The following is a 70,369-nucleotide window of genomic DNA, read 5'->3' as shown; positions in this document are numbered from 1 at the left end:
GCCAGCAGAGCTCCACAAAGCTGCCTGGCAATGAATAATGGGATTACAGGGGCCACACCACGGGGAGCTGTGGGGTTTTTGGTTTGCAAAGTTCACCCACGAGGTAACTCCACACTCCAGTTTATCCATGTGAGGCAGCAGCAGATCCCACACACGGATGCAACATCCTGGAGAAACCCGTGGGGAGCATCCAGCAGAAGCCAGGCTTTGGATTTCCTTTGATCCTCTCATGGCCAGGGCAGGAAGAGCCTTAGGTGTGTCTTGCTCACGAAAACCAACATTTTAACACTTTCTGCCTCTCTCTGCACACCCAGCCCCAGCTGTTTCTCACCAGCATGGCTGGGGAATGTGGTTGGAATGGACAGGATGCCAGGTTGAACTTCCCAGGGTGGAAGGGGGAGCCAAACTCAGGTCCTTCCTGGCAGAGAAGTAACTGCTGGATTTAAATGCAAAGCTGGACCACCAGATCTTATGAACTTAGGGAGGATTTTCTGCTTGGATTGAGCCTCAGAATCTCCCAGGGATCTTTAACAGAGGTGAGGGAGAGAAAGCTCTGGGTGTATTCGTTCCTCATTTCCAGTCTAGGTGGCTCATCCTAAATAGCTAAAAGCAATCCCCTTCAATTTTGCCTTTCACCAGACAGGCAGACCAATAATTTTCCCATTTCCAGCAGTCCATCTTTTCTCTGCATTGCTTTTGGGGGATTTTCAGCAGGCAGCACCTTGAGGCATGGAGATGAGGAGCTCTTTGAGATTTCCCTCTCTCCCCAAAAGAGAAGAATCCCATGGATGAAGTCCCAGCCTGGTCCACAAAGCTCAGGGGGATGGTCTGTGGAGAGGCAGCTGCCCCCACAGGGCCAGCCTTTTTTATTTCCAAAAGATCAAAAGAAAATGAAATGTGAATTGGCACTTGGCACTTTCCTGAGTGCAAGCACAAAGAAGCACAGGCCACTTGTCAGATCCTTGCCAAACCCTTCAGACAAGTCCACATTGTCTGTGTTTTAATTTGGGGCTTCTTCAGAGGTGCCCAGATGCCACCCTGGCTAATTTTAGGTGCTCACACTCTTGTGGTGCAGCCCACAGCCCCAGATGAGTTATCCCAGCTCCTTCTGGAATGCCTGGGAGTTCTCTATCACACCCAGGAGAGCTGTCTTTGCCAGCTGGACCATGTTGTGGGTGCAAATCTCACTCTTCCTCAGCGTTGTTTAGGCTGTGTTGGCTCCCTCTCTCCCCAAAGCAGTGGCTGCACCCAAACTGACCCTTTGGGATGGTTCTGTTCCATAATAAATCTTAAACTCTTCCCTAGTTTCAGCAATTTAACAGTAGAGGTCACAGAGTCACAGAATGATTTGGGTTGGAAAGGCCCTTAAAACTCATCCTGTTCCACCCCCTGCCATGGGCAGGGACATCTCCCACTATTCCAGGTTGCTCCAAGCCCTGTCTAACCTGGCCTTGGACACTTCCAGGGCTGGGGACTCCAGAGCTTCTCTGGGCAACCTGTGCCAGGGCCTCCCCACCTCATAATGAGGAAATTTGGTGCTGCATTGTTGTTTAAACTTACTCAAGCACTTGTTCAGCCAACATGAGTATCCCAAATGGAAATAAAATGCTTAATATTCAATTTTTTAAAATCTGAACAACAGGACAGAGGTGTTTTATGATTTCCCAGACATTTGTGTTCCTTTTCAGGTCTTTCCTGCATTCTGGCTCACACCCCTCAGATTTCAATGCCAAACTGGTGAATTGGAGATAGAGAACTCATTTTTCCTAGAAGGACAAAGTTAGAACTGTTCTAAGATGCCCCTGTTCATAGGGTTGTACTTTAGCCATACTTAGGAGAGAGAAGACTTTGAATACTTAATTTCATAACTCGTAAAACCTGGCAAATTTCAAAAGCAAAGAGCAAAGTGTGACCCCTCCAGCCCTCGAGTCTGTCACCCTCCCTGGGCTGGTGATGGTTTTGCTCTCAGCACAGATGAGGAGCTGCCACACTTGACAGTGCAAAGGCAAACACAAGGGCAGAGAAGAGGCAGGAGGAGCTGGGGAGGGAAATGCTCCAGCCCCAGGGCAGCTCAGCACATGCTGAGAGCTGCAATTTGCTCCTACACCTCCACAGAGCCTCTCAGCACAAAAAACAAGAGCAGTTTGCATGTCTGAATAAATCAGCTTCCCGGGGCCAGGTTCCCAGCAGGGCCCAGCTGATGTGGCTGGCTGAGGCTCCCTGGGTTTGTGTCAGTCCTACAAACCTGGGCTTGGCACAGGGCACGGGAGGTGACAGGCCCAGAAAAGCAGATTTTGGGGTTTGTTGTTGCTGGAATGGCTCTTGAGGTATTAAAAGATCTTTTGTCTCAGCTTTGCGCTCGAAGAAGTCAGGATTTTTCAGCTCTGGTTTTTAAGGTTGTTTATTTTCTCTGATCTGTCACATTTTCTTTTGGACTTGGGGAGGTCTGTCTGGCAGGTCAGGTTGAGGCACACTGACTGCCCTTGGGGCAGTGTTATCTTTTTATGCTAAAAAACTACATATACTTTATTTACAATAATTTTTTAATACCAATTACTTAAGTTAGACTGTTTGTCTTAATCTTAAACTAATTTAAAAGTGTTACTATTACAGCAGAAGATGGAGGACAAGAAGAAGAAGAAAGACAGGACACGCTTAGATTCTTTTAGTTTGCTTTTTGAAGTTCCATTCTAAAAACTTTAAAATTTTACTTTTTCCCTTTGTGATAAATTCACTATCATTTCATTCAAATTTTTGTGGCTTGTAACTTTTCCCATTAAGTTGGTAATTGTTTCTATGGGTTAAAATCGGTGTTTTTGACTCCGTGCCAAGGTTTCTGAGCCCCCTGCCAGGGTTTTGAGTCTTTTAGGGCAGTCAGAGGAATGTCTTGAGCTCTGACAGCAGATGGACAATAAAACCTTGGGTTTTGTCTTTTGCTTCACCTCTCAACATGAGCAGCCTGGACCTGGCTGAGGTCAAAGCAGAGCAGACTCTGAAGACACAGAGGAAAATTCCTTGCAGTGTCAGATGATGGCGTTTGTGTGGATTGGGACTGAAAAGAGATAGGGTGAGAGGAAATGGCCTCAAGTTGCGCCAAGAGAGGTTTAAGATGGATATAAAAAAAAAATTCTTCAGCAAAAGGATTGTCCAGCCCTGGCACAGCTGCCCAGGGTGCTGGAAGAATCCCCATCCCTGGAGGGATTTGAAAGCTGTGTGGATGTGGCTTGGGGACACGGTTTAGTGCTGGCCTTGGCAGTGCTGGGGGTTGGTTGGACTCGATGTTCTTAAAGGGCTTTCCCAACCTAAACCCTTCTATGAAAGTACCAAATTTACTCTCCTGCCTCTGCTGCTTTTGGCTGGGATAGAGTTAAATCCAAACTGGGTGGTCCTGTACCAGTTGCCTGATGGGAGCAGTCCCCAGCATGTGCAAACTCCTGAAGCTCCAAGTGCTTGGCAGGAGCTCCCTGGGACAAGCCAGAACCATTCCAGGGTGATGCTGTTGACACAACCCAGCCTGAACACGCTGGGAGCTGTGCTGAGGCTTGGGGCTGGTGGAGCTGCACGCTCTGCATTTCACTCCCTAAGGACAGGCCTGCTGCACTTCTTTCCTGCATGGAAAGAATCTCTACATTCACCAGGTTTTGCCTCTTTGTTGGATAGGTGAATCCTCCAGACCCTAAATAACCACATTGTGGGATCACAGAATCATGGGAGGGTTTGGGTGGGAAGGGACATTAAAGCTCATCTTGTTCCACCCTGCCCCTGGCAGGGACACCTTCCACTATCCCAGCTTGCTCCAAACCCCACCCAGCCTGGCCTTGGACACTTCCAGGGATCCAGGGGCAGCCACAACTTCTCTGGGTGCCCTCCCCACCCTCACAGGGAAGAATTCCTTCCCAATATCCCATCTAACCCTGACCTCTGGCAGCAGGAAGCCATTGCCCTTTGTCATTGCCCCTTCAGGTCCTTATCCAAAGTCCCTCTCCATCTTTCTTGTAGCTCCTTTAGGGACTGGAAAGCCACAATCAGCTCATCCCAAAGCCTTCTCCAGGCTGAACAACCCCAGCTCTCTCAGCCTTTCCTCACAGCACAGCTGCTCCATCCCTCTGCTTATCCTGGTGCCTCCTCTGGACTCTCTCCAGCAGCTCCAGATCCTTCCTGTGCTGGGTCCCAGGGCTGGGGCAACTCTGCAGGTGGGGTCTCACCTGAGAGGGGCAGAGAGGCAGAATTCCCCCTCCCCTGCTGCCCACACTGTGGGATCAGCCCAGGATCTGGTTGGTTTCTGGGCTTCATCTGGCTGTGGAGCCTTCCTGATGGCTCTGCTACCACCACATGAGGAAAAATCTTGTCTGTGTTGGGATGTTGGGAAACTTGTTCCTTTCTTTGACAAGATACTGCATTTCACCCTTGAAATGTAATGTGAAATGCACCTTTTGGTTCCAGCACCATGTGATGGGATGGCCTGGCTGTGCTCCCTCTGCCTGCTGGCAGCTCTTATCCACACTCGTGCCTCCAGCTCAGCTATTTCACCCTGTGGTCAGTCAAAAAATTGCTCTCTCTTTTGGGGAAATTGTTCTAAATTACCAGTCACGTCCAGACCCAGCAAAGACTGGTATAATTAAGTGGCTGGGAAATGGAAAGTGAGGAACAATTAGGGTTTGCTTGGCCTTTTCTCATCTTTAATTTGAACTTTCAGTTTTTGACAGATGGTGGTTTAGATACCACACCCCAGTCTAAGGGGTAGAATCAGACTCTGAGACAATTTGTACTTCCATCATGGGCAGAGATTGAAAGAAACCCCCAAATCTTTTAAAATCCAGGGTTCTGAGAAGGAAAATCTGCTTCTCACTCTCTTTGATCATGTTGAGATTCAGGATTTCCATCAAGTGTGAATTTAAGATTACACCCAGATTCAGGTCACAGATCTGGAGCCGAGGCTGTCCAGAGCACTGAGGGGTTGTAGGGGATCATCCCAAAGCTGTTCCTAATAGTCCTGAATTCCTGAAATCATGGTCCTGAGAAACCAAGTCACCAAAGTGCAAAATCCAGAACCACCTCTGTAAATAAATCCTCAGGGGACCAGAGGAGTTGGGTGAATGCAGCAACAGAAAGTTGACAAATCAACATTATCTGAAGCAAAAGTCACAAAAAAGCCTTTAAAACTGTTATTCATCCTTGTCAGAAGCTTTCCTCAAAGATTTCAGTGCTTCTCAAAAACAAAGTGTCTGCACAGGAACATTTTCACAAGTGTTGGCCACAAGTGATGTCCCAGCCCCTGCTGCAAATATTCCTGCTGGGACTCACAGGCAAAATTCCAACTGGGCAACAGAAACAAAGCCACGTGTCATGAGTCACTTCCAGTGATTTGGGCCAGATAATAAAGAATTTTCATGCCAGTGAGGAGAAGGGAAGTGTGGCTTTGGAGTCTGATTGGTTCTACTCCTGTGAAGAGCACCTGAGCTCAATCTCCAGCTCTGACTTCAGCTGCCCTGACAGGGACATACCCATCCTATCAACCTCCAGAGAATCACAGAATACCCTAAAAGGGAAGGGACCCACAAGGATCATCAAGTCCAACTCCTGGCCCTGCACAGGACAACCCCAAAATCACTGGATATGCCTGAGAGTGTTTTCCAAACATTTCTCGAGCTCTGTCAGGATGGGTGCACCCCCCTGGGAATTATCCCCAGGCTGTGCTGACTCCCGAGCTCAGCTGGGAGCTGGGTCAGGCCCAGGTTAAATTTGTGCCAAAACCCATGATAGCAAAGTGACAGAGGAAAGGTGAATTCCAGCCCTGGCTCTCTGGATTTTCCTAGCACAGGTTCTTAAAAAAGACAAAGGATTTTTGTCCCCTCCTTCTCTGTGAAATATCCAGCACATCAAAACCAGAAATAAACAGATGTGGGAGACAGGGCCCAGGGCTGGGATGGGGGGATGACAGAAATGTGGACTGGGTTTGAATCAAGAAAAAAGCAACAGAGAATGGGCCTGGAAGAGCCAGGTGTGGGAAACAAAATGAGTGATGGAAAAATGCAACCAATGATGGAAAACACAATGACTGATTGTTGCTGTTCCACCTGGGGCTGAAGGCAGGCAGCAACAAGGAGTTTCCCCACTCTTTCATTTTTATCCCTCTTGAAAATTGGTGCTAGCAGGGACAGGGACAGGCAATCACTTACCAGCTCCTTCCTGAGCCACGTCAAAGCTTCGTCGATGCTCTCAAAGCCACCTATCCTCCCTGAGGTGACAGTCCCCTTGTCCTGGGCAGGGCTCCCATTGAGGTGCAGCTGCACCTTCCTCATGGGGACAGTCTCCCCTGGGGTCTTTTTGGCCTTGGTGGCCTCGTCCTCCCTGTCTCCCTCGGGCTGGGGGCTCTTCCAAGCCTGCTCCTCCAGCTTTGCCTTCCATTCCAAGTAGGAAGGGCGCCTGGTCTCCAGTCTCAGCTTCTCTGTCAATGCCTTGAGGGTCCTCAGGTGATCATCTGGAGGAGGAACCCCCCCAGAGCCGGCATCCATGCTGTCCAGAGCCTCTTCTATTTGGATTTGGGGCACAGACATCCTCTCTGAGAGTCCAAAGGCATAGAGGTGGGCTGGAAAGGACCAGGGATGGAGGTGAGAACCCTCAAGGTTTGACCAGGGTATCACGAGGTGCTCAGCACAGCTCCCTGAGGACAGCTGAGGTGTGGGCCCCTCCTCAAGCACCAAACCAGCCTTGAATGAACACCTAGAAGAATAAGAAGAAAAAAAAAAAGAATTGGTTTTGAGAAGGAAAAGGGAGTGAGGAAAGAGAGACAGCAGGGGAGTGAGGGTTTTGGGAGAGGCTGAGTGCCAAGGTGCTGCAGGGGAGGGTGACCTCACCTCAGTTATCTGAGTGCTCTGGGGCAGGAACAGACAGGCTCTGGCTTTTAGCAAAGCTCTGGTTACCTACACCTCCAATCTTAACTCAAGGGGCCACAGAAGGGTGGCCAAGGAGGCCAGGACACATTCCCAGACCCCAAAGTCCTCTGGAGACAGCAGTGGCTGCTGCTGGATGTTGAGCTGTCTGGTTTTGCTGATTTTCTGCCTGACAACCCCACATTTCCCCATCCCCGCAAATCAGGTCCAGATGAAATAGGACAACCTGAAAGAGGGGAAGTTTGGATTAAATATTAGGGAGAAATTCCTCCCTGTGAGGGTGGGGAGGCCCTGGCTGAGGGTGCCCAGAGAAGCTGTGGCTGCCCCTGAATCCCTGAAAGTGTCCAAGGTCAGGCTGGACAGGGCTTGGAGCAACCTGGGATGGTGGAAGGTATCCCTGCCCATGGCAGGGGGTGGAATCTTTAAGGTTCTTCCAACACAAACCATTCTGGAAACCCAAACTTCTTCCAAGAGTTTGAGTCAAAAGGAGAACTGGAAAAAGAGATTTATTCTTCCCCACACCACACTCCCCTCCAGTTTAAGATCTGGGTTTAGTTCCAGGTTTGCCAAAGCTGCAGCCTGAGGATTGAGTTCCCTCCTGGCCCACTGGCTCCAGTCAGGAATGTGGTCCCAGCCAGGTGAGGAACTACCTGGGGTGCTGGCATGGCTGGGGCTCAGACACCCAGGGAGGCTTGGACTGGTGGTTTCCATCACTGGCCACATCCAGTTTGTCCAGTGGGAATGGTCCCTTGTAAACACCCTTAGGAGCAGCAGCACAGAGAAGCCAGGATCTCCCTCCCCACTTCTGCTGTCAGCACTCATGGAAGCTGTGCCCACAGCCCTGGGACCTGGAGGGGCAGAGAACTCCTCAAGAGTTAAGCTCAGGCAGCTTTTGTATTTATTTGCCAGCAGGATCAGGTAAGAGACATTCTCAAGGTCGTGTGCTCATCTGTAGCTGAGCTAGGAATAGATCCAGAGCTCTCTTCTGAACGTCAGGCACAAAACAAAATACTTCTCTGCCTGCCTGGTGAGGTGCCTGGAAAACCAGGCAGGATGTGTGCAGCTTCCTAGAGCCACTCAGCCATTCTTCTCCCTGCCATTCCCACAAAGGCATGTGCAGCTCTGAAATCCAGACCATAATTACGCCTCTCCAGCCTTTTCAGTAGGAAGATTCAATTCAAAATAAACACAGAGTGAGAGCAAGACTTCTCCCAACAATTGTGTGGGGGCACACGAGCTGAAGGAGGAGTTGAGAGCGTACACACAGACAGTGTGGGGGTGGAGGATTAGTCATGTTGTGGTCTCCTTCCTGCTCCTATTTATGTTAACGAGAGTTTTACGGGGAGAGGGAGCACGCACAGACACTCTGGCAGGTTGAAGCCGACTCTCGTGCCTGGAACAGCAACAATTTTCCTTCTTCTGTCGAAAAAGAGAGGGGAGAGCAGCAGGCTGCCCTGGTGGAAGGGTGCTCTGCAGGGCTCTGGGCATGTCGATGAATTTACCTTTCCTTCTGCTCCAGCCTCCCCAAATCAATAAAGGAAAACAAGTAATGACTCTAAAGACCTCGTTTCTGAGCCTTTTTTCTCTGTCCTATGAGAGCTCTGTGGAGACTGCTGAGGGTGGCCCAAACCCAGCAGCCCCAGAGCCTGCTGCAGTTCCACACTGGGCTGCTGGATCTGCTAATCCCCAGCAAAGATCATATTTTTATCATTTTCTGAATGCCACAGCTACAAAACAGAGCCCCCCACAAACTCTTTTGTCCTGTTTTTCAGCGTGTATGAAATCCTCAGGGTGGCAATGGGCCCTGGTATTTGAGCCCTGGGCACAGCTCAGTTAGCATTTAGAGCACTGGACCATGAAAACAGAACAGCAGCTTGGACCATCCCCTTTGTCCCAACCCTGCTGACATCTCCCCCTCCCTGTCACCACAACTGCCAGCAGCTTTGGAGGAGATTTGGTTTTTCTACCCCAAAAGCAGCATCAATTCAGGCCATCCATCACTTTCTCTCTGGTGTAACATGAAACATCTCATTGCCTCTGCAGGGACACCCCCTAAACTGGCAGCATTCCCCAGCCTGTCCAAACTCCAAAGTGACAGAAGAGAGCCACCTCTAATTTCCTATCAATATCTTGGACTTAGATCAAAGACCTGCTGTAGAGAAAGAGATCTGAAAGTTGTTAAGTGTGAGAAAATGTAACACAAACCCTTTGGTGCCTGAGAGCTACCAAATTCCCAGGAACAAACCTGCCTCTGGCTCAAATCCACATCCTCCCAGTCTCCTGCCCTAGGCTTGACTCCCCATGTGCTGGCCACTGTGAGGGGATTTAAGTGATTAATCCTTGATTTGTCTCATTATCACACCTGCCACAGGGAGTTTGTGCCACTGCTAATTAGGGGTAACGGGTTCAGCCCCAAAACAGGGAGAGGGATGGCTCACACCTCACTCAGGACCTCTGGTCAGGGGTTCCCCCCTTCCCTTAGGTGAATCCTGAAAGCACAGAACACAACGGGTCACTGAGACAACCACAAAAAAACCTTTTAATTTCTTTCTGGTGTTAGGTTTCCACTGGAGAAGTCAACTGACCTACCCCAAGGGATCAGCAGAAGCACCTGCCTGGGATGGAGAAATAATAGGAATGTTTGAACTGGGAGTTCAACAATTAGCCAAGGAGGAGGTGGGGGGAGCAAATTATTCTTCTTCCTTCTCTGTTCCTGGTGGATTGTGGGTTCTTGTAACACCATTTCTTATTGCAGAGGAGCAGCAGGGGCTGCAGGAGTGTGGGGCAGAGGAATTCTGTTCCTCTGGGGGCTGGAAAGGCAAAAAAAGCCTTGATAGGAGACAAAACCTCAGCTGACAGAAGCCCTTTTGCCACACACACACCACAGATGACACTTGTGGCATGGAGCAAACAGGGCAGAGGCAATGCTTCAGGCAGTGAATGACCTTCAAAAAGGACCTCAGCCCCTCTGTGCCTCAGTTTCCCTCTCGCTGAGAAGTCAGTCCATGCAACTGGCCTCCAGGGAAAAAGCTCTGGGGATTGTCAGAGATGTACAGAATTCAGAATTCACCTCTAGTGTCCCCAGATCTCACCTGGGTGCTCGTGCTCCTACTCCAGTGGGTGCAGGCACACCCCCCTATCCATGGAGTTTGGGATGTGGTTCCCCTGATCATTTGCTCTGGAGGTTTGCACAGGGGTCACCCAGATACCCCCTGGTCCTACAGAGGAAACCCCTGGAGTAAATCCAACCTGCCAGCATCACCATCCAGCTCTGCAGCTCCCAGCAGCAGAGGAGGACCCTGAGCCTGGAATGTGGGGTGAAGGAACACCGAGGTGGAGTGGGAGGTGGGGGACAGTGCCTGGTGTGCAGGAAGAGCTGTGTTTGCCTCCCTCCATGCACGGCAATGACACAGGGCTGGGGTGGGGGTGACTGACCCCCCTGGAGGTCTCTGACCCCCCCGGGTGTCTGCTGCAGGTTGGGAGAGGGGCAGAGAGCAGGAGATGCCTGTGAGAAGGGGTTGCCATAGCAATGGAGTAAGGGAGGACTCTGGCTGAGGTTGGATGGATGTTCCAGAGCACCCTCAGGGCAGCAGAGACTCAGAGGCCTCAGGAATGGGGTGAGGGAAGGAGAGACCCATCAGGATCAGCACTGCAGCTCCCTGGAGCTGGTGGCTCCCTTTCAGGGGGGTTGCACATCACTCATTCCTTTCCCCGTGCCAAACTGAGCTCTGTCAGGAGAGGAGCTGCTGTGCTGTGTGGATTTGGTGAGCTGGGGGTCCCTCACTCTGCCAGAGCTCCCCCATCCTGCTGGCTCTGCCCAAGGATCCTGCAGAGGTGGAGAACAAATCCCTGGGCACCCCACTGACCCTGAGGAGAGCTGGTTTGCCTGGATTTTATTATTCAGTGTTTACCCACCCAATCCTTTTCTGTAGCAGCTGAAATCCTCCCATGCAGAAAACCAGCCTGGTCCCAAAGTGACCTTCACCTTCCCTCCCTTCAAAAGGACAAAATCCCAGCATCAGGAAGAGCTCTCTGATCCCGAGGAGCCAGGACATGCTCCAGGGCTGGAATTGGTGCTGTCAGGATCAGATGCTCTCTGCCTGCTCAGGATGGTTGGGACAGGATGGAAAGGGCTCTGCCCATGCTGGAGGAGTCATGGCAGAGCCCTCAGTGACCCTGAACACGGTGCCCAAGGAGACCTTCTGGCCATGCTCCTGTATGTGAGCTTGTTCTTTTCTCCATAGAAAAATGACAGCACTGATGAGACCAAAATGGGCATTACAAGCATAGATGTGGACATGGCATTCACAGAAAAATGGGGAGAAGGGAAAGAGGGGCTTTCCATTCACATATGACCTGGAGCAAGATGAGGGTTTGCTCCAGCACATCCTTCTGCCCAAATGTTCTCCAGAAAGAGCCCTGAACACTGCAAGGGAGGAGGGGAGGGCAGTGGGGGCTGCAGAAAATCCATCAGGGGAGTGGAGGGAGGCAGAGATGGCTGCTCCAGCCCTGGCAGGGTCCAAGGCCAGGTTGGACCGGGCTTGGAGCAACCTGGGATAGAGGAAGGTGTCGCTGTCCATGGCAGGGAGTGGATGAGCTTTATGGAAGGGACCTCCCTTCTAGCCCAAACCATGTTGTGATTCTGTGAGATTAGAGGGGACCAGTTTGCACTCCCTGCCCCAAGGCACTTCTCCCTGGCTGATTTCCAGCGTCACAGGCAGAGTCAGAACCTGTTCCAATAAACACATCTGCACCTTCCTGCCCGACTACACCTCATCCCTCCTGCATCCCCCACACAGCTTCTAGCAGGCTCCTGGTGAGGCAGCAGGGCTGAGGCTGCTGCCTGCTTCAGATGGACCCTTTCAGCTCCATTTTCAGACCAGTAAGGCTCCTCTGGATCAGCAGATTTCCAGGCTTTGTGTGGAAATCCTGCATGAAGAAGTATTTGGCATTCCAGCAAACCAGTCTTCCAGTCAGCTGGAAGTAGCTGCAAAATGGGGAGCTGAACAGGGTCAATGCTTACAACCCACCCAGCCCAAACCAGGTAGGATTCCTCTCAGTAGGAAAAGGATTAAGGAGCAGAAGCAAAGGCAAGCTTTCAGGCTCTTGGTGAAGTCACCATGTCCACCTTGGTGTGTTCTGGGCTCTGTGGAGCTATGGGTTATGGGCAAGGGTTTCATCTCCACTCACTGCCCCAGGCTGCCTGCAGGTTTTGGAGCTAATCTCAGAGGTGGCACAGCCAGCCTGTCCCCAGAGATGCCCCCAAAGGACCTGTGGCTTGGCACAGCTGGTTTTTCCCCCTTTTTCCCCACTGCCACCCCAGGCATGGCCACGTCTCAGCAAGGAGAGGAGAGGACCTCTGTGCCCTTGTGCCCAGGCTAATGAAAAGGGCTGGGATTCCTTGGGAATGAGCCAGGGCAGGCTGAGAAATGCTCTCTTCCCAGGAGACTAGCAGGGGGAGCTGTTTTTTCCCCAGATGCAGCATGCAAGGGTGTGTTTTCAGAAAGAAGAAAAAACCAATCTAACCTTTTTGTTTTGTTTTGTTGAGCTCCAATCTGCCCAGCACCGAGCTCAGCCCCTGCAGGGACAACACCAGGGCCAGCTCCCACTGGAGACCCCCAGGCTCCAAGTTAACACGATCAGGGGAGTGGGGTCAGCCCCTTGGTGACCCCTTAATCCCCTTTACATGCCCCCTGTCCCATCCAATTATCCAAACCATGATCCTCCAACCCCTGTCCTCAGACCTGTCTTCTCCCAGTGCTGAGCTGCACTGTGGCATTTAATACCATTTAAGATCAGCTGGTTGCAAACAGACCCTCCTCTCCCTCCCCCCAGAAGGGCTACACTGCTCTGAGGCTGGTTATTTTTATTTTTTTTTTCTCTTTTTCCCTGCAGTGTCTCTGCTACATTTTGCAAACACCTAATGGCTGCGGGGCTGTTGCAAGCCCAGAGCCCGGCAGAAGCCGGATTCCTCCCGTTCTGGTGGATTTTTGTGGTGTACAGACTCCCCCATGAAGGATGGGGGGAATTTAATGGACATTTCAAAGCAGGGAAGAGCTGGGATGCAAAAACACAGCAGCAGCTCCCGTGTGCTGAAATGATGGCTGGCACGGAGCAAACCCACGGCAGCCAAAACAGGCTCGTTCCCGCTGGAAAGAGGGGAGTTCCTCGGATACAGGGGACGAGCAGACAAAGCCAGAGGAATCAGCTCCTCGCTGGAAGCCAGGAACTTGCTTTCCATCCATTCCCACCTCCCACCCCACCTCCGCTGAGGTCTCCGATGTAGGAAAGCTCCGGAGGGTGCAGGATTGTGGAATAACGGGGGGAGCATCGCAGGGAGACAGGGAGGGCTGCCCTTAGAGAGGTGCCTGTGGTGGGAGAGGTGCCAGCCCTGTGGCTGTGGGATGGGGATGCTGCCCCTGTGTGCAGCACCCCGGGGCTTTCGGGCACAAACACTCGCGCTGGGAGGGATGCGGGCTGGCGCTATTATTTGAACAATTAGCCCCAAGCTGTTATAAAGGGCTCTGAAGAAGTTCTGGCTGGTTTTTTTGTTTTGTTTTGTTTTTTTTTTTTTTCCCCTCCTCGGTGTAAACCTGAGCTGCGAGGGCCAGACCCGAGCAGGTGGAAACCTGCTCTGCTCAGCGCACGGTGCCTGATTCAAAACCCCGAGGAAGCTACGCCCTGCGAGGCCACCACGCTCATCCCACCATGTCTGCACTGCACAGCCCCACCAAGCTTTCCAGGTTTGGGAAGGTTTCCAGGGCTCCCGCACATCTCAGGCTGGGGGCAGAGGGAGCAACAGGTGATTGTCCCGAAACCCGGGCAGCGTCTCCCCTGTCACACCTCGCCCAGTGCGGAAATATCCTCCTGGAGCGGGTGAGGAGCCCCACGCTGCTCCCAGCTGAGAGCAAAATCCACAAACATCATGGGAAAGGAGGATTCAGACATTCCCAATCAATGGGGAGCCATCTCCAGGCAATGTCGGCGGGGCAGGGGATTGCGGCAGGGGGGACACTTCGCAAACCCCACAGCAGAACCGGCTCGCCAGACCCCGGAGCTGAGCTGCTGCTCCGTGGGGTCCCCATCACCCCTCTCTGCGGCTCCTGGGGTCCCCTCCAGCCCCGGGCAGCTCTCCGACAGCTCCCGTGCTGGGTGTCCCCAGGCTGGCTCTGTCCCCCCAAGCCACCACCAGCACCAAACTTACCGGGGCTGGAGTCAGATCGGGGATTATTGCACGGACATCTTGGCTCCCTCCTTGCACCTCGGGTCCCCAACTTGGTGTTTGCAGAGCGGTGTCACCAGTGCCTCCCGGAGTCTGTCTCATTCTCCTCCTCTGTGTCTCGCTTCAGCAATCCGTGCCTGTGGTGGCTGGTTTGTTGTTTTTTTTTTTTTTTTTTTTTTTTCATTTAGGGGACTCTTTTTTTTTTTTTTTTTTTTTCCCAGCGGTTGCGTCAGGGCTGTTGCCTGGAGACAGGCGAGCTATTCCAGTTTGAGCTTTTCAGTGCCGATTTCCTCTCTCTCTTTCATTCATACCACCAAGCCCTGAACCTACCTCCCACCAAGCAATAACCCTGGAGAGACCTGGAAGGGAGGAGCTGCACAGCCCGGGTCCTAAACATCCTCCGGCACCCAGCAGAGGGAGGAACATCAGCGATGCTTTCGGCGTGGCGAGCAGGGATGGAGCGCTCCAGAGGAGGGCAGGTACCCTCGAGTTTTGCAGGGGATGCCCGGGGAGCTGCTGTGCTCCCGGAGGAATCTGTGGCTCTTCCCGACACCAACCTGCTGGTGTCCTGATGCTGATGGTGTTTCTTACCATGGATATCCGTCCTCCCCCCACCCAAGGAGTTTGGGGTTCTCTGGCATTCGGGAGAGCTTTGGGATGACGTTTTCCAGGTGCCACTGCGTGTGCCGAGGGGAATTTTGCAAGGATGCATCAGCATCTCTGGGAAGGCCCAGGGTGGTGCGTCCCTGGCTGGTACCATCCCTCTCCGGGCAGAAACCAGCTTAGGAACCAGCCTGTGCCTGAATTTTGTATTGGGGAAGCTCCTGTTGCTTCCACAGCTGCCCCAGACGGGTGGAAACCATTTTAGCTGCTTCCGAGGAGGGACTGAGAGGGGCAGTGCCTGCCGGCTGAGTGGGGTCCAGAATCAAAGGCAGGGGACAGAGGGGGTTTCTTTCCTTCATTCCTTCCTTCACCAGAAGTTGGAGGTTAACCCCTCAAAGCCTGGGGGCCGCTCTCCAAAGCATTCCACACATCACACATCTGGGGGCTCCGAGCCACCGCCCGCGTTTGCAGAGCTGGTGCTGCGAAGGGTAAAACCTTGGCCAGCGACCCCCAACCATCCAGGCCCCTTCCCGCATTCCCACTTTTTTTTTTTTTTTTTTTTTTTTTTTTTTTTTTTTTTTTTTTTTTTTGTGAGAGAAACCCCTTCACAGCCTTTTGATTCCTTTTTTTCACCTTTCCCTTCTCCTGCCTGAGCCATCCCGCCTGCCCCCCGAGGGCTACAGGGAGATTTACAGCCCCTTCCTGAGCTCCAGCATGGGAGGGCTGGGATTTCCCTCCTCCCCTCGAACGCCAGGGGTACCCCAGACCCCCACAGTAATTTAGAGACTGTGCCTGCACAGGGTTTGGAAATCTGGAGTGCAAAGAAGGGGGGTGTCCTGGATGCAGCAATGCAGATTCAGAATGAGCAGCAGCATTTCCACATTTCTAATGAAAATGCAAATTTTTTTCTAATTTTTTTTCCTTTGCTTTGCCAGCATCCATTTTTTGTCGGATTTCAGATCTGCATATGCAAACTCAGCCTGGTGATCATCTCTCACTGTGCTGCAGGGAGGCACCTGAAGGCTGATGGTGATGGAGAGGCACCAAGGGAGATGGAAGAGCTCTTGGCTGCATGTTAAAACTGTCTGACAAAGACCTACAGGAGGTTTTAGCAGCAAAAGGAATCCCAGAATCCCAAGAGGGGACAGGTTGGAAGGGATCACAGTAGGTCAGCTAGTCCAGCCTCCCCATCCCAGAGCACAGGACTGTGTCCAGATAATTCTGGAATATCCCCATTGAGGGAGACTCCACTCCCTCTCTGGACAATCTGTTCAGTGCTCAGTCACTGCACAGAAAATTCTTCCTCATGTCCAGGTGGAACTTCCTGGGCATCAGTTCCTGCCTATTCCTGTTATCCTGTTGCTGGGTCCCTCAGAGTAGAGCCTGGTCCATCAAGCATGTGGAGGCTCAACATTTTCCGCAACATCTCCTCCAAATCAAAACTGAGTCTGTGCCCATGAACCAAGCAGCACCAGGGAACAGACAGGCACAGGCTGAAACAGCCCCTGGCCTGGTTTTGGTGTGGGATGAGCAATTCCATGACATGGCTTGGGAATGACCACCACTGGGGCCCCTTCCTGACAAACAAGTTGGATTCAGCCACCCAGATTTGATAGCCAGGAGCTTTGAATCACAGGCACGTGGCCAGACAAGGTCAGGTGGCCTCCGGGCCAACAGGTCTAGCAGGAGGAGTTTACAGCAGAGGTGTTGCTCCCAAGGCTGGATGTTTGTCTGTCTGTCTCCTCACAGGAACAGACCACACACTGTCACCCGCTCCCTCTTCTGTAAATGTTTATTTTTAATTCGGTTGCGTAATGGATTTCAAATGAGCTGCCATAAGATAGCAGTGAAAGGCTGCAGCCGCATCCCTCTGAAGCCTGTCCACGGGTTTGAATGTTTTTTGGCCTGGGTTTATCTTGGAAAAGTTGTGCTCATCCAAAAAAAACCGGTGGGGAGCTGCTGAAGAGGAGCAGTGCTCCCACTGGTGATGCTCTAACACCAACCACCCGCAATGGACACCTGAAATTAGGTGTGATCAGTCAAAATGACCCTGTGCTACACCAGCACAGTCCACACCTATGGCTCAGTATTTTTTTGTTTTCCTCAGACACAAGGAATCCTTTCTGTTGCCCTCAGAGCTCCAGAGACTGCCAGTTCCCACTGCATCTCTGGGCATGGAACCTTTTCCAAAACACTGCTGAATCCTTGGGAACACATGGATCCAAGCCTGAGTTTTTGCTGGGATGAGGTTTTGCAAAGCCCAAGCTGGAAATTCCTTGCTGTAGTGGTAGTTTGTAGAAGCATGGAAGGGTTTGGGTTGGAAGGGACCTTAAAGATCCTCTCATTCCACCCCCTGCCATGGGCAGGGACACCTTCCACTGTCCCAGGTTGCTCCAAGTCCTGTCCAACCTGGCCTGGGACACTTCCAGGGATGGGGCAGCCAGACTTTCTTAGGATCCCCTGTGCTGATCTGAACACCACAAACTCTGTAAGGTGCCTTGGAGCCCTCTAAATCTTACCTGGACCTTCTGAGCTGCCTCTTCCACCCAAAATGGGCAGAAATGACCATTCCTTTATCACAACAGCAGCAGCTCAACTCAGTTTGGTTTTGAACCTCCAGCTTCTTGCCCTTTCTGCTGGATTTGGGTTGTTTCTCCCTGCAGGTATCCTGCTAGCAAAGCATGGAGGAGCTGGATCTCCTGGCAGGGTTGTGTGGCCATTCTGTGGGACCAGTGTTGGAATCTTGCAGAAGCATCAATGGTTTCTCCTCAGCTGGTCCTCAAATAAATGCTTTTCCCCTAAAGAAAAGTCACTGTAAAAAAAAGGTTTTGAAGTACCTTTAGAGAACATACAGGGAAGCTGGGACAAGAACATGGAGTGACAGGACAAAGGGGAAGAAAGGGCTTAGATAAGATATTGGGAAGATATTGAGATATTGAGGGTGAGGAGACCCTGGCAGAGGTTACCCAGAGAAGCTGTGGCTGCCCCTGGATCCCTGGAAGTGTCCAAGGCCAGGTTGAACAGGGTTGGAACAACCTGGGAAGGCAGAAGGTGTCCCTGCCCATGGCAGGGGGTGGAACAAGATGGTGTTTAGGGTCCCTTCCAACCCAAACCAATCTGTGATCCTACAGCTCCCTGGGGCTCTGATTTCCAAGGATGGGAAGTGGAGGCTGTGGTGCTCCCGACATCATCATCCCATCTTGGGCAGGAGCAGCCTCCACATTCTCCACAGGCACTGGCACCAGGAAAGTCCTCCGGCATGGCTGGAGGATCACCTGGGAGCAAATCAACCTGGAAACACGGCAGAGGCACCTCCAGAGGGCAGCAGGTCCCCAGGTGATGCTGTCCCCTGGTGTCCCCAGGGGCTGCAGAGGTCAGGTGTGGTCACCTGGCTGCTCATCTCCATGGATCACTGAGGGACCTGGCACTGGCCTGGGTCAGTCTTCACGGAATCATTGAATGGTTTGGGTTGGAAGGGACCTTAAAGATCATCTAGTTCCAGTCCCTTGCCATGGGCAGGGACACCTTCCACTAGATCAGGGTCCTTCCCTGGGTATCTACTTTATTTTCTCTATGGGCTTCTCCCAGGTGAGTGAAATATCAAAGACCTAACAAAGGACAATTGTGCCTGAAATCCTGTCAGAATCATGGTGGGAATTTTCAGCCCATTTGGTTTTTTTCAAAGGTAAAAGTAAATCCATTTCATGATTCCATAACTAACCTTGTGTGTGTACTACTGAATTATTTCTCCCTCAAGTCAAAAAAATTTTCCCAATACCTGAAGAACTAGAAATAATTTTGAAATAAAAGCAAGATCCTTTCCAAAGATTTTGACTGATTTGTAATGGCTTTCCATTGATAAACCTACTAACCCAACTCATTGCAGCAATCCATAAAAGTAAAAAGCATTTAAAAACCTCACAACTGATATATGTTTTTTTCAACCTCTCTTCTTTGCTGGAAAAAAAGTATTTCAGTTCTATTATAGTATTTCAGTTCTATTGTTCTAAATATTACAAAATATTTATTGTAAATTAATTCCAGAAGTGCTAATGAATATAAATTCCTCTTTCAGTCTTACCTGTCCACCCAGTAAGGCTTCATCACCAGAACCCACCGGATTGGAGGGGTCTTTAAAAATGCTGTGATTGCCCTGGACTTGTCCCTTAAGCTTTGGGAGGAAGGGAAAGTTAAGAAAAGTCCATCTCAGACTCTTGCTTTAAGTTGGGATGAATGAAGGGTGGAGTCCAAGCTGAAGCTTCTTTCCCTTGTCACCCCAGGATCACTTCCTGCTCACTCCTGCAGTAAGAGCTGGGTGGAATTCCATGGATTTGGAACTGATGGTCAAGGAACACAGTTCTACTTCATCAATTGGTGGCTTGACAAACAGAAGCTGGACAATCTCCTCAACCCAGAACAATAAAATGAAAGACCAATAATTGGATTTTTATCTTTTTTTTTTCCTCTCACCCCAGCTGTTGAACTTTTTTTCTATTTCTAAATCAAACTGAATATTTTGGGGACCTTAAAATGTGAACAGAACTTGAAATGTGTTTGCTTGTTAGATTCCTCTTCTTTGCTGTTTGTTCAGACTGGTGAATGAGCCATAAAATCAAATGTTTGCAACACTCCTGATGTCCACTCTTCCAGAGAGATGCATACTTTGGAATTTGCCTCCAGACAACTTCCCCTGAAGTGGGAAGGGTGGTGATCAGCCAGTGGTGATCCTTGAAACTGCAGGACCAAGAGTGAAGATCCAACCTTCTTGTAAATAATATTTTCATCCCTCATCTCAAATAAAGCTGATAAACCTCCCATTGCTCAGCCAGTCTCAGACAGGGTCCCTCTTGTCCTGTTTCGTGGGGCTCTGTCTGGTTTTCCCTTCTCCTTGTCTCAACGTGCAGGGGCTTTATCCAGAACCCAGCAGGATCAGGAGGTGATGCTCAACATCTTCCTGGCCTTCAGATGAGTTGGTGGGTCTGGATCCCTGGGGATGAGGGTGGAAATGGGGATGATGGAGCTTCACAGCATTGCATGGTAAAAACAGGAATGGGCTGGAGCTGCTGGAGTGATTCCAGAGGAGGCCATGGAGCTGCTCCAAGGGCTGGAGCCCCTCTGCTCTGGAGCCAGGCTGGGAGAGCTGGGGGTGCTCACCTGGAGAAGAGAAGGCTCCAAGGAGAGCTCAGAGCCCCTGTCAGAGCCTAAAGGGGCTCCAGGAGAGCTGGAGAGGGACTGGGGACAAGGGATGGAGGGACAGGACACAGGGAATGGCTTCCCACTGCCAGAGGACAGGGATAGATGAAAGGAATTCTTGGCTGTGAGGATGGGGAGGCCTTGGCACAGGGTGCCCAGAGAAGCTGTGGCTGCCCCTGCATCCCTGGAAGTGTCCAAGGCCAGGTTGGACAGGGCTTGGAGCACCCTGGGACAGTGGAAGCTTTCCCTGGCCATGACATGGTAAAACATGATGATCTTTATTTTCTATTCCCACCCAAAGCATTCTGTGATTCTCTGGCACTCTCCTTGGGAATGGAAGGCACTGAAATGCCCAAGAACAGTGAGATTTGAGCTGGGCCTCACCCACAGCAGCTCCAGATGTGCTCTGGGTGCTCAGCACAGGCAGAGCCTTGTGCAATACCACAAACAGTTAATGGCACAAAACAGAGGGAAGGCAGATCTCACAAAATCTCTCAGTCCAGCAATAGAGAGATACCAGGATGTGCAGTCAGCTGTCTCCTTGCTCTTCCCCCTGCGCCCCAAATGGCATCAGCTGTCTTGTACTTGTTGAAAAAAGGAGGAAGAACATGACCTGTCTCTTTAGGTGAGATCTGAAGCAGAAACAGAACCTCAAATGGAAAGTGAATGAGGTTACAGCCCCGTAACCCAGCTGATTACAAAAAAAGAAACTTCTCAGACACGAACCTGACTGGTGATAAGCTCTCTGAAAGTCAAGTGCAATAAATAACCCCACCCCTTCTATTGGCTCAGACTGCTCTGAGCTGTGAATGGGCCAATTTACACAACCTCAGACCCATATTTCTCCTCCCATTTTCAGGCCAGCTTTATACCCTGAGGCTCCAGGGGTTGACTTTCACATCACCCCAGCCTGAATGAGGGCAGTTCATGGCCCTGTTTGCAGCAGGACTGGTCTTCTTACAGCCTGAGCAGTCTTTGTGGGTTCTTCTAAAGTAGATCCCCTTCTAATATTATCAGGCTGTGAGAAGTGTGGTCGCACTGCCAGCCCTCCACTGCTCTAAGTGTAACAAACCAGCTCCATTTGTCATTCAGCTGTTGGCAACAGGAAACCACCAACAGCAACTCAACACACGGCAACAAGGAGAATTGGGGTTTTCTCTTTCTGCATGCTCCAAGGATTGAAACTCATCAGAAGGAACTGATGGTCCCAAGCTGATGATCTGGAAGGGGTTTTTCAACTCTGGTGGACAGCTAAGATCAAGTGGGATATGATTTAATCTGAACACAGGACTCTCAAGGTAAGTGCAAATGATTTTTCCAGCAGTTTTCCTTCCTTCCTGCTGCCTGTTTGTTGTTTGTTGCTCCACTGGGCATATTCCCTTCAGGTATATAAAGGTTTGGCTCATCCATGGACCAGTGATTATTAAAGCCTTTAGGGTGGGATGTCCAGTGAGCCAAGCTTCTGCTGCGGACCAGGATAGAGGGTGTGTCAGTCTTTCCTTCTGGCAGCTTCCCAGTGCTGGAATTGGGAATGCTCTGAGGTGGAACTGATACTCCAAGTCAGACACTCACCCAGTGGGTTCTCTCTCAGGCACAGGACAACCTTCATCCTCTTAAAAATAGTGAAAGTAGATGGCAGCCAGGAGTGAATGAGTTTCATCCAACTGAATTTCTTGGAAATGAAAGTGGCAGGAGAAGGTGAAATCAGGGACCCCGTTCTGAAGTTGAGGGGAGGTGGCAATTTGGGTACTCAGCTTCCAACACAGCAACCTTTGGGTGCTGCAGACAGTGTGGGGAAGGGTCAAATCTTAAATTCCCCATTTGAGGAGATGCACATTTGGGATTTTTGAGAGTTTTTCCTTTCTTCCACCCCACAGATGGTTTAAATGGTCTCACTGGATGCAATATTTTGTTTTCACCAGCTCCTCCACTAAAGATGGTAAACCCACTGCAAAGTTTATGGTGGTTGTAGACAAATCTTCTGGCAAAGCTGGAAATCTCCAGCGGACCTGTAGGAAGAGTGGACTTGCTGCTTCTACCCTGGTCACTTCCCAGGATCTGCACTGAGCCTATGACTTCCATTCCTGATTTAAATTTAGGTCAGGCTCAAAATTGTGGAGCTCTAATTTGAAACATGGATATTTCAGGATATCTGTGCTTGCTGGGGCAATTTTGGGAGGGAATAGCTCTTGCTGTGTTGTGAGGTATTTGCATCTCAGTCCTCCTCAGGTGTTTCCTCAGGGCTTTGTGGCCAATGATGTCCCACTGAATGCTCTTCAAAGTGTTTTAGTTACCCCATCCATGATTTGGGGCTATTTCTTGCCTCTCATGATGGGCTGCTCCGATATTTAATTGATTATGAATCTTTAACAGTGCAAAACCAGGGCACTGCCAGCAGTGAGTCTTCCTGCTGCATGCAGAGCACATGCACATGGTCCCTGCTCGGGGATGCGCTGGAGATGGAGAAGGCAGATGGAAATGAGGAATAAGAAAAGGACAGCTGCAGGGCAGCCCCGGCACCCTCATTAATATGCTCAGTCAGTCATTCTGTCAAGGTTTAAGTCATTTTTATCAGAAGATTTGGGGGCTGCAGAGCTTGTGGTTTCTCTTTCATATTCTGCTTTCTTCTCCCAGACCTTCTGCAGCCTTTTCATTGTATTGGTACCCAAAAGTCAGTGAAAAAACCCTTCTGGCCCATTCTTGTTTTGTTCTGCCAATACAGGGCTATTGCTGCCCCTTGAGGATTGCAAAGTCCAACCCTGAATTTTTCTGGTGGAGGAGAAAACACCCAAGGCATATTTAAGTGAGAATTTTGCAAAAGTGTTGCTGATTATTCATCATCTTCTTTTCCAATGAATTCCCATGTTTGGTTTAATCAGCGTGGGGTGTTCTGGGATGCTGTTATACCCCAGGCTTTCAGCTTAGATGGTATGCTCCCACCTCCTCATAACTGAACCCACAATATCCCAGGATGGGCATCCTTTTCCCTCATAATTTGGGCTGAGTGTCCCTTTCAAACACAGATATCAGCTCCTTTATTTCTGCTTAGTGGCTTTCTTCCTGACCCGTATTTCAACCTTTAATTCTCTGTGGCACATTGATGGGCATATCAGCATCCAAAAATGACCTTGAGGATACTTTCAGAAACAGCCCAGGTTTTTTGTCATCTAAAGCAGGTGTGGAAAGGAGGGAGTCACATAGATGGATTTCACAGGGACCACAGGGATGTGCTGAGCAGAGTAGGATCTCCTGGGCATGCTGTTTCTTCATCATTATTTGCCGTCCTTCTTCCCCTCATTCTTTCCATTCCATCTGTGTTAAAAAAAGGAGTTTCCTCACTGCTCCTCCACGGTTCACGAGCCTCTGGAGGCACCCAAGCATTGCCTCCATGCGGGTGAGTTCCCCTGTAGCCAATCATCTCCTGCAGGGGTTCTATCACACACAGAAAAATCTTTCAGGGCACCTGGGGCTAAATCCTGCTGGAATCCTCACCAGCCCCAAAGTTTCCATCCATGTCTTAATTCCATGTGGTGCAAGTCAGCTTTTTTCATTAGGCTGACTCCACATTGTAAGATTAGAAGTAGCTGGGGGGGTAAAAAAGGATGAAATTCCCCCTTGCAGAGGTCTTGGAAACAAATTACAGCCCCAGGGTCCTGACGCTGCTTATGGAAGGAGCAGTTGCACCACTGGACATCACAAAACAGGCTGTGCAGGGTCACGGTTCTTGCTTAAACATAAATAGGAATGTAAACCAGAATTCCAATATTTCATGCTGGACAAGACATTTCCTTCTCACAGGTCAGTCTGTTTTCCGTACCAGGTTTAAATCCATCACAATATCCAGCCAAAAATATCTCCTCCACCACCAAAAAACAAGCTCAAACCACAGCTGCTCTTTGTGTTGAAGTAAAAAAAGGGTTTCAATTATAATTTTTTCCAATAAGAAGTTGCAGCTGAGCAGGAGAACAATGTTCCTGTGGTTTTACAGAGCAATTTTGTCTTTGTCAATGCTGGTCAGTTTTAATTTCAAAAATGTTGAGACCTTGCCTATTCAAACTTCCAAACCCAGTGATAAATGCCTGAAGGAGAGGGACACAGTTGAGCAAAGGTGTGGGAAGTGTGAACTGTCTGGAATTACTGCAAGAAATGATGCTGCTTCATTTGCTGGAGACACAGCAAAGAGGGAGGGAATAAACTTGCAGTCCACCATGGAATCATGGAGTGGTTTGTGTTGGAAAGGGACCTTAAGAGTCAGCTCATTTCAACTCCCTGTCATGGGCAGGAACACCTTCTACCATCCCAGGCTTTTCCAAGCCATGTCCTACCTGGTCTTGGACACTTCCAGGGGTGGGACATCCACCATGGGCAGGACAGGCAGTCGTGAGTATTTCAGTGAAGGAAATTAGTGGTGGTCCTTAAGAAGTCATTTTAGGGCTATGAGAATTGGAGGGCTGGGATAGACTGATAGGATGCAGTGGGAATTTCCATCACTGAAAGTTCTGAAGTGCAAATTAGGAGTTTTCTGAGATTATTGACCTTCGTGGTGCCAGTCCTACATTTCTGCCGCCCTGTGGAATACACGTGGCTTCTGAACTGAAATGTGCTTTTCAAAATCATCCCTGTGCATTTCCCCCTCTTTATTTATTTACTTACATACTTGTAAAATGGTTTTCCAAATTTGACCCAACCTCACTGACCATTTCTGCTCCTCTGGAAGCCGTGGAATGTGTTGCTGATCAAAAAGCAGTGAGCAGCACCCCTGGGGTCCTGGTGTGTCAGGCACGTAGGAGACCAGCAGAAATAATAAACACATGGCTCACAAATTAATTCTTTGCTACTTAACGAGTGGAGAAAAATGAAAAACTACTCAGTGTCCAGGATGTCTGCTCTGCCTTGGTGATGGCAGAATCAGGAATGATTTTGGTGGATGAAGGCTGGGTGAAAAACTCTTTGTCACTTGATAAAGGAACCTTACAGCCAAGAGGGAAAAGAGGTGCTTGGCCCCATGCCCAGGTCCCCATGGTCCCAATTTACTACAGGATGGTATTTTCTATTTTCTCATTTATGGAAGGTCTCTCTTCTCCATGAAACCTGGGGTGGGAAAGAAAAACTGTAGCAAAATGCCTGGTGCAGAGGAACTGCCAGACTTTTTTCAGCCCAGACAGCTCCTTGCCCAACACCTGAGCCTTGGTGACATCCAGGGTTACGTGAACAACTCGGGACCATAAAATTTGGGGCAGAACCTCTCAAAATGTGTCTGTGGGAGGATGATGATTGAAGAGTAGGCTTTGAATAGACGTTAAATTCGACCTGTGGAAAAATCAAGGCGTCACCTGTAATGCACGATGGAAAGAGGGAGAAGTGATGCCAATCTAAGCAGGCAGAGAAATTGATAGAAAAGCTTTAAACTGACTTTTATCTCAACTTTTTTTCCTGGCTGTCTCTTGCATATTTGGCCTTGACCATTTTAGAAGCAGAGGAAGAAGAGCACAGCTGCTTGAGACATTAATGCGGCAGACTTGCACAATTATTATTCTTTTTTTCCAGTGAAAGGTGCCAATATTCGTGGTGTTTGTGTGACAGAACCTATTGAGAGGTGGTGATTTCCCATGGAATGCTTTTTTTTCCCTGAAAGTTGTGGCGAAAAAGTTGGAAAAAGCATTCTAAAAGTCACTGAGTGGTCTGCCAAGGAATAATTTCTGTGAGTGGAAAGGAATTGTGAATGTGGGACTCTGTACAAGACTGGTCCTAACCAGGTGAGAAGAAATCCTGGTTGTTTTAGTGCAGTACTGCTGTTGCCAGGCTGAGGATGGGCACTGGCAAAGCAAGAAACTTTAGGAAATAAGATTTCTTCCAGCTCTGAGGAAATAAATTCAGGCCAGATCAAATGTGAGGTAACCTGAGAGTGGATCAGCCCCATCAATTTAGTGCCATAAATAATGACTTTCTGTAACAAATCTGGTTGTGAGGTTTGGCTTTGTTCTGTCACATTTCTGTCTCCTTCGAGCATCATTAAGAATTTTTGATATTATTTTAATTCTGAAAATCGAGTTAATCTTCTAATTTTGGGTAAGGGATTAAAAAGTAATGGGTTCCTTCTTTCTTTATGAGCATCAGAAAGGAAATAATATTGAGACAAGGTCTTGGCTGCTGCAAGTATAGTCAAGAATAGTCATGCTGTGAGTGTAGCACAAGCTTGGCAGGGAGGACTGGTCTAGGCAGGAGTCACTTTCTCTGTCCAAAAAGACTTTTCCTCACGGGATCCAGACAAAATCTCTTCATGGCAGTTACTAGCAGAACATCTCCCAGTTACCATCAAGCAAAAACAGAATTCTCATCCCAGACCCTGGAGATATCCCTGCAAAACCAATGGGATTTAATAATAAATAGTGGTAGTGAAACAAGAGGGAGACCATCTTCACCCTGCACTCGGGATGGTGAGGGGTACCTGGTGCCTGTGTCTGAGTGTTATCCCAAACACAGGGATGGGATCAGGGAAAATCCTCTGTTTTCCTTCAAAACAGGGAAAAAGGGATAGCCTTGCAAAGTACAGATCCAACAGGAGGGCTAGCGAAATCAGGATAGACTTTAAATAAACATAATAAACATACATGGATAAATCTAATCCAGGAGCCAGCACAGCTCCTGTAGAATGAGGATCACCAGGGGTTTGGATGCAGCCACCAAATTTTTAAGAGGGGGAGGAACCCCAATATTGCCTGTTTTAGTAGCTGAGATGCTGCCTCAGCCTTCAAAAAGTCCTCGGAGAGCTCCGAAAATGAACTCTCAAAATGGAGTCTGGTGGGTTGGTTGTAACACATCAGCGTCTTCCAAGAGCAGCAGGACACTGTAAAGAAGCTGTTCATCTGCTGGATGAGTGGGAACAGGGAGGTTCTGATGGTAAAGGAGACTACTCATTCCCAAAAGGGAAGAGAAAATCTTGGCCAGGCCATGAAAACAAAGTCTAAAGGAAATGAGCTACCCAGCTTTTGCAGCAGCAGAATGGGGAAGAAGTCCTGGGGGCCAACTGGGAAAGCAGAGGAACCTCCATCCTCTCAGTGGGCTCAGTTCAAAGCTGGAGATGCTTCTGTAGCAGAAATCCCAACAAGAATGCCTTTGGTTCAGTGTGAAATGGAAAAAATGCCGGGGGATGGGCACTGCTGGACAAGGAGGCCATGCAGGGGCCACCATTGCAAAGTCTGGCTGTGGGGTCATCCTGGTGGGCTTTGGGGTCATCTGCAGGAAGGCTTTCCCAGGAATGGCTTCAAACTGACAGAGAGTAGGTTTAGATTGGATATTAGGGAGAAATTCTTCCCTGTGAGGGTGGTGAGGCCCTGGCACAGGGTGCCCAGAGAAGCTGTGGCTGCCCCTGGATCCCTGGAAGTGTCCAAGGCCAGGTTGGACAGGGCTGGGAGCAACCTGGGATGGTGGAAGTTGTCCCTGCCCATGGCAGGGGGTGGCACTGGATGATCTTTAAGGTCCCTTCCAACCCAAACTGTTTTGTGATTCTATAATTCCATGATTTCATACTCGTGTCAGGGCCTGCAGAGACACTGGAGAACATCTGGGGGCTGACATATGAAAACAGGGTGGAAGCCACCACCAGAAAGACCCGGCTTGGCTGGGTGAGATCACAGCCTGTGCTTTCAGGTCGGGGCAACAGGGACAGATGGAGCCCATCCGGAGTGACTGGGAGCTGCAAATGAGAAACTTTTTCCCTTTTTAATGCCCTTTTTCACAAGCTTTCTCAGGGCTCCCCCTCCAGCTGCTTTCAGAGGACATCCCTGGGCTGAGGAAACAAATTGTCTGTGCTTCTGGATTCCAGAAGCTCCATCTCGTGGCTATGAGATCCCAGGCTGGAAATAACAGAGGAGGCCCAAGGCTGAAGGGATGTGCTCCAGGTGACACACAGGATACCTTAGATACCAGAAAGAACTCCCTGGGATGCAGTAGGGCAAACCACAGCACATCCAATCCTTTTTATTTTTCATTCCTGCTTTTGAGCTGCTTGACCTGCGGCCATCACTGGGAGAGCCCGTGCAGCAGGCGGCTGCAGCTGCTGGGTTTCCCCGCTGTCAGCAGTGGGAATGTGTGTCAGAGCAGAAGCAGGTTTCTGTCTGGAGCTGCCACGCTGTCACCCTGCTCCCTGGATGACTTGGCAGACACTACACTGGTGCTCAGCCTTTGCTGCACCTCGTGGTAGCTCCTCCTTCCCACCTCGGCGGTGGACGACAGCAGCTCTCTAAAAGAGCAACTTCCCTTTTCATAGGGATAGGAAGTGAAGCTCATTTAGCAAAGAGAGGTCACCCATCAAAGGCTGAGGGCCCGTCCTAAAGCTCAGAGCACTCCCCCTAACCTGACACTGCTTTTTTCTTTCCCAGCCCCAAACCTGGGGAGTTCTACCTCCATCCCCTGCCCTTAGCTGGAAGAGAACTGGGAAGGGAAAATGGGAATTGGCAAGGGGGAAGTTTGGCAAATCTGCAAGGGCTTCCTCATTTCTGTGTCTCTCAGAGCAGGCACACCTGGCTGAGGCCTGCTGGGCTGGGTGTCTGTCCTGGTTGTCTTCAGTGTCACCCAGGCTTGGAGCCTGTCAGAGGATGCTGCAGGCTCTTTCCAGGGGTGCCTAGCCGGAGGATGAGCAGAAATGGACATAAAATAAACCACAAGAAGTTCCACCTCAACCATGATGACACAATTCTTGATGTGGAGGGTGTCAGAGCACTGAAACAGCTGCCCAGGGAGGGAGAGGAATTTCTTCTTTGGACACATTCCAAACCCACCTGGTCGTGTTCCTGTGTCATCTGTTATAGGTGATCCTGCCTTAGCAAGAGGGATGGACTGGGTGATCTCCAGAGGCCCCTTCCAATCCCAAACTATTCTGGGATTCTGGGATTTAGGGATTCTGAGATTCTATGCTGACCCTCCGGGGTGATGGACCCAGTGTGACCCCCAAGGACCTGCAGACCCCTGTGTATGGCCCAGACATCCTTGCAGCCCTCCATGGGGTTGTCTTCCTTTGTCAGGAGCACAGCTGCACAGCCAAGGCTGATTCCCATCCCATGTTTCCAGAGGGGGCACCAGCCACCTGCACCCTGGAGCAGCTCCCCCACCTCACACATCATGGTGTCCTCAGCCACCCTCTTGTTGTCCTTGTGTCCTGGGGCTGGTAAAGGTCTTCTGCCATGACCTCAGCTCAGATCTGCCCCGTGAAGCTTTTGCTCCTGTAAACAGCATCAGCAGCGTGGGGTGACCTTTAGCTTGTGCATCACTCCCGGCAGATGTTGGCTCGTGTTTGTCCTGCTCAGTGGGGGCAGCTGAAGTGTAAACGATGCGAGGTCATCACAGCCTCCAGCTGGCTCAGACCAAGTGTCATTTTCCTCCCTGCTGCCTCTTACAACGCAAAGATGACGCCATGTAATTACCCACAGAGGTGTACATGGTGGTTTTTGGGGGCCTTGTGTTTGCAACAGCTTAAAAAAATACACTGACAACACCACAGACGAGCCAACATTACGCATCCACCATGGGAAGCCTCTGTAGAAACAAATCCTGCTTCTTATACAACATTTATCTCCCAGGACAGAGCTTCAGTCTCTCAATTGAACATGCTGAGGCAAAGTGAGAAAGTCACTTCCTCAGAGCCACCCACAAGTCTCTGACCAGGTCTTAATTCGTTAGACCACGCTGCTATGGTCGAGTAGGTTCATAGAGGGATGGAGCTGGCTGGAACAAGATGCGTTTCATCAGTAAAAGGTCTTTTTTTAGTGACAGAAAGGAAAGATCATTGCAAAGCCAGTTTGTTGGGTTGTTTCCTAAAATTTGGTGGTTTGCATAGTGGAAGTACAATCCATTGACATTCATTTTCACTGCTTTTAATGACAGCTGTTAATAGCCTGTGGCATTTGCTGGGGTTTGTGTCTGGATTCTCTTTGTGTTTCTTGTCTCCCTCATTTTTATTTTCATTGGCCAGGTTGTCTGGGAAGCGCAACTCCCACCCCCTCCCAGGTGATCATTTTTATAAGCAAAATAGAGCAAAGAATCCTTAGGGGGGGAGAAAAGAGTCAGTTCTGACACAAAGACCTGATTAAAAAAAGAAATCCCATTAAAAGCATTTGCAAAACCAGGCTGCTCCTGCGGTCCAGGGGTGTAAAGCTGTTGGTCTCATGGATGGTGTGGATGTGGTGGAAGCCAGAGGCCTCGGAAAGAAAAATTTGGGAAGGGCCTTCAGCCCCATGGAGCATCTGTCATGGGTCCGACCAGCAGCTCGCGCGTCCTCGGATCGTGTCCCCAGGAGCAGCAGCGTGGGAAGCAGGCAAGTCAGGAACATCCCACCCCCATCCACGTTCCCCTGAGGGTGGGGAGAGGCAACGCAGGTTTTTCTCTGTCTTCATCCACCCTCCCATCCCTCCTTGCCTTATTTTCGCTCCCCACAATCTGTGGGTTCAAGAGATGATGGAGGCACTTCCCAGCTCCTGCTGGATCTGGCACCGAGGGATGGTTTGCAGGGATGTTGTTCCCTCTGTCTGCTGCAAAAGAGGGGAGGACAAAGAAGTGCCAGGTGTGCACATCCTGGCTCTCCCATCCCCCACCGTTCTCCCAGGGCCTGGAGGGGAAGAGAGGATTTATGTGTGGGGAAGGCTGACAGGAGCTGGACAGAGCTGTGATGAGTAGGGAAGTGCTTTGGCATCCCTTTGCTATTCCTGACAAGCAGCTGGAGGTGTTCAGATGGGGAATTGGAGATGTTCATCTCATGGAGATGAACAGCCTTCCCTATAGCCCTTTGCCTCAGCGGAGTGTGGTGGGAGGGAGCATCATTCCCTCTGAGACTCAATCCAAGGAGCGGAATTCCTGAGCACCAGCCTGCCACCAGGTTCATTTCTCCTCCTGGTCCTATAAAATGTTTTTCTCTTCCTAGGAAAAGTCATCCTCTGGGATGTAGGGCCTCCAGGAAGGGCCTTTCCCAGGGCAGAAGTTTGGGTGGCCGCACACAAAGGTGTGGAACCCATCCATCTCCTCATATTCTCAGGGCTGGGAGACCAGGAACTACATCCCTACAGATTCCTGTGATGTGTCCTATACATGCTATGGAATGGAACATCAGGGATTCTGGCCAAGGGACCATGGACTGTGCCCACTTCCATAGGGTTTGGATGTCAGATAAGGGTGGCCTGCAGAGGGGATTTCTCCCTGCTGTGCCCCTGCTCACCCAGGACCCATCCACAATTTGGCCCACGCCAACACTGGGCAGAGAGAGGTTTGAATTGAAATTTGGGTTTAAATTCCAGGGTCTGCAGGAAGTGCTGTTGGGCAGTGCAGTTTTTGTCATATAAAATCTGTCCCTCCTAAAGAATCCCAGAGCAGCTGCAGGTATCCAGAGGGATGTGCCTCATTCTCCTGGACCCACCCTCCTCCTTGCCAACTCCAGTGCATCCCACTGCCCCTGAGTCCTGCAGAGCCACTCCCGGCACACATCCCACCTTGCTGCCTGGGCTGAGCTCATGAGGGAAGCATGAGGGGAGGTGGGATAAGCAGTCTGCCCTCCTGCTTTTCCCCTCTCCAAGACCCTGATCCCTGGCTTGGTTTCCTGGCCCGCAGCCTCCTGCAGCCCAGCCGAGCCTCCGTCGGCTTCCAGCGGGATGCAAAGCTCAATGTAAGCAGCCATTTTTCCTCCAGACAGATGTTTTGATTAGGGAATGACCACTCTGGCAACAGGAGGCTGTTTTCTTCTTCTGGAATGAGCAAGAAGCTTTTATTATCTTCTTCTCTTTATTTTTTTTAATTCCCTGTCAAAAGACTTTCTGTGTCTGCTTAAACTCAAGGTTTTGGAAATCTGTGCGCTCCCACAGACCCCCAGCCTCACACAGCCTTCTCCCAGATATTGTCCCAGCTCTTCAGAAAGGCCTGGAACAGAAGGATTTTCTGCTTGTTTCGCTTGCTTGGGCCAGCTTCACCTGCAAATCATGGCCTAAGAAAAATGGTAGATTTAGGGCAGATATAAATTTTAATAGAAATGGAAAGATGGCTTGGATTGCAGCAGGAGATCCTAAAAATAAGCCAGCAGGCTTCAGTCTCTTTCCTGAAATGTGTACCCCTCACTTAGGGATAAATCACTGGACCACAAAGCTCCTGGATTTGTTCATCTGCCCTGAGCTGTCATGGAACAGATATTTCCAAGGCAATTTGGCCACACTGGCTGTGCTCAAGTCTGGGGCCTAGACAGAATTCAAGCCAGGGAGATGGGATGCACTAGAGTGGGGAAGGAGGAGGATGGGGCCAAGAGAAGAAGGCAGCTACAGCTGCTTTGGGGTTCTTTGGGTGTGTGAGATTTTGTGATGGATCAGCCCCAACATCAGCACCTCACCTCAGTGGGAGAGCCTGGCTGCTCCTGGGGGTTCTTCACCTTCCCTTCAAGGACCTTTGGCATGGACCAGAGTGTTTGACAGAGTCCTCACTGCACAAATAAAACCCAGTAGCCATCAAAGATCAGGACTGGAATGGGGTCTGAACACTGCCAGTAGGATATTCCCAGTTCTCCAGTGAGGATGCAACATGGAAAAGGCACATCTGCTTCACTCCCCAGCAAGAACCAGGATGCTTCTTGCTCTGGGCTCTCCTTGCTCTTCACAGGGACTTCCTGCAGTGCTGGAATCATGGAATCACAGAATGGTTTTGTTTGGATTGGAGGGGACCATTAAGCCATGGGAAGGGACATCTTCCACTACCCCAGGCTGCCCCAAGACCCCTCCACCCTGGCCTTGAACACTTCCAGGGATGGGGCAGCCAGATTTTGGCCACCACGTCACAGAGGATGGCTGTAGCCTCTACCTTCTGCCTCTGAGAAAGACCTTGCTCATGGTTTCAGTGCTCTTTATAGCACAGCACGTTGGTTCAGAGTTGTCTTTTACCTCCTCTTAGCAACGAAGCTGCAAATTACTTCAAAATATGAGCTAAAAAGGACTTGACCGAAACCCAGCAGAAGTAGAAAATTGTCATGACAAAAACTGCTTCAGTAGCAAATCTTTCTTCTTATTTAAGGAGCTAATCCATCAAGATCTTCAGTAATTCTTCAATTTTGTGTCTTACAAAGCAATCTGAGGTTGCCAGGTCAGGAAATGTTCTGAAGAGCTATTTTATTGAGGGGAAAGAGAGTTGAATGCACTGAGAACTGGAGGAAATTTTTTTACTGAACTTTTTTGCTCCTTGCTGATGCAAAAATGCAAATCTGGAATACTTAAATTATTGCATCTGAAGTGAATTGATTTCAGCAGTTCTTTCAGGAGAGGGAAGTACTTGCAAAAAGAAATCCAGCATTTAAAATCCTTCATAATAGGCTAGATCTGCATTTTCAAAGAAATTTCTTTAGGGTTTTTGAATCCATTTTCTTTTTAAAATGTGTTCTTTAAAAAATAGACATTCATAAGTCTTAAAATGAATTAAAATATCTGATCTTGCTGAACTGTTAAAACACTTTGTTGCACCCACCACAGAATCTGGATGGAAAGAGAGCTCATTTTGTGATTTCAGTAGGCTTAGGGGTTTTTTGGTTTTTTTTTTTTTTTTTTTTTTTGGAGCTGCCCTCAGAGTGAAACTCTATTGGCTTACTTGGGTATTAACCTCTTTTTCCATGGCAGTTTCATGGGGTCGAGGCAAATGGTGAGCCAAGACTTCTGCTTTTCTGCTCAGTTTGGTCTTGTTTCCTTTCCTACACCTGCCCATGCAATCCCAAGGCTGCCTGTCAGTGTCCTCCACGTCCCTCTTGCAGAAGGTGCTGGATTCTCATCAGAAATTACTTTAGATCTCTTCTGCCCTGGTAGAGCAAAGTAGCAAATGGCAGTAGGTGGTGCAGGGGCTGCTCACTGTAAAAATGAGATGGGCAAAGATTTGAAATGACAGAACCTGAGGCAATGGTGTGAAGGTGAGTTCAGGGAAGTTTAGGTTGGATATTAAGGAAAGTTCTTCCCCCAGAGGATGGTCAGGCACTGACCAGACTCCCCAGGGAATGGTCAGAGCCCCAAGGCTGCCAGAGCTCTGGGAGTGTTTGGACAATGCTCTCAGGGATGCACAAGGTGGGATTGTTGGGATGTCTTGGGTAGTGCCAGGAGCCGGATCGATGATCCTTGTGGCTTCCTTCCAACTTAGGATATTGTGCCATTCTATGATCTTCACAGAGCTCCCTTTGACTCATTCCTGCAGAAACGCTTGAACCTGCACCCACCTCATTCTGTAGCCAAAATGCCACCTCAACTACCCCTGTGAAGGCTGCTAAAATTGCATTCTATCATTCCCCAACGTGGGCACCCACATGAACTCCAGTTTCAGAGGTTCTGCTCATACACCCAGTGTTCCTGTGACCTGCACGTCTGTCCCACAAATTCAGGGCTGGCTGCACCACAGAGCTCACTGTCCTGGTGTCTGTTGGCTTCTTCAGCTTGGCTCTTCCAGGAACATCTAATATTCTTTACTCATGACCTAGAAGCAGCTAAGCTAGACTCATAAAATTGTAGAACACCCTGAGTTGGAAGGGGCCTGTAAGGACCATCAAGTCCAGCTCCTGGACCTGCACAGGATCACCCCAAGAATTCCATCGTTCTGTTCCTGAAACTGTTTTTTGCTAAATTTTTTAAGCATATAGAATCATAAAATCCTGGAATGGTTTGGGTGGGAAGGGACCTTAAAGACCATCCCATTCCTCCCCCTGCCACAGGCAGGGACACCTTCCACTATTCCAGGTTGCTCCAAGCCCTGTCCAGCCTGGTCTTGGACATTTCCAGGGATGGGACAGACACAGCTTCTCTGGGCACCCTGTGCCAGGGCCTCCCCACCCTCACAGGGAAGAATTTCTTCCCTATATCAGACCTAAATTTCCCCTCCTTCAATTTAAACCCATTACTCCCTATCCTATCACTCCATTCTCTGATGAAGTGCAATATGGAAAAAACTTTGTGTTGCATTAAAACTTTCTGTTCTGCTTGTTCTGCTTCGATTTTTGGTCACTTCAAAAAGAACTTGTTTTGGAAGCTTGAAGAAAAAAAGTTTCTCACCTCCTAGTTATTAAATAAAACCAACATTTTTAGATGAGAAATGCTTTAAATTCACAAAAGGAAATTTCTATGATTTCCTTAGTTATTGTGCTCTCCCCAGCACTCCTTTCCACTGGGAAAAAAAGTAAAAACAGGGTGGGAAAACTACTCCAAATGGCTTTTCTCATTTGTTTTTTCTTGTGAAGATAATTTTTAAAAGCATTAATCAGAAGCAAAACACATTGTTATGACACTCACTCATCTCAGCTGCTTTTATTTTTGAAAATAAAATTACTTTTTACCAATCGAGGGTTCCACCAGCTGTGAAATGGGAACCAGCAGCTCTCTGTATCCAGCAACATTTGTCTGCAGGGCTATTTTGGGATTTGTAAAACACCTCCTGGCCCAAAGGATGGTGGCGTTGGCTGCCAAAGGTGTCGGAGGCAACTGGGAGAGTGGGACTGGTGTATTTTGTAGGGACTGTGCATCCCCAGAGCTGTTCAAACCCCTTCAGTGTGTGGGTGGGAGCGAGTGACCTTTGTGGGAGGCTCGACTCGAGGTGGGCTGTGCTGTTCCCCTCTCTGAGCTGCTTTTGCACGGCTGTGTCTCTGACACGTGCATGGGGACAAAGCTGAGCCTGTGCAAGGCTGCAGAGAGGTGTTTCCAGTCTCAGCAGGGTGCAGAAAGGGCTGCAATGTCCCCATAGGGGTGCACAGGTCAAGTTGTGGTCCCCACTCCTCTCAAACCCTGACAGAGAAGCTGGGATGGCCCCAAGCCCCTGGCTGGACTTGCTGAGGTTGATGTTCCTCCAGGCCTTTCCCATTCTGCCCCACCAGTGCCATCACTGGGTACCAGAGTAATTAAAAGAAGATTTTTGGCCCATGGGAGAAGTAGGACATGGTGATGTTGTGGATGGTTATGATTAGATTTATAGATGATACAATAAATATTGCCAATGAATAGCTACATAATAGCTCCATCATCTATTTGAGCGGTTGTAGTGTCACCAGGTAGTTTCTCCTGTTGAACCATGAGACCTCCTGGCTTTCTAAACTGCTCAAAGAAATTTAAGTGTGGCTCACTCCACTTATTCTCAGATTTGGTCTATGACTAAAGCATTACAATGTAAGCGAGTTCATCTAGAAATGTACAGATCTTTGGCCCTGCAGAATTCACATGGAGCTACTTTAGGGTTTATCTCTGTATCTGACCAGAACTGAGAGCTATTACTCACCCACACAAAAGTTCCCCACCTTTGGGCTGGATGCCCTGCAGGTGACCCTGCCAGGGTGAAGACCCATCCAGAAGCTGCCTTCCTTCTTGGAAGTTCAGTTGGTCCAGAGGGTCCAATCTCCAACAGCATTTTATACCCTTTTGCAGGCCCCCAAACCATCGTAAACATAATAAAATAAAATAAAATAAAATAAAATAAAATAAAATAAAATAAAATAAAATAAAATAAAATAAAATAAAATAAAATAAAAATAATAATAATGATAATAATAATAATAATAGTAATTTATTTTTTTTCTATATTCCATTAACTATGTGGGTACCTTACGATTGGACAAACTGCATTGCCTGACAGAGAGCGGAAGGGGAGAGGGAGGATGTGTGTGGCAGGATATATTTGATGGCCAAAATATCTTTCGTTGCCATCAGGCATTGAGAGCAACTGAAAACCCCAAAAGCAGCATCCATGATCCTGTAGATGGTCTGTCAATCCTCCCAGAAGATCATCCTTGTGACACGACTGGCAGTCAAAGCAAATTGGTGACCCGTGCTGCATCTCACATTCCATAAATCTGCCAAAAATATGGCAGTTGCATGAATTATCTCTCATTTGGGAGCAGAGTATATCAGAGATCCCAGGATTTTCCAGCGAGACCGTAACAAGGACAACAAATCGCTGCCAAACTTGTAGGTGGGTTTTCTGTCTTTCACAGTTGGTAGTGAGTGATAGCTGGAACTTATCCATCGTCCAGCCTTGACTTTAAATGATACTTTGCTCTTCCCTGCTGCTGGAAGAAAAAAATCTAAGAAAAAAAAGAAAATTTCAGCCACTCTCATGGCAAAAAACCCCAAGATCTAGAATCTGAAATCCCGTCACAAAGTTGTGAGTGGAAGAGCAGGAAAAGTTCCCCTAATAAATCATGTGCCGTTGCACCATCAGCTCTGCTAAGCAGAGCAAGCTCTGGGTGCAACCTGGAGGCTGCCAAATGAAAATGAAATTGCTGCAGGAACTTCTCTGGTTGATTTAATAGGTGAAACTCCCCCTCCAACTGTGCTGTCAGTGCCTGGAGCGGAGCTGAGGCCTGGGGACAGATGGATGGGCCATCTGTAGACCCAGGTCAAAGGAAATCTCAGAGATTAAAAAGTTTTGGATGGGGGGGAAAGTGTGTATCATGCTCTCCTGAAATATTTCACCAGCTCCTTCTATTTTGCACACCTTATCAGTAATAATAAAAATAAAGAAGAAGGGTGAAGACATTAAAAAAAAAAACCCAAAAAACCAACACTTAAAATATTGTGGTGTCTCCATTAGAAACCTCATTTTAGAGTCCCAGATTTTGAAATATTAGATCTGTGCTAGAAAGCAAAAAAAAAAAAAAAAAAAGTTGCTTTTACTGCAATATTTTTCCCTGTGAATCTGGCTGGCTGGGAGCTTTTCTGAGCACACTGGTTGGAATCTGACTACTAAAAGACAGTACCAGACTGACATTTGGGGGATGTTCCTGGACCTGAGGTCCCTGATCCTCCATGATCACTGCAGACCTCGAGGTATTTTAGCAGGAGTAGGATTCAATGTGTCTCTGCACAGAGTGTTCAGGGTTTAATTTTTGGGGGTTTTGGGCATGTAGCCCACACCTTCCAAGGCCTTTGGTTCAAGGCAGGAGTGGGGCAGACTTTGGCACTGGATGTTGCACTTCAGCAATGCTGGCTTCATCTACTCCTTCATTTTTGAGGCTCCAAGAAGAGTTTGGCCATTTTGGCTACCCAGACCCATCATTATACTTGAATTCCAGACAGGAGCTGAAATTACATTTCTAGGATGAAAATCAAACGGTCCTCAAGCACAAGTTTGGAAACCTTAATGCAGACCAGATGATGATCCATGGAAAAAAAATTGATTAATTTGTGTCTAGTGATCCTTGGGGTGTCCAGGAGATCTGAGAAATCCACAGGGTATAAGGAAACCTAATCCATGATTTTTGGGAGAGCCACACTTTGGGAGGACCCAGAGCACAACAAAAAGTACCAGCGTGATGCAGATGGATGAGCCAGGCCCTCAGCCCACACTTTACAGGCAGGATGGATGCAGGCTGCACCACATCCCTAAACTTCTTACAGCATTCCAAAGGGTCAGAGAGGTCCTGTGGCTTTCTGGACAAACCAAGTGTGAGCCAGAGCTGCTGAAAGGTGAGGAACAGCAGAACTGGTTCCGTGCATGGCGCGGCCACATCCGCGTGCTGCCCCTGCTGTGTGGGAGGGACAGGAGCTGCAGAAAGCCCTGAGCTGCCTGAGGTGACTCCTTCTAGGGCCAGGGACTGTGTGACCCTCCTGAGGCCCTGGTGCAGCTGAACAGCTCAGCACAGGGCTGTTGATAAATCCATCTTCATCCCTGCAGTATCACCCAGCTCCGGATGTTCGATATCAGATGGGGATCTCTGAGTTGGAGAGGGGATATGTCCAAAGCAGTCATTTGAGCCTCTTTTTCTGGTGACTTGTAGTGTCTGTTTGAACCTCATTTGCAAAGTAAAACACCAGAGTCATGTGGGAACAGAAACCATGGGGTTCTCAAGGTCCAAGGTAGCAGAGGACTGTAGACAGGATGGCTTTTGACTCCTCTCTTGGCTGTCCCATCGTCCTGCATTCTGATCTTCTCCACCTTGTTCCTCATGAATGCAAAGACTTTGTCTCTCAGCGCCTGCACCTTTCCCCAAAAGCAGTCCCATTAAAAACAATTTCTGCTCTTCCTTCCAGGATGGGGTTGTTTGGCAGCAAAAATCAGCTGATGCCCAATGAGAAACACACTTCTGGAGGCAACCCAAAAACCAAGGGCAAACCTCCTCCTGCCCCACCCAAGGTAAGCCTGCAGTTTTGAGTCCTTTTTGGATCCCCCCATGGCTTAGTGTGTGTCTGGGGTGATGCAGGCAATATTTAGAATCACAGGATGACAGAATTATTTGGGTTGGAAAGAACCTGAAAGCCAATCCACCATCCAGTTCTACCCCCTGCCATGGGCAGGGACACCTTCCTCTATCCCTGGTTGCTCCAAGCCCCATCTCCAACCTGGACAGCCACAGCTTCTCTGGGAAACCTGGTCCTCCCAGCTGATCCCTTTTGCACAGGGGTGGGAAGGGCTCCGAGGAACCTCTGTATATTTCAAGCCCCTAAAACACAGTGTATTGAAATATCTTCTCATCAGCACTTTGAAACCCAAGCTGATGTTGCTGACTTGCAAGATGGGTCAGATTCAGGCTAAGATTCAAAGTTGCAAACCACAATGGAAACTTCACCACTGTGAGCCCTCAGCGGGTTCAGTGAAGAGGGTCTGCAGCCAGTCTGTGCTGGGGTGAGCTGAGAATCAGAAATGCTGGGCATCTGCTGCTCCCTTTGCATTCCCTCAGCCTCTGCTGGCACGGACACGGAGCAGGAAGGAACTGGGGAAGGATTTAGGAGACCTCAAATGACAAACTTGTTTAAAGTTTGTAAGTCACTTTGCCTCTGTTGCTGTCCAAAGGACATGAAGCTGTTTTGTCTTTCCTTGCCCCTGCCAGCAGCCAGCACACGAGAAACTCGAGGTGCAGCTCTCGTGTGAAGACCATCTCGAGCCCTGGGAGAGGGGAGGAATTGCAAATCATTGCTTTTTATGACAGCTGGAGATGTTTTTCACTCCTTTACTTTCATTTCTGAGTTCTCCCACGGCTATTCAGTCCAGTCTTCCTGACAGCAGATGTCAGATTGACCAAGAAGATGTTATTTTCCTAAATTTCATCCTCTCCAGCTCACTGGAGAGGAGCCACTATCAGTATAAATACAGTATCACTGGCCATTCGTTGTTTTTTGCCACAGGCACTCAGCTCTCACATGTCAGGGGAAATCCAAATTTCTTCCACTTAAATGAGAAATGGCAGCAGATGAGCAGCTCTCCCACCCCACACTGCTGCTAAGCTGGGGTCAAAGGGAGAAAACACAAGGTGTTTTTACTTCTGTGTCTGTATTTCACCACTTTTGCACGTGTATAAAAATACCCAGTGTGGTCAAACACCCACCATAGGCACTGCAAGGTGGCTGAAGGCTGGTTTCAAACTGCTATGCCCCAAAACAAGGTGGTTCCATCCCAGCTCACTTGGAATGATTTGTGGACAATTTGCCAGTTCCAGCAGCAGGACCAAACCAAACAAGGAACAAAGAAAGCATTTTAAAATTGTGCCCAGATGAGTTGCAGTAACTTGTTGCTGTTTAATTTCACAGTCTATAATTTCCTCCTGAGGGACAGTGGAGGGGCAGCTGCAATCTCTGCTCTCTGTGACCAGTGACAGGACCCAAGGGAACAGCTGGAGCTGTGTCAGAGGACATTTAGGCTGGATATTGGGAAAAGATTCCTCCCCCAGAGGGTGTAGGGCACTAAGCAAGGTCCCCAGGGAATCTCCCAAGGCTGCCAGAGCTCCAGGGGCATTTGGACAATGTTCCAAAGCATAGGGTGGGATTTTTGGGGTCTCTGTGCAGGGCCCAGAACTGGATCAATAATCCTTGTGGGCCTTTTCCATCTCAGGAATCATAGAATCATTGGATCACAGGATATCGTGAGTGGATATCCACAAAGGACCATGGAATATTCTATGATTTCTACAGTTCTCTGATTAATTAGCTGTTACAGTCACTGCCTCTGTTTTTTTGAGCAAAGGATATCATATACCCATGATCCTTGGGACAATTATGGCAGACAACATCTCTGGTTTTCTGCTTCAAACAACTCTGCGATTGCCATTTCTCAATTGGACCATTCATCTCTCACCCCTCACTGCTCCCAAACCTGGCATCAGTGGACAGGGGTTGGATAGAGCAGGCTCCAAATGAGGGGGCAGCAGATTTCTGCTTTAACTCAGAGGGAAGCCAAGGCTTATTGCAGCTTTCTGTGAAGACAGCTATGAGCACCTCATGGCAAAATGTGCTAAAGCCATCACAGCTGTGGAGCCAGGCACAGGGGCTGCTGACTGACTGACTGCAGAGGTCTCTGGACCAGACTCCCCCTTGTCTGTGAAGCTGAAATCAGCTCTTCCTGAAGTACAGCAAAGTGATAAATATCTCCTTTTTCCTTTCTATTTCTACCACAGGGGAGACAAGTTATCAACAGCCCTCATCTAAACCAAGCCTCTGCACAAGGTAAGGCTCTGTTTTCTTTGCCTCCCCACGGGGTTTTGCAGGGTGGTGGTCCCCAGATGTCAGGGTTTGAGGATGAGCCATCGTGTCACAGGAGTGTGGTTTCTGTATTTGCAGCAGTGCCAGGCAGGGAGTTTATCAGAGTGCTTCAGAAAACTCAGTTTACATCACCAAGAAAATTGCAGCTGCCAATTTTCCCCTGCTCATCAAGGAAATCCAGAGGGAAAGGCACTCCCTATCCTTTGGAAGCAGGTGATCTTTAAGGTCGCTTCCAATCCTGTGATTCCATGACTGCTGGAGCAAAGGCAGATCTGAGCCTGGAGCTGTGTGAGATTTCTCTGCCCTGTCTGCAGTTTGACAAGTCATGGATGCTTTATCCAGCCAGCTGAAAATTTCTGAGGAAATAGCTGGCATCAGAGAGCCCAGAGAGGCTACAAAGAGAAGGAGAAGAAAGGGAAGAGAATAAAATAAGGACGCAGAGAGCCCCTGCCTGGAGACGGGCTGCTGGCTTCATCCACCTCTGCAATTATCTGTGGGTCACAGATGGTGTTTGGAGATTATTGCCTTTTAGCAGGGAGCCCTCAGCTCCCTCTGCCCAGCCTCCAGCAGCAGCTCATGTGTATTTTTGTCAAAGAAATTCTGCAGAAAGACAGAGAGATAATTACAAGAGGGGGGAAAACAGAGGAAGCTTGGAAGAGGGCAGTTAGCAAAACATGGAAGTTCTTCATGTGAATGAAAGGGTAGGATTAGAGGAGATGGTGTGAGGGAAGAGAAAAGGGGGATGGTGAATAAATGGGATGGGTGGAATGACAGTGTTAGGTCTTCTTAGGTCTCATGGATGGTGATGGAGGGTCCCCACCATGGACCAAACACAGGAAGTCCTGCAACACCAAAATATCCTTCAGATTTGGCTTTTGTTATGGAGATCAAATTTGTGGGAGGTGAATGTCTTCAGCCACGTGATCTGGGGTGTGTTTTCATGGAAAGGCAATTTTTCCAGAAAAAAACTGTGTTTTCTTTTGCAGAATTGTTTTCATGGCACATTTCCAGGTGGCCATGCTCTGCCACCTCCCCAGCTGAGCAGGGACTGTCAGTTTGTCACAGAATTTTTATCGCAGAGTTTTTATCACAGGGTTTTTATCACAGGATTTTTATCACAGGGTTTTTTTCCACTCTGGTCAGAGTCACAGCAGAAATTGTGATCAAGGAGGCGGATTTTACTTCTCCTTCATGCCCAAAGGCAGAAGTTGAAAGATGCTAAAAAATGGATTAAGTACAATATTAGCCATTTTCAACTCTCAAAACTAATTTTGTTCATTAGATTCAGTTCCAGTTCTGGAGGAATATTCACACGGACAGTCTGGAAAACTTCCTATTTTTCTCTGCCAGTGTCTGAGTTTCCTGAAATGATGGTACATCTGACTGTGCCCTGTGTGGCAAAACAGGCTGATAAGAACCAAGCAAGATATTTGAGATAGCAGAGATCTTCTCCTAAGTGACAGCAATTCAAGTAAATTGAAAGAGAAAACACAAAATCCAGGCAATCACATCACATAAAAAAATAAATTCAGAGAGATGAATTAAATCCTGTGGGAGCACTGTAAATTCAATCAGGGAAAATTATTGGCTATGGAAGTGTGGCACATGATGTAAAATCAACCCTTTCTTTTCCTGTTTTTTTAAAAATTTTGTGGCTTTTTGTTTTTGCTCTCCCTGCATTTTGAATTATTTTTCTTTGGTTTTTTTTCTGGTATCCAGTTGTTGAAATTGTCTCACATTTCCCAGCTTTCACACCTCTGTCTCAGAAATCATTAATTTGTTTATTTTTAACAAAAACCTAATTCCTCCTGACATTATTTATCCTCATGGAAGTAACACAAAGGCAGGAAAGGGGTGCAGAACTCTGCATTCAATGTGGTGCACGTGGCATCACCAATCCTTTTTCACTTCAGGTGATTTCCCAGGGTGTGAATCTTCCATTCATTTTAACACCATTTCCTGAGCGGTCACAAAGTTTTTAAGGCTGATTTTAAGTCTCTGTGGAGCCAAAGTTTTCATTCTGAACCCCCAAAGCCCCCAGCACTGCAAAGTCCTGACCCAAGGTGGGCCCCACATCCAAGAGTCCCATGGTAGGGCTGCTGTTTGCTTGCATTGGATGGATAAGACATAGAAAATAAGTAGAATAACCCCTGCCCTTGCCCTGCCAGCTGCTCACAGCTGGATTTAAATCCCCCTGATGGAAAGAGCTGGTGGGTTTGGGTGCTGGTCCTCAGGCATTTTAATAACCTGCAACATCATGAGGAGTTGAAGTCTCTGCGAGGTCGTTTCTTTTGGTGAGGAACCACGACTTCTTCCACCTCTTCACTTGCCTCTTGCTGACCAAAACATGAACAGGACAGAGTTTCAGGGTGTGAAGGTTAGCATGCTCTGGAACTTGAGGTCTCCTGGGGTGTGTCAAAGTTAATGCTGAAATTCTTGGTTGCTTTTGTTGTTGTTACTTGAAGGTGGTTTTGAGCTTGAAAGGAATGCTGTCAGAAACGTGAGTTTGAGCTGAAGTGGGAGAAGGAAGGGTTGTTTCTACTGAAAAGGCTGAGTTTTCAGTGGGAAATTAAAAAACTTCTAACCAAAAATGTTTGCCTTGATGTGGAGCACGTCTGAGGAGAAGAGGCTGAGGAAGCTGCGGGGGGCTCAGCCTGGAGAAAAGGAGGCTCAGGGGGACCCTCTGGCTCTGCACAACTCCCTGAAATCAGATTGTAGCCAGGGAGGGGCTGGGCTCTTCTGCCTGGTAAAAAGTGAAAGGACAAGAGGAGATGGCTTTAAGTTGCACCAGAGGAGCGTTAAACTGGATATTAAGAAAAAAATGTTCACAAAAAGTGTTATCAATCTTCAGGTCAGGCTGCCCAGGCAATGGAATCACCATCTCTGGAGGGATTTAAAAGCCACAGGAATGTAGCACCTGGGGACGTGGTTTAGGGGTTGCCTTGGCAGTGCTGGGTTAAATGGTTGGGCTTGATGACTTTAGAGATCTTTCCCAAGTTTAGGATTCAATGATTCCAACCAGCCCATGCCAGGCTGAAACAGAAAGCTGACCCCATTCCCAGCAGCAGTAAGCCATAGCTCAGTGCACCCAGCTGGCCAACGTGTCCTGCAAGTTGTCACTCACACCATGACCATCCCAAAATGGCCCTAAGCCAATGGATGATCCTCTGGGACACCCTGGCACAGTCTGAGCCCTGCTTTGTGGCCATGAGGTGGTTGCAAAGACCTTCCATTCAGGAGAAGCCAGCAGTGGGAGGACTGGTTAAATCACTCCTATTGAGCCACCAAACTGGCACTGAGCCTCTGCAAACCCTGCTGGTATCAGACTTTGCTGACAGCAGCTCTGAGCCAGGATGTGTTTGGCTCCCAATCAAAGTCCTGGGGCTGGCAGCTTTATCTGAGAGCTCCTCACAGCCCCAACGAGCCTCTCGTGGCCTGAGTGGATCAGACTGGCCAAGGCAGTGCAATCCATGTGTTTCTCATGGGGTGATGGACTCAGGGACAGGAAGAGCCCCTTTCATCATGAGATGGCAACTCCTGCTAGCTCGGGCAGAGAGAGCTTTTCTTCTGGCTCGTTTCAGTGTGCAGCGTTCTCAGCGCCTGTTTTGGGATAAGAGGTGATAAAGTATTTTTTCAGCATGCAAACCCTTTTTGTCCTTGCTGTATTCTCTTTTTTTAATTTCATTTATTTTCACTTATGTCAGTCGTTTCGAGACCAAAACTCCATTTTCATTTTCTGGACTACACAGCCACTCTGGGCTTGAAGACATTTACACACTTGCCCCTTTTTTTCCAAGCACGAGTGTGATCACAGCATTATTTCCCTTTCAAGAGGACCAGGAGGGTGTGTGTGTGGATGGCAGGCTGGTGGTGGACACCTCACAGGAGGCACATGCCCCAAACCCTTTCATGTCTGAGCAGATGTGTGATAACAACTTTCTCAAGGAGGCAGACAGAGTTTGGGTGCAGTGCTAATTCGAGCTGCCTCAAGGGGAAGCCCCCAACTGTGCCAGCTATTTTCAGACTTCAAAGCATTCTCCCTCGTGACTGATCATCCCTTTCCCATCCTGGGAGAGAGGCTCTGCTGGAACCTCTCATGGATCTCCAATTTCCTTCTCAAAAGCCTGAAGGGAGCTGCTCAGGGCTCTGCTTTCCAAAGCCGCCTTTCCTCCCACGCTGACCCTTTCTCCTCCCTAACAAATTGCCATCAGAGCAGCAGCCAGCCTTGCACAGACACAAACCCCGAGTCACCCCAGAGACACGGTTATCTTGCTGTGACAAAGGGCCAGTCTGGCTCGCTTGCTGGTGGCATTATTTGAAAAGGTCACCCAAAGACAGTGGCTTGACAGGCTGTTTTGAAAAATGCTAATAATAGGCTGTCCATTGGTCTCAGTGCATTAATTAGGCTGAGCACAAGCTGAAGCCTTCCTGCAGCACAGTTCAAATTCTCTTTTTCTTTTCAAATTTTTATTTTTCAAATTTTTCTTCTTCAAATTTTTCTTTTTCACATTTTTCTTTTTCTTTTTCTTTTTCTTGTAATTTTTCTTTTTCTTGTAATTTTTCTTGTAATTTTCCTGTAATTTTTCTTTCTTTAATTTTTATTGAAATTTTTCTTTAAATTTTTCTTCTTTTTATTTTTCTTTAAATATTTCTTCCATTTTTTCTTTAAATTTTTGCTTAGTTTTTAAAAATTTTTCTTTTTCTTTTAATTTTTCTTTTTTTTCTTTTTCTTTAATTTTTGTTCTTTAAATTTTTATTTTCCTGTAATTTTTTTTATTCTGTTTTTCTCCTTCTCCTTCTCCTTCTCCTTCTCCTTCTCCTCTCCTTCTCCTTCTTCTCCTCCTTCTTTCCCTCCCTCTCCTTTCTTTTTCTTTTTCACCCCGGTGTTTTGGTTTGATTTTTGTGATGCTGCACATGCGCTGATTCTTTTTATAAATTCTGATTTGCCCCAGAATAGCTGCTCTTTTCTGCTTCAGCAGCTCCGTGCGTGCAGAGCACAGGGGAAAGGTTGCAGCGCTTCCCCGAGAGCAGCCCCGGCACCTCCGGGGTTTGCAAACCAAGAGATTCAGCTCCAGCCCACAGAGATCAGCCTGGGCTGGGCCAGAGCATCGTGGCACATGGACAGGGCTCAAAAACAGGAGAGAGAGGGATTTTTGATATGGGCAGAAAGTGACAGGACAAGGGGCAGCAGTTTTAAACTGGCACAGTGCAGGTTTGGGTTGGATGTGAGGAAGGAATTGTTCCCTGTGAGGGTGGGCAGGCACTGGCACAGGTTGCCCAGAGAAACTGGGGTTACTCCATCCCTGGAAGTGACCAAAGCCAGGATGGACAGGGCTTGGAGCACCCTGGTGTAGTGGAAGGTGTCCCTGCCCAAGGCTGGGGATGGGACTGGATGAGCTTTAAGGTCCCTTCCAACCCAACCCATTCCGTGACTCACTCGCTACAAGGAAAAGTGTTCAAGAGGGAGGGATGACAAGATACCAGCTGAGCCCAGAGCACAGGCCACAGGCCATGAGCCCAAGGAGAGCTAAATCCTAGAAACAGCCTCAAATAACAGAAACTGCAATGACTTAATACATTTTTCAATCAAAAAACCCCACATCATTTTGAGTCAAATTCCACAGCCACCATGGGAAATGCTGCAGTTTTAATTTACCACTGTGTAAAACTCAGGCTGAACTCTGACAGGGTATTTATGACCCTTCTAATTCCACAAAAACCCCTTTTTCTTGTTGACAATCTGGGTTTTGTGGACTGGGGGGTGGTTCTGCAGTGTTTTAAAAATTCATACTTTGTTGAATCAGTGTTAGTCCCTGAGCAGAGGTTGTGGTGAGCAGGAAAGCTGGGTTGGTGGAAAGGTTGGATTTGGGGGTGGGAGGATGACAGAGCCCTGTGTTTAGGGGCTGGAATGCCCCACCATACACCCCGGTGTTCATCAAGCCACTCAAGGAACAGTCTGGATGCAAAGGAGTTAATTCTTCTTTCAGATATTTTTTTTGTGGTTGCACTGTATGATTTTCCTGCCTCAAGTGACCGTGACCTGGAGCTGGTCAAAGGGGAGAAACTCCAGGTCCTCTCCAAGTAAGTGACCCAGGAGGAAGTTCAAAGATGAGTACAGGGAGGCTGGGAAAGGGGAAACCTTGGGGTCAGCCACCACTTTGCAGCTGACCAGAGCTGAGCCTGTGCCTTGGCTGTGCTCCAGAGCTGGCTGTGGGTACCCTGTTCTCTCTGCAGGGTGACACTGCCATGGGTCACAGATACTCTGGGGTTGGGTACTGTCCCTGCCTGGGTGGTGCTGGGACCCTCTTTGCTGTCAGTACCTGTGGGTGCAGAAGTAGCATAAATAACAACAACAACAACAACAACAACAACAACAAACAAAACAACAACAACAAAAAAACCACAAAAAAACAAAAACAAAACAAAAAAAAAAAAAAAAAAAAAACAACCAAAAAAAACCAAAAATAAACCAAAAAAACCCAGCTCCTGTCCTGTGTTTGTGCTGATTCTGCTTCTGCAAAGGATGTGGGTTGGGTGTAGTCAGAGGAAAGGACAGAACTGAGCCAGACACTTGTGAGGTTTCATTTCAACTTCTCAAAGTCACCACAGAAGAGGCCCAGTCCATACCAGGGCAGAGGTGAGCTTGGGGCCCCCAGGCCTTGACTGCTGGAGGTTTGAGGTGGCCTCCAGAGGTGACATTTCTCACCCACATGCCATGGGCTGGAACCTGTGGGACAAGGAGGTGGAGAATCCCCTGTATGGGGATGGCTTTGGGCCACAGCTGGTGGCTCAGTCAGCAGTGGGACAGCACGGTGGGGTGTCTGGAACACAAAGGAAGGAGCAGAAAGGACCCCAGTGCCCTGTTCAGGAGACAAAATACACCCTGTGACCCAGCTGCCCCTCCTCTCACTGGAGGTGTGTGGCAAAGGTTTGGGTCTGTGGTTGCTCCACATTCATGGGAAGAGATTGTCACCTCCACAAGTCCCTGAAACACCAACAGCTACCAGCCTGGTTTTGGTGCTTGGGAACCCAGAGGGAACTGCAGGGTGGATTATGGAGTCCTAGTCCATCTGCAATGCTCAAACCCCACAATCCACATCCCCACAGCCTCAGCTTTTCACAAAACCTCCTCTGGGCACTCAAAACTTTTCCTCTGCTCCCTTTGCAGAGAGGGGGACTGGTGGCTGGCAAAGTCCCTCAGCACTGGGAGGAAAGGATACATCCCCAGCAACTTCGTGGCACAAGCGGACAGTTTGGAAGAGGAAAAGTAAGTGGGAAAGCTTTTGAGAGGTCAACATGGATGCTGTGCTCAACGAGCTCCAGGAGGAGCTTTATTGATGGCAGGAAGATGTGACTGCTGGGCTGGATGGCAGGAGGTCTTTCTTCATCTCAAACAATGCTGCCCAAAAGCTCAGGACAAGTTTTTAGTCATCATATTGGTGTGGAAAGGGAGGATGAAGTTGTTTAGGGGAAAGTGGGCAAAGGTTCTTGTCCCATTGATTGCACCCACTGTGGAAAACAAGGATTTGGGGGGGACAACAGAAAGGTTATGGTGGCAGTGTCAGGGATCATCCTCTGGTCCCACGGGGCCAGTCCACCCAAACAAGTGGCTTTAAACCTCTTCACCTTCCAAGAGAGTATCCATTTGTAAACTGGGAATCTCTGGATGGGGGCACTGATCCAGGTCTTGGATCTGCCAGGGGCCACACCAACAATTTAACAAGACAGAAAACTGAGTGCCAGCACCCAGACCTACAGTGCTGTTTTTTTAAATGAGCCCAGATGCAGCCTCCCTGCAAAGAAGATTGAATGAAAGGCTGGAGTCCAAAGAGTTTATTTTGCCGGCAATACAAACAGAGGGAGAATTTTTTTCCATGAGTTATCCTCCTCTATGGCATTCAGCTCTAAATGATCAGTCCTGCCTGCAATCTCTTCTTGGAGAGACACAACCATCACTGAGTTCAGCAAATATTTAGCAGTGCACAGAAATGTGGCTGAGACATAAAATTTCTTTGTATCTAAAGCCTGAACTTTGTGTGGGATACTGCACATCCCATCTACTCCCCATACTGTCTGAATTTCCAGGCTGTGAAACAAGTCCAAAGTGATCCAAATCTGGTGTTAATCTACCCAAAACAGATTATTACTGCCACTTTCCAGCAGATAGAAAACTACTTGCTGATAAAAACAACCCTCAGTTTCACAGTGTAATGGTTAATATAAAAAAGAACTAACTGGAAAGAATTAAAATTTTTTGTAGAGTTTTTCCTTTTCAAGCCATGCTTTCACCTTTTCTGTCTCCAGGTGGTATTTCAGAACTCTGAGCAGAAAAGATGCTGAAAGGCTGCTGTTGTCTCCTGGGAACAAAGTTGGCTCTTTCCTCGTCAGGGAGAGTGAAACCACCAAAGGTGAGATCTGTGGAGCAAAGGTAATTCCTCATTGTTGCCCAGGCTTGGAAAACCTTCAGCAGGGCTCTAGGAGTGAGCTGGGGGTTTGGAGGGCAATGATTTGCTCATGATTTACTCATTTGGGCAGTTCTGGCTGTGGGAAGAGAGGCTCTTCCACCAGAGTTCATGGCAGAGACACAGGAACACAAATAAGCAGATTTTCCAAAATAGTTTAGGAGGTTTTCTTTTCCTTTTTTTCCCAAGGAAATGTCTCTCTCTCTCTATTTTTTTAGTTTTTTAAGAGATATTTCTACACACTCTTGAAGGAATATTTCTCCTGTTGGCAACAGAAACTTGAACAGTTTGGAAAAAAGTCCTTTTCCTAGGGAAAACGTGTTTTTCCTGATTGTTTGTAGCGAGGGGAATTCATACAAAACAGAACTTTTGGAAGGAGAGTGGCTGGGGCAGGATAGATGGATTTAATTCACTTTCCTTCCATATGAACACGTCTCACTTTTGATCCAGTGAGGATGGAAGGGCCAGAGCATTGTGGCCACTCCTCTTGGGCAGTGGATATAGTTATTAACCATAATAGAAAGCCATGTAATTTCAATTTCTTTGTTCCATGCTGTTAATTCATAGAGTCTGGAAGTTAGTTTAGGTTTTCCCTTGGGAATTCGTTATTTTTTCTTTCCTACTTTTTTCTCCTTGCTTCCTCTGGGACATCATGTGTGTTTACAGCATGGAGATGTTCATGATGGCCCCGTGTTCTGCTCTGAACCAGATCCATGGAGTCGTGCAGGAAAGTGTTTTTGTCTTGCTGTCATTTGGTTCCTTTCCTTCCAGATGGATGCAGGAGTCTTCCCTTAACATTTCAAAGAAGGTGCTTTGTGTCTTCCCAAGAGAATCAAGGAATTGTTTAGGTTGCAAAACCTTTCAGATCATGGTGTCCAACTGTGACTTGTTCAGTAGAGAGTTGGAGCACCCATCTGAAATCATGCGGAATCTTCTTTTCCTTGACTTGTTTCCCAAATACTTCCAAAGGCCCAGGCCAAAGAGTAAGAGAGGGAACAGTCTGGTTCCTCCATCCTACAAATGGCTCTTGCCTACTGTAGCGTAACAATCATTCCAAAAGCTGCAGGAACACATTCCCCCAGCTGTGCTGAGCCACAGGCTCCTGGCTCCCAGCAGCATTCCTGCATCTCTGTTCCCAGCAGGAGGAACCTCTCTGAGCTCAGCCTTTGCATCCAGCTCAGCTCCTGCCCTTCCCTTGGGAAGGATCTCAGGGGCTGCTGAGAGCCATAGGAGCAGGAAATGGACTAAACACATGTCCCTAGGGGCCACACCTACGTGGCTTTTAAACCCTTGCAGGGATGGGGGCTCCATCACTGCCCTGCAGCTGTGCCAGGGCTGGGCAACGTTTTGATGGAGAAATTGTTCCATCAGTTTTGTACTCTGGACTCTTTACCAGCCCAGGTCTGTCCCAGGATGTGGTGCAGGACTGCAGAGCAGGTGAATGTCCCTGGAGGCTGAGGAGCAAGAACTCCTTTTGGCTATCCTGGACATCATCAGAGGGAATTAGGAGGCAATGATTTTCATTTTCTCCTGTCTCTGGGAACAGGGATCAGGTTGGATGGGGCTTGGAGCAACCTGGTTTAGTGGAAGGTGTCTCTGTCCATGGCAGGAGGTGGAACAAGATTAATTTTAAGGACCCTTCCAACCCAAACCATGCTGTGATTCTGTGAAGGAAGAATTGAATTTTTCAGTGCCTTGCCTCTGTACAGCAGCTCCCAAGGGCACAGTAATTGGCCATGGAGGAGGACAAGGAAGCTCCACCATGCTCCCTGCAGCAAATTAAACTGTGACTGGGGCTGAGATGCAGTCATTAGCTTAATGACAGGGTAGGAATTCACACTGGCAGCTGAGAAATTGGCCCTGTCTCTGAAAGGTGTGGGAGAGTTTAAAAGGTTGGTGGTGCCTGGAAAGGAGATCCTGTGGGAGAAGAGTACTTTGGGTGCAACCACATTGGCAAACAGGGCAGGTGTCTTCTTCCCTGCTGACTCCCTGCCACCAGACACCCCTTTGCAAAGGTGTTTGTCATCAATTCCTGGATTTCCTTCTGCAGGATCATTTGGCCTCAGTGCAGCTGCCTTCACACCACGTTTGGCTCCTTCCTTGAGCAGCCCTCGCCCTGTAAAAATCCCACACAAACCCTAAGCTGTGACCCAGGCACATCAAGCACCCTCCTGGTCTTGTGCCACATGATCCCAACTCTCTTGGGCTGCAGCCTGGCCTGGACAGCATTTCAGCCTCTTTGAAATGAAAACAATGTCATCACCCTCAACAACAATCATGGAAGTTAAAAACAGTTAATAGCAATAATAGCAATAATAGCAACAGCAATAGTAATAATAGAAATAATAATAGAAATAATAATAGAAATAATAATAGAAATAATAATAGAAATAATAATAATAATAATAATAATAATAATAATAATAATAATAATAATAATAATAATAGGCATTGTCATCAATATCATATTCTTCTTCACAGAACCACAGAATCATTTAGGTCAAAAAAGATCTCTTATGATTATCAAGTCCAGCCTTTGGCCTTGATGTTTATTATCATTATTTTGGACCTTAGAGCCACGTTGGTACCCCAGAGAAGCCGGCAGAGCCATTTCTTTGCCTTTCCCTCAAGATTTTATTTCATCATTGAAGATGTTTCAGGGCTGTTTCTCAGTTGTTCAGCTGCAGGACTGATCAAATCAAAAAGGCTTCTAGATTTGTCTTCTGCCTGACATTCACAGTGAAGGAAAGAGAACCAAGGGGCTTCCTCTGCTGAGGAGACCATCACATCAAATTGAGGTTCTCTGGCTCTGCATTTAAACCACCAGTTTTTTCCATAAATTTTACACCAGCAGATCTGGTCTCTGCAGGAAGGGAGTCCTCTCAGAATGATTGCTGGCACTTGGGAAAACTTCAGACTCTTCCAAACTCTGCTTGTAAAGATTTATGATCACTCCAACAGAGCAAATATCCACAGAGGTGGCGAGTTTTTTGCTGTTTTTTATAAATGCAGATGGGTTCCAGGCACAGTGTAGGGAAAACTGCTGGTGCTGGGATGGAGAAACCCCAGCCTGTGAGGATTTTATGTTAATAAACTTTCCCCTCACGTGCAGGAGTAGGGTTTCAGAGCTGCTGTTCCTTCTTTTCATAATCCTGCATGAACATATGCACACTTTTAAACATGTATAGTCTTGCCTTTTCATTAAAAACCATCAAAAATGGGCAGTTTATCAGCCCAGGTGACATATTAGGCTTAGAACAGCCCAGCAGGCTTGTAACAACTCATTCCAGAAATACAATCCAGACAAAGGGGAAAAAACCCCACTGCTAAGCTGCATTGAGCCACACTGACACAGGCTGGAAGTTCTGCTCTGCAGCAACATCTAGTGATGCTTTTGTGCACTGAAAACCAGCCTTGGTTTAGACTCTCATGGAGGGATGGCTGAGCAGCTCCCTTAAAGCCCAAAGAGGACAAGATTCCAGATGGGAATGTCTAGATCTGGTTTAGCCATGGTCACAAGTTTGTGGCTGAACAAGACAATTCTCCTGAACCCACCTTCTGTACCCCCCCAGCTGAACCAGTGACCTTGGCACAAGTTTAATAATGTTTAATCCACAGGAAAATGGCTTTAATTGGCTTTAAGTTGAAAGATGACAGGTTTAGATTGGATGTTAGGAAGAAATTCTTGCCTGTGAGGGTGAGGACGCCCTAGCACAGAGTGCCCAGAGAAGCTGTGGCTGCCCCTGGATCCCTGGAAGTGTCCAAGGCCAGGCTGGACAGGGCTTGGAGCAACCTGGGATGGTGGAAGGCATTCCTGCCCATGGCAGGGGGTGGAACTGGATGAAATTTAAGGTCCTTTCCAACCCAAACCGTTCTGATTTCATAATGCTGAGTTTGGCCGAGCTGAGATGGGAATATGGAGCTGTGGAAAGACAATCCTGACCTAGGGAACATCTGACAGCTCTGCCTGCAGAGGTGCTGCTGGTCCCCACAGTGCTTCCACAGGGCTGTTGGCCACAGCACAGGCAGCTGTTACTCCAGGAAGCCTGGACTGGATCAGTTAAAGCTTTGATGAACTTTTATCCTGTCCTCTTGCCTTGGAGAGAGGGAAGCTGTAAATTCTGGGGGACTTGCCCTGGAAAGGCATCAGCCAGGGCTGTGTTAGAGCTGTTCACAGCCATGGAAAGGGGAGGCAGCTAGTCCCTGACTCAGGGGAGGGAGTTTGTCCTCACAGCTCCTTTGCTCCTTCTCCAGATGCCTATTCCCTGTCTGTGAGAGACCACAACTCTGCCCACGGGGACATCATCAAACACTACAGGATCCGCTCCCTGGATGGAGGGGGGTACTACATCTCCCCCAGGATGACTTTCTCCAGCCTGCCAGAGCTCATCCATCATTACAGCCGTGAGTTGTCTGCCTGCCCTCGTGGATTTGTGTCCTGGAAGAGAGTGGGGACAGAGGGAGTCCAGGTTTGGGAGACAGCACAGCTGCTCCACTCGCTCTCGTGGGGCAGGTGTGATCCTACAACCAGAACCCATGTCCTGGTTTCCACCTTAGGGAATTGCAAGGGTGAGCTCTGCCCCCAGCCCTAAAGTCAGGGAGAGTCTCCCATCAGGAAAGGAAAGAGGTGAATGTTGCCAGCATATGAAGGAGGGATGCATAGGAAGCAGGGTTTGGAATAACTGGGCAGGATGATTTGTTCCTCTATGGCTCCCTTTGAGCTTTCCCCTTTGACTGGGACCATTCTGAGTGCATTGATCCCTGTGGTTGAAGCTTTTCATGAAATCAGAGAATTATAAACATTGGAAAAGCCCTCTAAGGCCACTGAATCCACCTGTTCCCCCTGAACTGCCAAGGCCACCACTAACCCATGTCCCCAAGTGCCACATCCCCACAGCTTTTGAATCCCTCCAGGGCTGGGGGCTCCACCACTTCCCTGTGTGGTTGTGGAGGTTTCCATGGGTTGATTTTTCCTGGCATGTGTGGAAGGAGGAGGAGGTTTTCTCTGCCCTCCCACTGAACTGTGCTGTGCTTTGTCCTCCTCCAGAGAAAGGGGATGGGCTGTGCCAGCGCCTCACAGCTCCCTGCACATCCCTGGTTCCCCAGAGACCCTGGGCCCAGGACGAGTGGGAGATCCCTCGGGAGGCCCTGAAGCTTGTGAAGAAGCTGGGCAGTGGGCAATTTGGGGAAGTGTGGATGGGTAAGTGGAATTCCTTCCATTCCAGGAAAAAAAAAAAAAAAGTTATAAAGAGAGGAGATGGAAAGCCCTTTTATTTCCCTAAGGCAAGACTGTTCTAGGAGTGAGGATCCTTAAGGACAAACGCATATTTATGGACACACACAGAGGATTCCTGGGAAGGAGTGGACAGCTCATGTTTGCAGAGATCAGGGGTTGAGCAAGGGTTTCACAGGGCATGGGTCTTGAAGTCACTATATACTCATCTCTTGGGATATGCACTCATTCTTCCTGAGAATCCTGGGCACAACTGTAGTGATGCCAGTGATCCTAAGTCACACCCAGTAGGGTACCTGGGTGACATTTTCCCACCTTTTCTGCCTCTCTGTTCCACTTTTTTAGCCCAGATCTCCATCCCTGATGCCCTCCTGCCAACTGCTAATCAGCAGGAGAGGAAGTGGGGGGAGCTCAGCTTCCTTTGCCACCCTCTTTGTGGTTGCTGGTTGCCTTGGAAATGGAGATTGTGGACAGGACCAGGCTGAGTTCATGTGCTGACTGCTCAGTCCTGCTTTTTTGGATGGCATTTGGATGATTTGAGAGCCCAGCTGACGGGAGCCCCCAGGGGTTTCACCCAGAAAGGGTCTGGGTGGGCTGTGTGAGGATGGGCTCACTGCAGGGACCATCCCTGATGCAGCCTCGTGGGCTGACAGCTGTGACATGAGTGTCCCTTCTCCCCTCACACCTGCTGGCACTGGGATTTACCACATGTTCCTTCATGAGGGATTCAAGCTGTTCCTGTGGTTTCCTGCTCCATGAGCTCTCCTTATTACACAACCCCAGGGAGCCTGCAGAGAGCCCAAAATTCCTCAGAACACCATCATCTCCCTGCAGGCTACTACAAGAACAACATCAAGGTGGCTGTGAAGACCATGAAGGAGGGCAGCATGGATCCTGATGCCTTCCTGGCAGAGGCAAACCTGATGAAGAAGCTGCAGCACAACAAACTGGTGCAGCTGTACGCCGTGGTCACCAAGCAGCCCATCTACATTGTGACAGAGTACATGGCCAATGGTAAAAACCCTCCTGGAGCTCTGTGCTGGGCTTCTGCACAACCTCTTTGGTGATCTGGCCAGTGATCTGGCCACAACCTCTTTGGTGATCTGCTCCCGTGCAGAATGAGGGTGGGCAGGAGGGGTTGTACCAAATCTGCAAGCAAGTGACCCAAAAGTTTGATTCTGATACAAACAGAGGCTTTCTGGGTGATGAAAAAATTATGGTGATGCTCCGTTTGAAGAGTGTTTAAAGTTCTCCTCCCCACTGTTCTCACTGGAAGTTTGTTTCAGGTTTTTACTTCCTTCATGGTGAAATTGTCCTTACTATTTCCCCTCTTGTTTATAACAGTTCAAACTATGAATGCCCAGCAGTTTGCAACAGATCTGTGCAAAACAGAGGGGAATTTGGGCTGTCTGGGAGCTTTCCTAGTGAAAGAGACTCCAGTGGACAACCATTCTGGCTGCTGAGATTTCCCTTAGCATGGAGGCATATTTGTTGCATGTATTCAGAGAAGCATCAGGGAAAACAAATTTATAGATAATTCAGAAGAGTGACAGCAGTCTCTCCTCTCCTCTCCTGCAGGGTGTTTGCTGGATTTCCTGAAGACAGAAGAAGGAAACCAACTGAATCTCCCCAAACTCATTGATATCTCTGCTCAGGTCAGTGAACAGTGGGTGGGAAAAGGATCCAAGATTTTGTTATAACTCAGTGAAATTCCTGCAAGTCTGAAGTCAGTGAGAGCAGAGATTTCCTGGAGAAGAACAGCTCCTCCTGGTGTGTGTTTTCTTAGGGATTCTCCTCATCCTTCTCTGTCCATGTGCATATCAGCTCTGTCCTTAAGGCAACCCTCTGAAAGCTTTGTGCAGAGCTAGAGATCTGCAGTTTGGGTTTTTTGGGGGGTGGTTGGATTTGTTTTGGTCTGATTTTATTTATTTTGCTTTTCTTCCTTGCTGAGCAGGAAAAAAGTTCTTTTTTCTTTTTACCTATAAAGGAGGAAAAGCTCAACAAAGAGACTTCCAATGCAGGACCAGCAGTCCTGCCCTTCTGAGGATGAGGCATAAAGGATATTCTGATCCTCAGATCTGAGAATATTGCTCTTTAGGAAAACAAAACAATTTTATCTTTTAAGCATCCCTAGGCTGCAAATCCTCATAGCTGCAGCTTGAAATTTTAGTCCAGAAGTGTCTTTAACACAAATAGGGCAAAATTAGTGAAACCACATGAAGAATGAGAATGGCTAAATCACTGCACTTTGGTCCCAGACAGCTGTTGACAGAATTTGGCTCCTCCAGAGCAGAGTCAGGCTAATTAGGAAATACTGGCCAAAAAAAAAGCCCCAAAAAACCCTAAAGCATCAGGCTGAATATGGGATTTATCCATAAAATCACTCAGCCTCTCTTGTCAAAGTGGACTTGAGGAAACAATGTGCAAAGTTTGCTGGTTCCAGCCCTCACATAGAGTTGCTTTCTAACAAATTAACAACTGGAAAATCTTAATATTTGAGGGAATGGTTTATTGTAGTGAAATACTTTAATTCTTGCTTTAACCAGAATGAAAAGATTTAAGTGCTTTAAAGCAGTGCCACCTTCTGTCATTTTTATTTTGAACTTTCCATAGGGGTGCAGAGGAACCTCTTTCTGTTCCTTCCTTCATCACTACTGATAAATCTTCCATATCTGCAGCTTCATCATTGTTGTCTGTGAGATGTTATGGAGACAAATGCACTCTCCCTGTTTAGGGTATTTGACTTAATTACTTCCCTCCTTCCCTCCTCTCCTGAAATCTCCACTTCCCTCCCTCCATCTTTTATTGTTTCATTCCCTCTCTTGAAAATTACAGTCTGTGGTTTGTGTTAAGTTCCTGAGGATAAGGAATTAATTAATTCCTTTAATTAATTAATTCATTAATTCCTTATTCCAATTAATCCATATTACAGAGCCCTTGGGGTTAGTGGGAGCATTCCCCAGAAGCTGGCAAGATGCATTTCTGTGCAGGACCAGAGCAATCTCTGGGTGACTCTGAGCAAAGATTTCGGTCAATGTTACAAAATTATGGAATCATGGAATGGGTTGGGATGGAAGGACCTGAGAAACCATCTCATTTCAAACCCCCTGCCGTGGGTGGGGACACCTTCCTCTATCCCAGCCTGCTCCAAGCCCTGTCCAGCCTGGCCTGGGATGCTGTCAGGGATCCAGGGGCAGCCACAGCTTCTCTGGGCAACCTGCACCACAGAGCAGGACCAGGATAATTGAACACAGACCAAACCCCCACAACCCAATCATGCAAAACCCACAGAAGTCACCCTCAGCATGGGGTAGGAAGGATTTTACCCATCCCTGAGGCACTGGCATCAACTGGAAGAACAACTTTCATCCTTCCCTCTCCCAGCCCAGCACCCCTCCCCAGGGCAGGGACTGAGACATTCCCTGGGTATCTCTGGGAGGAGCAGCAGCAGGAAAGGGCAGTCTACTGAGCTATTTTGCAATCTGCTTATCTGTGGTGTTGGGGTGACATCACAGCTCAGCAGGCACCCAACCCTCTCGAGTGCAATTTTTGATCCAATGACATCCGTGAGTTAAAATTAGAACAGTCTGGGCTGATACACTCAATCCTGTGGTCAGTCTTGAGGGTAAATGCTTGAAAACACTTTGGGCTGGAACGAGCTGAGCAGCAGGTCCTATCTCATTAACATCAGGACAGGAAATTGCATCAATTCTTCCATTTTCCACTGCAGAAATCAGCCCTTGCACTAGAGGGGTGTTGACTCAGGTTAGAAATGCAGCATTGGAAAGTATGTGTGAGTATCCTGTTTGAAACCACATGTGAGTGCAGAGGGCTCATGTGAATCTGCATGGAGTGGAAAATTGCTCTGCCCTCAGCCACAGGCACTTAAAAGCTTTAATGGGTGCTACCCCTTGCTGGCAGGGGCTGCACACATCCACTCACCTTCCCAATAAATGCCCAATCCAAATCTGAGATTCCACCTGGCAATCTCTGTCTTCTATCAATCTCTCTTTTCAACCCCCAGCACTCATCAATGAAATGCTGCTGCTGTCATTGATAGAGGCACCCCACACCAGGTGCCTCAATTAGATTTTAGGAATAAATTCTTCCCTGTGAGGGTGGTGAGGTCCTGGCACAGGGTGCCCAGAGAAGCTGTGGCTGCCCCTGGATCCCTGGAAGTGTCCAAGGCCAGGTTGGGTGGGGTTTGGAGCAACCTGGGATAGTGGAAGCTGTCCCTGCCTACAGCAAGAAGTTGGAATGAGAATATCTTTAAGGTCCTAAGGTCCCTTCCAAGCATCCTATAATTCTGTGATTTGCTAGTTTGAGTTTTTTGTGGGGTTTTTTTTGTTTTTTTTTTTTTGTTACTGTTGTTGTTTTTGTTTTGTTTTTCAAATTCACATATTTAACTTGGAATGTTTATGACTAAAATGCCCACTGGAGAGGAGAGGCTTGTGGCAGAAACTGGGAATCCAGTGATGTGGCTTCAGCTCTCGCTGCAGACATGACTCAGGGCAAAACAGAGAGTGGTGCTTCTGTTGTGATTCACTTGGCTGCTCAGGATGTTAAAGCTGAATATCTGCACCTGTATAAGTGCAATATCTGTTTATTTACCTTTCTGCTGATCCACCTGTCCATCCATCCATCCATCCATCCATCCATCCATCCATCCATCCATCCATCCATCCATCCATCCATCCATCCATCCATCCATCCATCCATCCATCCATCCAGCCATCCATCCATCCATTAGCAACGTACGCACATCCATGCTCGTGGAGAGACAATAGCAACCCTGTAAAAATGCTGTGCTTTGCAAAGGTGGGTGAAAAACACCTGAGATCCCATGGGGAGGTGATGATGAAGGTGGGGTCTTCCTCCCCTCCCAGGTGGCAGAAGGCATGGCCTACATCGAGCGCATGAACTTCATCCACCGGGACCTGAGGGCTGCCAACATCCTCGTCTCAGAGACGCTCTGCTGCAAAATCGCCGATTTCGGCCTGGCCAGGCTCATTGAGAACGAGTACCTGGCACAGGAAGGTGGGTGTCTCTGGGATTTTCAGGGTCCCCTGGACGAAGGGAGGAAAGATAAATCTGACTCCATGTTCTTAGAAGGCTAATTTGTTATTTTATTATATGATATTATGTTAAAGAATGCTATACTAAAACTATACTAAAGAATAGAGAAAGGATACAGAGAGAAGGCTTAACAAGATACTAATGAAAAACCCGTGACTCTCCCTGAGTCCTGACACAGCTGGACCACGATTGATCATTAAGTCAAAACAATTCACATTAAACCAATCAAACAATGACCAGTTGGTAAACAATGTCCAAACCACATTCCAAAGCAGCAAAACACAGGAGAAGCAAATCAGATCATTATTGTTTTCCTTTTTCTCTGAGGCTTCTCAGCTTCCCAGGAGAAGAATCCTGGCGAAGGGATTTTTCAGAAAATATGACAGTGACAGTTGTCCTTCCCAGCACTGCCCTTATTTCCCACCCTCCTGGGAATGCCAGGATACCAGGCTGGCATCAGGCACAGGGCAGCAGAGCCCATGGCAAGAGGCAGAGAAACAGAAACACCCAAAATCCAAAAGAAACGGAAACACCCAAAAGTCCTGGGAGATGCAGCAATGCTTGGGGACTATAAAAACAACTGAAAACTACAGAGGGAAATGGGGGAAAAACTCTTTTGGCTCTGTCTGGGGGAGTCCTGCTGCCCCTCCAGTTGTTTGCTGGAGAAATTTGGCCTCTGCTAGTGAAGGCTGCTGCCTGTGGCCAGGTTTTTGCAGGGATTCTGTCCAGAGGAGAGGAAATAAAAGAGCTGGAGCCACAAATCTGGATCCAGCAGCAGCTTCCAGGTGTGCCAGGCAAACCAAGCCCTGAGCACATCAGGTCCCTTCCACAGAAGAGGGACCACATTGAAAAACAATAAATCACAGAATCACTGAATTTGGAAAACACTTCAGAGATCATCCCTGTACTGAGCTCTGACTCCGAGGTCAGGCATGAGATCAAATCATTCAGATTGCAAAGGGACTCTACAGAGCATCAAGGAAAGCAGCAGAAATGACTGAAATAAAACAATTCAGTCAGGCATAAGTGGCACTTACCAGAAGATTTTCAAATTTTGAAAATCTGTCCAATTCTAGAGTTGGGATGAGATAAAATTTCCCTTAAAATATACTCCAAGGAAAGGAAATGTAAGAGTTTTTGTGGGGTTTTTTAATAAGATAATAAACATTTCTTTCAATTTTCTGTCCCCAAAATACTTTTTGATAAAAATTATACCCATTTCAACATGCAGAACTATTTCAGAGTAGTAAAAGATCCCAATTGTAATTTGTAAACTGCCATGGAAGGGAATTTTTAATTTGCTGCAAATTTTTAAGGCAGTTTTATCCTAAGAGAAGCTTTGATGAAATCAGTATAATTCTGTTAATAACAAAGGAGCTGCTTTCCCAGCTCCCATCATCATTTTTCCAGCCAGCTTTGCTCTGGAATAACACCTCTCCTCTATCTGCTTTGACCAATTCTCACTTCATAAATTGCATTTCCCAGCCTTGTCACTCAGAGTGTGATGTGCAACAACTGAGGTGCTTATTTCACACCCTGCAGTTGGATTTCCAGTCCTGTGAGGATGTGTATAAATAAAAATGTGGTTTCCTCTGCAGTGTAACATGATCAGTTCCCACTTATCAAGGTGGTTTTGCTGTTGGTTGGGGTTTTTTTGTTTTTTTTGGTTTTTTTTAGCTAAACTGAAATTGCAACTTTTTGGTCATTGCTGTCCACAGTGGGTTAAGCAAGAACTTGGTGGACAAAATAAAAAAGGGACTTATTTTGGTTTTAATAAAACTATGCAGCATTAAGGACTGGGGAATTTACATTTGCTGTTATATTTCTGCACTTTTGCTAAAACAACCTCCTTCTAATAAGTGATTTCACAGAATCACAGAGTACGAGGTTGCAAATAGACCTCAAGGATCATCTGATACACTTTTTCTTGGCAAAAGCCGAAAAAATTTTATACAGAATAAAATCCTGCTGTTGTAGTCCCATAATAAATCTGCCAAATTGGTTTTGAATATCCCATCCAGCTCTGGGATAGAGCAGGTCCAGAGGAGGATGTGCAGATAACCAAAGGGCTGGAGCCCCTCTCCTAGGAAGAACCACAGAATCATAACCAAGAGCCCAAAGGAACCAGGGCTCATCTTGGGGGAATCCTTGTTCCTGTGACAGGTGAGGGAGATGCTCTAACTCCAGGAGTTATTTCCCTTTGTTTCCTTTGGGACAGGTGCCAAATTTCCCATCAAATGGACAGCTCCAGAGGCCATTAACTATGGGGTTTTCACCATCAAATCTGACGTGTGGTCATTTGGGATCCTCCTGACAGAGATCATCACCTTCGGCAGGATCCCTTATCCAGGTACAGGATCCCTTTTCTGGATACAGGATTATTTATACAGGTACAGGATCCCTTAGCCAGGTACAGGATCCCTTTTCTGGATACAGGATTATTTATACAGGTACAGGATCCCTTAGCCAGGTACAGGATCCCTTTTCTGGGTGCAGAATGTCTTATCTAGGTACAGGGTTATTTATCCAGGTACAGAGGATCCCTTATCCAGGTACAGGATTATTTATCCAGATACAGGATCCCTTATCCAGGTATAGGATCCATTATCCAGGTATAGGATTCTTTATCCAGGTATAGCATCCCTCATCCAGGTATAGGATTCCTTACCAGGTATAGGATCCTTTATCCAGGTATAGGATCCATTATCCAAGTACAGAATCCCTTATGCAGATACAGAATCCCTTATCCAGGTATAGCATCCCTTATCCAAGTATAGGATTCTTTATCCAGGTACAGGATCCCTTATCCAGGTATAGGATCCCTTATCCAGGTATAGCATCCCTTATCCAGGTATAGGATCCCTTACCAGGTAGAGGATCCCTTATCCAAGCACAGGATCCTTTATCCAGGTATAGAATTCCTTATCAGGGTACAGGATCCAAGTAGAGGATCCCTTATCCAGGTATAGAATTCCTTATCAGGGTACAGGATCCCTTATCAGGTACAGGATTCCTTATCCAGGTGCAGGGTGCTGGGAATGCAGGATGAGTGTCCAGACACTTCCAAGCACCCAGTGCTGCTCTAGGCTTGGAGGTACTCACTGAGGTGTGCCCAGACACACCCAGCTGTCTTTCTTAGAATCACAGAACTGTTTCAGTTGCAAAAGGCCACTAAATTGAATTTACCCAGCACTGCCAAGGCCACCATTCACCCATGTCCCCAAGTGCCACATTTACATGTCTGGTAAATCCCTCCAGGGATGGGGACTCCATCACTGCTCTGGGCAGCTGTGCCAGGGCTGGAAAACCTTTTCCATGAAGAAATTGTTTTTAATACCCAGTCAAAAAGTCCTTTGGTACAATCTGAGGCCATTTCCTCTTGTTCTCTGGGAGCAGAGCCTGACCCCCCTGGCTGTCCCCTCCTGTCAGGGAGTTGTGCAGAGCCACAAGGTCCCCCCTGAGCCTCCTTTTCTCCAGGCTGAGCCCCTTCCCCAGCTCCCTCAGCCTCTCCTGGTGCTCCAGCCCCTTCCCCAGCTGTTCCCTGTCCTGGGCACGCTCCAGCCCCTCAGTGTCCCTCTTGTCACAAGAGCTCCTTCAAGCTGGCTTTCCTTCCCTCAGTTATACCTGTGCAAAGCCAAACATAAAGAGGGGGATCGGGAAGGGACAGAGGGTTGGAGGGGAAGCACAACCCTGAGGAAGGGTTTCCAGAATTCAGGAATTCCAGATTCAGGAACCACCACAGACCCTCCAGCCCTGCCTGGGTGTGAACTTCAGGGAGCACTGACCTTCCCCCACCTTGGGTGCTGAATAACTCCTGCTGGGCTGTGTTTCCCCCCAGGAATGACCAACCCCGAGGTGATTCGCAACCTGGAGCGGGGTTACCGCATGCCCTGCCCGGAGTCGTGTCCCGGGGAGCTTTACAGCATCATCCTCAAGTGCTGGCGCAGCAACCCCGAGGAGCGCCCCACCTTCGAGTACCTGCAGTCCGTGCTCGAGGACTTCTACACCTCCACGGAGCAGCAGTACGAGCCCGAGCCTCAGCAGTGAGCCACAGCCCCGCCAGCCCCTGGGGACAGCGCTGCAGGACAGCCACCACCCGCCGGTGGCTCGGTGCCCGCGTTTCTTTTCCTCCCGTCCGCCCGTGGAGATGGGGAATGAGGAGAGACACGAGGGAGGAGGATGCTGCCAGCTCTGTGGCTGTCGCAAAGACTGAAGAGGTGGCTGAGAGGTGGCACAGCTCCTCGGAGGGTTGTGCCCAGAGGCATCACCTCTGGCGCGAAGGACAGAAAACTCCTTCGTGACCCACCTGGATAGAGAAAAGCCCCTCAGCCGCGCACCTGAAGCTCCGGGAAGAGGGGTCAGTGGCCAGGGTGGTGGTGTGGGGGGTGAAGAATCACTGCCCCACTCTTCTGGCGATGCTGCACCCCCTCCGTGCCGCGGGCAGGGCTGGCAGCGTGTCCTGTCCGCACCTCCTTGGGCCACACCAGCTTTGGAGCGTTCCTGCCGGGTGATGCCCCCTCTCTGCCTCAAATCAGTAATAAAAAACTGGATACGAGGATTTCCCGCTTCTTTATTGAGGCGTCAGGGTGTGAGCGAGCCCCTGGAGGAGAAGGGAGAGGTCGGGGGCCTCCCCGGGCAGAGCGGGGTGATGCTGGGGTGGTACCCGGGGAGGGAATGGGGCGATGCCCGAGGAGCAGGAGAGATGTTCGTGGTGTGGCCACGAGATGTCCCTCCTTCCCAGCGAATCTGGATGGCTCTTGGGAAGTAAAAACTCACGTTATAAAAAACCACTTCAGAAATAAAACCCTTCCTCGCTTGGCTGAGCCTTTGCTGCACAAGCTCCCAGTGCAACAGCACGGCAGGAGCCACTCTGCACCCAGCCCGGGAGGGCTTAAATGCCATTTCCCTGGTTTCTGGTGAATCTCCAACCCGGGGAAATGCCCAAAAGAGGCTTCAGGCTCGTCTCCAGTCAGGAGTTTCTCGGGGCTGAGGAGTAGAGGGCAAAGACAAAGGGCACAGATGGCACATGGAAGGAGTGTGAGCTCCAGGCTGGGGCGAGGGGGAACACTCCAGAACCATCTCCCCAGGGTGTTTCATCTGCTGCTCTCTCCTCCATGAAGTAGATTTCGAGTCCAGCTCTAGAGGGTGCATTTCACAGTGGAAAAGGGATGCCATGGGAAAGAAACAGCAGAGATGGGAAGAGAAATCTCCAATAGAAATTAAAATATTCCAATGGGACTTGTAAGAAAGATAGGGACAGATTTTTTATCAGGATCAGTTGTGATGGAACAAGAGGAGATGTTTTTTTAAATTAAAATAGGGTAGATTTAGACCAGATATAAGGAAGATTTTTTTTTAGAATGAGAGTGGTGAGGCCCTGGCACAGGGTGCCCAGAGAAGCTGTGGCTGCCCCTGGATCCCTGGAAGTGTCCAAGGCCAGGCTGAACATTGGGGCTTGGAGCAGCCTGGGATAGTGGGAGGTGTCTCTGCCCATGGCAGGGGCCTTAGAATGAGATGATCCTTAAGATCCCTTCTGACCTAAACCATTCCATGATTCTATGTCATGTGTATCAGAAAAAGGACCCAACCAAGCCCAAGCCATGACACAGAATTACCTGTTCATGCCACTGCCTCACAAGGGCCTGGGAGAAAAAGGTGTTGTCCCCCTAAGGGGGAAAGGAGGATTTAATAACAATAAATGACCTCCAAAACTGAGAAAGAAGGGAACTGGCTGAGATGACCCAGCCTCAGAAATGTCAGGTCTAGTGCAGAAACCCTAAAGTTTCTGGGATTTTTCCATAGGGATGATGGATGGAGGTCTATGGGAGACCTGCATCCCTCTAGGACTGCACTGGAGCTGGGTGGGAAACCTTGGGCTGTGGAAAAGATCTCCATCCTCCCAACCTGAACCCTGTGAACTCAAGGCTAGTAAGTCCTAGAAACAATTTAAGATTAATCAGGGTCGGTCCAGTTCCTTTGTGGTTCCCAAGGGACAAGTCACCTGTGCTATAATTACACAAATCCCTTTTTGAACCACGGGGGTGGAAAGCCTTTTATTCAATAACTTCACTGGAGTTGAAGGAAAAATCTTTCCCCTTGTTTGAACTCCAGCTTGGTCTCTACCAGATACCAGAAGCTCCATGCAGAACCAGCAGATTCCTGCTAATGAGATGATAGTCAGGAAATAAATACAGATGAAAGCTGTTTGACTCCTTGGGTGTTAATATTTTATTGAAGTGAATGCTGTGGATTATTTGTGCTGGAGCAAAGCAGGAAGAAGGGCTGCAGGGTGTCTGCTGAGCACTTGTACATTGCATTATCGCCCAAGGCCAAAGTGTCAAGTGTTGTGGCTCAAATTAGAAAGGAAATGGATATTTTTATGGCCAGTTGCAGCACGTGGCCAAGCCCAGGGTGAACATAACAAGAGGCTGTGGGCTGAGCTTCCTCTGCACTGGACACCATGGTCCTTTTTGTTCTTGCTGAACAATCATGTTAAATTTGTTCCCTGGGGCAGACCTGGCTCCATGAAGCCACTGGAAACTCTTCCCTTGCTTTGGGGAGCAGGCTGGGGCTGTGCCACCAGCTGAGCCTCTCCAGAGGATGGAGGGAGAGCATGAGTTCTGTGAGCAGCCAGGGTTTTACAAAGCATCCACAGTTTTACAAAACACCCACCAAAACCACTGGGAAATGGGCCCTGCAGCTCTTCCACCACAGCTGGACAGAAAAGGACCTGTACCCTAGATCATGGACATCAGGGGGTGCAGCCACAATCCCAGGTGAGGAGTGGGGTGCTGCATCTGTGACCTCCAGCCTAGGATGTCTCCAATGCCATCAGAAAGCTCTGGAAAAACCCTTTCATCCCCATACCAACCTGGCAGCCTAAGAGGTGCCTCTTCACATGGGTGAGCTCCAGCCAGAGGCTCACAGGGGAGTCTCAGAGCAGGAGAAAGGTGATAAAAGTGATCCAGGCTCTCAAATTCAACCTGCCCAAGAAGAATTTGTTGGGCTGTGCAAAGGTATTTCACAAGATATGAGTCAATTCCTGCCACAGACAGAGCATGAACCCCTGAATGGCCCAGACAAGGATTAAAAAGATTATCAAGTGATGTGTATCCTGCATAATATCCAAGAACATCCTTTCATTTCTTTCCTGGGTGCCACTGGAATGGTCTTTCCAATTCTCACACTGAAATTCTCCACTGTTGGTCTTTGCTTTCCCAGGCAGCCTTGGTCCTGTTACTGCATCCCCATCTTCTGTCTGAAATTTCATCTCTGTGGGTAAGGTCTGGTCTTGTGCTGAGTTCCTTGTCATTAACACCCTGTTTGCAAGTGGTTTGAGGCTTTGGAGAGAAGGTTTTTGTGGTATTTCTCAGCTCTCCACCTTGCAGATGTAGAACTAGCCCGTGGCTGCAATGTAAAACCTTCCCTGGGCGATGGCTGTGCACTGTGACACCTTGGCAAAGTGGGGAGTGCATCTGGAAACTCGGAGCCAGGGCCAGCCTGGGAGATTGGCATGGAAAAATCAGCAGGTGCTGAGGGGAGAGAGGAGGGAGAGCAAAGGAAAACCACTGAGAGGGCAGGGCTGTGGGGAGCTGCAGCACTGGGTGGTTTTTCTGCTGTCTGTATGAAAGGTGTGAGCTCCAGCTTTTCTCAGAACCTGGGCACTCCCAGCAGTGTGGATTTTCTCATGTCTAATGAAAGATCCAGCCTGGAGCTGTGAGATGGGCTTGGTCAGCTGGGGTAAAACAAGAGCAAAGCAGCATCAAAGTCGTGTCACAGAGCCATGGAATCACAGAATGCTTTGGGATAGAAGGAACCTGAAAGTTAATCTTCATCCAACCCCCTGCCATGAGCAGAGACACCTTCCACTATCCCAGGGTGCTCGAAGCCCAGTCCAACCTGACCGTGGATACTTCCAGGGAGAGCCACAACTTCTTCACATACAAGAATTTCTTCCTAAAGCCTAATTGAAATCTATCCTCCTTCAGCTTAAAGTCCCACATCCTGGAAAACAGGATTTTATTTCAATGCCATCCCATGCTGGGCTCTTGTTTGGAGCAGGACAGCACTGGCTGTTCACACATGCACGCTGCCACATTCCAGGAGCTCAGGATCTCTCCCAAGGGGATTAAGGGAGGATCCAAGTGTCTCCACCTGCTCTGTGCAGAGCAGGCTGCCTGGAGTTTGCCTTGCTGGCACTGCAAATCGAGGCTGCCAGGGAAGGGAGGTGGAGAGGAGCCCTCACCTTGCTCTGTTGTACCTCCACCCACGCACAGCGGGGTAAATATTGCCTGGCAAACACTGCAGAGCAAACAAGGGCATCAATGCCCTGCCAGGCTGGGCTCTGGGATCTGAGCTGCTCCACCAAAGGGAACAAGGATCACTTTTTCCAGGAGGGCCCCCTCCCTGGCCAGGCTGCCCAGTAGCCCAGTGCCAAGGGAGAATTCACTGAGCTTGCTTCTCCAAGGAGTCTTGGTTCAGAGCATCCCCAAGAGTGGTGACACTCCAGGCTGGCTCTGAAAAGCATCTGTGGCCATCCCTGAGCGCCCCCAACCAAGGAGAAGCTGTGTCTGTGTGTCACAGTCAGGCTGTGAGGGTGGCAGGGAGCACAGATGTGTTCCTGGTGGGAACCAGAGACAGAACCTGCAACAAATCAGCCCAAGGAGAGTCCTCTCCATCCCCACTTGGGATGCCCAGGGCAACATTCCACCTCTGCCAGCAGCCAGGAAAACCCTCCAGGCATAACAGGGCTCAAGGGAAGCATTTTCCTTGGTCACTCAGATGCCCCAAAGAGGTTTGTGTTGGGTTGCAGGCAGAGGGCTGGGGCTCTCTCTGGAGGATTGCTCACCCCTCAGGGGGCTGAGCCAGGTGTTACAACACCATCCCTGGCTTGGAAAGTCTCTAAATCACTGATTTCCTTGTTCTGCTCTGCCAGGGCTCATGCTGCACCCTTCCCCATGACATTTGTGGTTGTCCACCACTGCAGACAGGCTGTGACCTGCCGTGGGTTCTCCTTTCCTAGGCTGCTTCCACACCTCCTTTCTCTGGGGTTTTCTCCTCCCTTAATCTGTCCAAGGTCACTCCCAGCTAAAATTAGCAGTTTATCCAGTGTTGGAGAGAAGGGAAGGCCAGCTGCTCTGGTCTGCTCATGATCCTGGGAGTTGGCAACAGGAGATCCAGTTCTGACTCCCCTTGGAGATGAGGATGGCCTTGCCATCCTCGTGGTTACAAGGAAAGGATTTGTAGCCAGCTTGTCCTCTCTCCTTAAATCTGAGCTACAGGTCTCTGCCAGCAAAGCAGGAGGGAAGGAACATCTCCCTGGAGCCACCAATCCCTGCCACCCTCCTCCAAATGCCAGATGTCACCCTGATTGTACCAGAGCCAGACATCATTGTCTCTGTGAGAGATTCCCCAGGAATCTCTGCAGGAGATTCCCCTCAGCCTTTCAAGTGTATATTTAACTCATCCTCACCTGAACCTTCTTTCTGACCTTATCTTTCCTCCTTTCTTTCAAGGGTAGGCTGAAGCCACAGGGTGGAGACAGTGGAAAGGCAGCTGTGGCAGGGTGGTGGGAGATTTCTGTGGTCAGCCCACTGCCCTGGGCTGGTGCTGCTCAGGGTCATGATCAGAATTGGGAGTTTAAACCACATTGATGTCTGGGAGTCAGGACACTGCTGGAAATGAGGCAACAGCCTGCCCAGGACAGTGGCTGAATTACCATCCCTGGAGGGGTGAAAAGATATGTGGATGTGGCACTTGGGGACATAGGTGAGTGGTGGCCTTGGCAGTGCTGAGGGATGGTTGGACTTGGTGATCCCAGAGGGCTTTTCCAGCCTAAATGATTCCATAACCACAGGAAGCCTCCAAGCCACTGGGATAAGCCTTGACTGGGGATTGTGCTCTGGCTAGCAGGGGGATCTTCAGCTGCTCTGAACAGGTAAATGTGAAAGGCTTTGTCCCTGGTTTCTTATGCAGATCAAACCTCCAGAACAACTGGTCTGTCCCATCCAGGAGACCAGAAATTAATATCACACCTTGCCTCTCCCATCTGCATCTGACCAAAAAATAAAAATAAAAATAAATAAAAATAAAATCACAGAATCACGGAATGGTTCGGGTTGGAAGACATCCTAAAGGTCAGCCAGCTCCAGCCTCCCTGGACAGGAACACCTTCACTAGACTTTATCATCTTCAAACAAGGATCTCAGGGGCCTTCCTTCCAAACACTGCCAGGGCTGCTC

At 48.6% G+C, this 70,369-nt stretch overlaps 2 protein-coding genes across 2 annotated transcripts in view; one reads left to right on the top strand and one right to left on the bottom strand.

The window, feature by feature from the left end:
• The window catches only part of FAM167A (family with sequence similarity 167 member A), a 22,335-nt gene extending 7,352 nt beyond the window's left edge, over positions 1 to 14,983 (bottom strand). The window contains exons 1-2 of the mRNA XM_009096155.4: positions 14,098 to 14,983; positions 6,180 to 6,723 (exon numbers count right to left, since the gene is read on the bottom strand). Coding sequence (XP_009094403.1) covers positions 6,180 to 6,557 — 378 coding nt within the window. The 5' untranslated portion in view covers positions 6,558 to 6,723; positions 14,098 to 14,983. The remainder of the gene's footprint in view (positions 1 to 6,179; positions 6,724 to 14,097) is intronic.
• A 5,831-nt stretch (positions 14,984 to 20,814) lies between these two features.
• Positions 20,815 to 64,686, top strand: BLK (BLK proto-oncogene, Src family tyrosine kinase). Its single transcript, XM_050972698.1, has 13 exons — positions 20,815 to 21,209; positions 38,916 to 39,018; positions 41,273 to 41,321; positions 47,345 to 47,438; positions 48,526 to 48,624; positions 49,662 to 49,765; positions 54,074 to 54,223; positions 54,867 to 55,019; positions 55,887 to 56,066; positions 56,631 to 56,707; positions 59,939 to 60,089; positions 62,347 to 62,478; positions 63,967 to 64,686. The coding sequence occupies exons 2-13, from the start codon at positions 38,917 to 38,919 to the stop codon at positions 64,173 to 64,175; spliced, it is 1,500 nt and encodes a 499-aa protein (XP_050828655.1). The 5' UTR covers positions 20,815 to 21,209; position 38,916; the 3' UTR covers positions 64,176 to 64,686.
• The last annotated feature ends 5,683 nt before the right edge of the window (positions 64,687 to 70,369 follow it).

The sequence above is a fragment of the Serinus canaria genome, chromosome 3 (genome assembly GCF_022539315.1).
Source record: "Serinus canaria isolate serCan28SL12 chromosome 3, serCan2020, whole genome shotgun sequence".
NCBI lineage: Eukaryota > Metazoa > Chordata > Aves > Passeriformes > Fringillidae > Serinus > Serinus canaria.
This window is presented reverse-complemented; position numbering and strand designations above follow the sequence as displayed.

Bases quoted from the DNA above. Each gene is read 5' to 3' on its own strand.
- BLK (XM_050972698.1), top strand. From the start codon at position 38,917: ATGGGGTTGTTTGGCAGCAAAAATCAGCTGATGCCCAATGAGAAACAC. The intron at 47,439-48,525 runs GTAAGTGACCCA...CTCCCTTTGCAG, and splicing joins AAACTCCAGGTCCTCTCCAA to AGAGGGGGACTGGTGGCTGG. The intron at 48,625-49,661 runs GTAAGTGGGAAA...TTCTGTCTCCAG, and splicing joins GACAGTTTGGAAGAGGAAAA to GTGGTATTTCAGAACTCTGA.